This window comes from Tenrec ecaudatus, chromosome 10, assembly GCF_050624435.1.
Source record: "Tenrec ecaudatus isolate mTenEca1 chromosome 10, mTenEca1.hap1, whole genome shotgun sequence".
Lineage (NCBI taxonomy): Eukaryota > Metazoa > Chordata > Mammalia > Afrosoricida > Tenrecidae > Tenrec > Tenrec ecaudatus.
Genome location: NC_134539.1, coordinates 93,523,422 through 93,595,510, shown reverse-complemented (window position 1 = coordinate 93,595,510; position 72,089 = coordinate 93,523,422). Strand labels below are relative to the sequence as shown.

At 42.6% G+C, this 72,089-nt stretch overlaps 1 protein-coding gene across 3 annotated transcripts; it reads right to left on the bottom strand.

Annotated features, from left to right (window-relative positions):
- Positions 1-18,418: 18,418 nt before the first annotated feature.
- Positions 18,419-41,816, bottom strand: GHITM (growth hormone inducible transmembrane protein). 3 transcript variants are annotated; one of them, XM_075560991.1, is made up of 9 exons: positions 41,738-41,816; positions 39,328-39,496; positions 35,184-35,283; positions 31,331-31,442; positions 30,841-30,982; positions 27,599-27,707; positions 20,379-20,567; positions 19,755-19,926; positions 18,419-18,919 (listed from the first exon to the last, which is right to left on the bottom strand). In XM_075560991.1, the coding sequence occupies exons 2-9, from the start codon at positions 39,454-39,456 to the stop codon at positions 18,835-18,837; spliced, it is 1,038 nt and encodes a 345-aa protein (XP_075417106.1). In that variant the 5' UTR covers positions 39,457-39,496; positions 41,738-41,816; the 3' UTR covers positions 18,419-18,834. The 3 variants fall into 3 exon arrangements, with proteins under 3 accessions (XP_075417106.1, XP_075417105.1, XP_075417107.1); XM_075560990.1 differs by having other exon boundaries at positions 41,672-41,799; XM_075560992.1 differs by having other exon boundaries at positions 41,688-41,742.
- Between the last annotated feature and the right edge of the window lie 30,273 nt (positions 41,817-72,089).

Below are 72,089 nucleotides of genomic sequence, written 5' to 3'. Positions count from 1 at the left end.
ACTGACGCTGTCTTGCATTACACCCCCATTGTTCTCCTCCTCAGCTCCTGGGGTGGGCAGGATTCTTTCTACTTCTTGTGTAAGCCCAGAGGCCAGTGGGCCAAGGCCTGCACTTCTGGCCTGAGCACTGGGTCTGGCTAGCTTGCTGGCAGCCATGGTTGTGAATCCAAAGACCACCTGCAGATGACTCACTCTTGCCACTCAACTTGCTCAGTCTGTTCTTGCTCTCTGCCTTCCTTGTACTCCTGGCCCTTTAATGCCTTTACCCCAGTGCAGCTCTGCCTGGTCCTTCACCGTCTCGATTCTTCCTGTGGGATCCTGTTCATCTTTAACCTGACAATGTATCATCTCCTTTAAGAGGCACTTCCTGACATTCTTTTCTTTGACAGAACGTATTAAGTTCCAAAGGATTAATTTATTGTTTCTTTTGGGGGGCCGGATGGTGTGGCGATGGTTTGAGCTCAATTAAGACCTAGATCAGACTTGTTGGCATTTCAATGCAGTCACGGGCATGGCTCACCCATATGGGGCAGGGATGGGTGCTCAGGCTATTCAGGACCAGGAAAACACCTCTAGGTAGGGCGGAGAGGCCCGTGAGTTAGGTAAGTACAGGCTTACTTGTGAGTTCACTATAGAGAAAATGTAAACACAAGTAAGGCCATGCTTACTTCACTTACTGAGAACTCTGTCCAGTCAGGAATTGCAAAATTGAAAAGATGCTTTGGTTCTAGTGGGAGGCACTATGGAGCTGGGCGAGAGATTGAAACCAGCCATGCTTGGAAATCATTTGCCTTTGTTTACCTTGCTTGTGCGCTGCTCCCACGTGGCGGCGTCTGGAGCAGCAGAGCTTGCCTTTCCCATGCTTCACGGGAGGTCTGCTACCTGAGGGAACAAGAGAAGCCGAGCTCCCTGAGCGCTTGGGGATGCGGTGGGGGCAGATCTGTGTGCCATGGCTTGAGTGAGCGTTCGCTCCCAAAGCTACAACATCTTGAACTTGGAGTACACAGTTCATGATACAAGGACACCCGGTCTGCCAGGCTGTTGGTGGCCTGGGAAAGAGTGTTGTGACTTATTTTCAGAATGGCAAATTCAATGTTGGGACCTACCATGCCCCACACACTCTTGTTCCTTTCCCCAGAGACGCAGTTTCTGAAGCGGTCATGCTCTTTGACTTGGCGGTTCTCCCCCTGGCAACCTAGCCCAAGACCATGACCCCTGGCATCAGAAATATGAGTAGATACACACATCTGAATGTGAGTGTGAAATGGTGTCTAAGCATGAATATCCACCACAGCATACCCACCTAATGGCACGTGACACCTACAAATGTTAAAGACTGCCACGGTGGGGACCATTCCAGAAATAGCCCTGAAGAAATTCTTCCATGTGCATTTTCATGAAGGTTCCATTGGGTATTTCTGTTGCTGTCAGCTAGTGTTGTGTCACTCCCAACTCACAGCGTTAGTTGTGTGTTAGTATGGTGTGTTCATTAGTTGGTTTTTCAGAGAGAGAGAGAGATAGAGAGAGAGAGAGAGAAGGAGAAACCTTTCCCTCGAGTCTGGAGATTCTGATGAAACCTGTTGAGCATCCCAGTGATGTGTAAGGTTCCACTGACAAGACTGGTGGTGGCTGTGAATGAGGCCCACCAACTGGGAATTGAACCTGTGTCTCCCACATGGAAGGCAAGACCTCCACCACTGACCCATCACTGTGTCTCTGTGTCACTGACACCCTTCCAATAGGTCCCAAAGGAAAGGTCTGATAAAGTGCATGCTGGAGACTGTGTTTACGAGGACTCCTACTCCCAGTCTTTCATATCCTCCAGGTGGCATCTATTCACTTCAGAAAGGTTAGTAAAACACCTCCTACAATGCCACAGGCTGATTGTTGCTGACATTCTGGTTGCAAATCCTCCTGCAACAACCTCCATCATAAGCATTTAGGGAGCTGAATAGCACAATGATACATTTTCTGAAAGTACAACACGGAACGGTCTCCATTGACATGTAAATGCTCACATGCGGCACTGAAAGGGGATCAACTCAAAGATGAGCGTGACTGTCCTTGAATGATAAAAAATTACAGATGTTTCTGTCCCATTATCTATTGCTACAGGAGCCTTGGGGTGGCACAAATGGTTCCATGCCACACTACAAAGTGCAAGGTTGGTAGTTGAAATCCACCCAAAGGCATTTGCACAAGGCCCGTGGGTCTGCTTTTGGATGACCACAGCCTTGCAAACGTCATGGTGTAGCTCAGCCCTGCACAAGTCAGGTGGCTTGAGTCGAAATGAACTCGGTGGGAATCAACCCCACCAACATGCATGACTCTAGCAAATGACACTTTTTAAAGGTTAAAAATGACCACAACTGCCAAAGATGTACAAGTATGCCGTTTCTGAAGAATTAGGCAAGAATGAAGAACCAAGAGATTCAGCCATCAGAATCAAGACAGGCAAGAGAAGAATGATAACTAATGAGGTATAATACAGGAACGATCTCTGCTTGTCCAGACACACGGAGACATATCCTGACTTATCCAGCACGCCCTCCCTGCCCCCCACCTTCCATCTCAGCTGCCCTGGTGTTGTCTACGCATCAGGTTTTGGAATCTCCAGACTCAGTAACCTCGTTATTAGCATATGTATTCATTCATACATGCAGAATTCCTTTGCTCCAGGTAAGATGGAAGGACCGGAGAGGAGGCTCCACAATGTCTGTTAGCAGGGTCAGGTGCAGCCAACCTAGCTGGGAGGGTGTGTGCTTGCATGCAAGGCACACGCATCGCTTCTCCTTTGTGTGTGTGTGAGTTTCAAGAAGCGGGGGATTGTAAATGGAGACCGTGTTGCCAAGGCCCACCCTCCAACAGTGCTTGATTTCAACTTTCCCAGATACCACCTCCCTGCTCAGGGACCAGCTCCCCCAGGTACAATCCTACCTTCTGTGGGGAAGATGGAGAAACAGAGAAGCAGGATGCAGAGCACCTTGGTGAGGATGTGGAGCCTCATGGTGGGGAGGGTGGCAGCCGGGGAGGAGCTGGACCAAGAAGTTCTTCCCGAGGCCCCCCATGGACCTTTATAGAGGGACAGGGAGAGGTGTTTCCAAGAGGGCAGGGCACCATCAGCCTGGCATTCTAAAGGGTAGAGCTGGCCCCTCCCGGAGGAAGAAACCAGTTTTTCGAGAAGTTCAACACCTTCAGTGACTTGTCACTGGAGCTGTAAATGCAGCCCAGCCCAAAGGAACCCAGCGCTGGTCTTGCAGCAACACGGAACTTCTCCGCCAGGGCAAAGCCCCTTGCCAGGGTTGATGGTTAACTTTTACTGTCAGCAATCATTTCATCAACTGCAAGTCTTCCTGCTCATTCCCTGGAGGCAGTGCAGGAGAAAGGTCATAAAACTCTGCTCAGCCTTGGAGAAGGGCTGTCAGCCAGGGGTAAGATGTTGAAAGGGCAGGCACCAGAACTCGAGGACTTGTCTTGGAGTCCTTTCTTGGCCATTTTTTTTCAGTAGGATGACCTTTAGCTTGGCGTGGGATGACGCAGTCTTTCCCATCTGTGAAATGAACACTCAGTGCTCCGTCTCACACGCCCGGGAAACGTAGCCCTCCGCCACAGGGCAGGCACTCACACTGTTGGGAACCTTGCAGGCTTTTTAAGGTGGTGACGATACAAGGAGCCAGTGCCTGGCAGCGGACATGCACACACCAGGCAAAGGCCTGCCTCCTGGGCCAGGACCCTGGTTGTCAGTGACCGTTTGGAGACATGTCAATGGTAAGGCAGTGCCCTTGAACTTAGATCACAGAAGACGCTGGGCCTGGCCTCAGAGCACTTCTGTTGGTGGAGCCAGCAGGTAGGCAAGGAGCTTCCACCCCGTGCGTTAACGTACTACTTTTTTGCCTGTAGATTAGTGCAAAATGCCCAAGACCATTACTGATGAGTTGTTTCAACCCGTTGTCCAAAGAGAACTGTGCCCCCTGGCGTTTTAGTGACTGCCTTTTTGGAAGAGCTTTCTTCCCAGATGACTAGGGGAGGACTGGAACCTCCAACCTTGGGCTGGTAGCTGAACGAGTAAAGAGCACATTATGAGTTGCTCTACTTCCAGCATGCCAGAGGCAAGTGCCGATGGACCAACTGCTCATTTGGGATTGGAGCTAGGGGCAGTGTTACAGAGGTCAGACTGGCTGGTGCTGGGGGAAGGGTGCACCTATCCTTTAGTCAAGGATGAGGGCTGGCTCCCGACATCCCAGGGGACATTGGGCGATGGACGAGACCCCTGAGGGGGAGGGATCTTGTGGGGTCATCACAATTTATGCCCAGTTTAGCGAGGTCTAGAGCTTGAAACGCCTTGGGCATGCAGAAAGTTCACTGGGCCCTGCCCGCCTTTGCCCACAGTCACATCCAGGTAACCTTAGGTGAGAAGATCCTTGCAGGAGGAAATGATCCCAAAGAGACAGAGCTGGGTCCACAGCGTGAGCCAACACCTAGAGGACCCAAGGATTGGTGGGATATGCAAGTGCACTTTCAACAAGAAGAGAAATATTAAAATAGGTGGAGTTGATTTCCCTGCGATTGAGCAAGAGTGAAGACTGTCTTTGGCTGACGAAGAAAAGTGAATTTTGTGTCGACTGAGGATGATGTATCAACCTCAGGGATTCTCCGTCTGGACAGCAGCCTGGGAGGACAGACAGGGCTACTCCTTGTGGTGCACAGACCCCTGACTGACCCTTGCCTTTGTGATAACCACGTTCCACTCTCCTTGGCCTTAGGAACCAGGTCCTCTTGTCGAAGATGTGAGAAGATGCCAGTATGTGACCTGGCTCTGCAGCTATCCCTTCAGCAGACTTGCCCACGGCACTTCCCAAGCCCTGCTCATTTTCTAGTGGTAGAGAAGCAATTTGTCATCCGGTCAGACAGCTCTGGAGCAAGTCAGGGGCCAGAGTTTACTGGAACACCCAGCCACTGTGCTTTTATACATTTGCACATATGTTAAGACTAATTCACGGCAAGAGATTGGTTGGGAGGGGGGGGTCCTTGGAATTAAGGGTCACATAACATGGGATGTCACTCACTTACCCACCTGAAGTGTGGGCTGGCCAGGCTGTGGCTACCCCATGGGTGTGGTCAAATAGACCTGGGAACGCACCCAGGCCCACTCTGGAGTTGGTGCTGACAGAGGAGATGGAGGGGCACGGCTACTGGGAGGAAGCCGGGGTTAGAATGGCACTTATCCTGGGTTGCCCTTTCTAACAAGCACCCTCTCTTACTTCCATTATGTTTAGGCAAAATTTCCTCAAAGTTCAGGGGCCACTCGGGGTCCACGTTGAGGGCAGTTACCATCCACGTCCATTTACATCGTCAGACACCCTCAAGACTTCAACTGGGAGCCATCCTATAGGAGGGCCTAGAACCAGCTCCACAGGGTTTCCGAGACTCTTCATCTTTGCCTAAGCAGGTGGCCACCCCTTTCTCCCATGAAGCAACTGGGGGTTTGATTTGTTCTCCTTTGGGTTGGCAGCAGAGACCTTACTGTATCCACTCTTCCACTGACACGGCCATTCGGAGTCATAATTGCCTTGATGAGAGTTGGCTTTTCGTTTGCCCCACCCCAATGCCCCCCCCCCACAAGGTTCCTCAATCTTTAGGGATTGAAGTGAATTCGGAGCTGGTGGTAAAGTCTGCTGATGAAGTCAAGGCTGGAAATTTGAGGTCAGTCCCCTCAACCACTCCTGGCCTGTCGGCCCAGCCAGTCCTGCTGCCCTCTTGCCACGTCCTGCTGTAGAGCAAGCAGCTGATGGGCTGGAACAACTGACCCATTGCAAGCAGTCAAGTATTTTAAGCACTGCACTACTCGGGGCTCCTTGTGTTACCACCCGGACCTTTGTTTCCACCTGGGGTGACTCGGGAGTGCTACCACTGAGATTTCTGGGCCGCAGCAGCAGACCTCTGGCTGACACCCGCCTGATAGTTGTTTTAACACCTTGGTGTCCTTTGGGCCAATGATAACCCTTTGTGTGGCAGAGATTGGAGGTTTTTTTCCTTTTGCCAAACCATCATCAGAAATGGAACAGTAAGGAAAAACCTACCTGTCCAAGGGCCGGCGACTCGGCTGAATCTTACAGCTGATCTCGCGTTCTTCAGAGCAGTGCCTGGGCGGTACATATGGTTAACACAGAGGCCTCCTAACTGAAGTTTGAGGCCAAGGTCACCCAGAGGTGCCTCAGCAGAAAGGCTCGATCCACTTCGAAAATCTACCCTCAGAAAGCCTGCAGAGCACAGGAGTCCAAGTCAACTGCTGCGCATCCTTAGCAATGGTGCAGAAAGTAGGCATCTCAGGCTATTCTGCTCCCACTGGTCAATGAAGCCAGGGGCTTTGGCAGTTTCCAAGATCCTTCAGCCTCTCAGTCAGTCAGATACAGACTTAGAATTTCAACTATGCCCCCCCCCCCCAAGGGAGCAGAGCATGGCAGATGCTTTAAAACTTAGAGCAGGAAGGATGGGCTGCCTCCGGACCCTGCGCCTGACACATTCACACATGTTCACAATTCACAGGTTCGCAGTTCTCTGGGAGACTGTGTATAATAGGAAGACTAGATCCAGATGTCAGAATTCCACTTGCTTTGTACACACTTACAGCAGATTAGTGAAGTACTCCATGATCATATGAATCCTTCAGCTAATGAGGAGAAAGCATAAGGTCCACCGCGGCTGGCTCCCCACCCGAGGGGTAATCACAGTTCCCAGGTCTTCACCTGTTTTTTAACATTTCCAAGCTAGCTGTCAACTTCTTCCTCTAAAAAAGGAAGAAACACTCAGGCTCTTTAGAATATTCAAAATCTCATGTGGAGCTGAGAGAGGTGAAAATGAGAAGCATTTTTAACAGGAACACCTGTTAGTTGGGAGCACATGCAGTTTGGTTACAAAAATAATCAAATTCGAGGCTTTGAATCATTTCCAAAGATAAAATGGAAAACTGAGTTTCCTTTCTGAAAGGAAACATCTTCAGGCGCACACCCTCAGTTGACTCTCCAAAGCACACAGGGGAATTTACAAGGAAGACCAACTTTCAGATCACATCTCTCATTTGTACAGCCTGAGTCACATGCCAGCAGCCTCCCCACCCTTTCAGGGAAAAGCACTTTTTCTTTTTCCTCCTGGCCATGCCACACTTTTATGCCTCAAGTATTTTATGGTCTGTGTTGCTGAACAGAAATGACTCTCCCTTCTTTGTTTGCTTGCAGAGCAGTTTATGATGGAAGAAGGGGCCAGGCTCCAGCACTGCACTTTACTCGTCTCATTTCATTCTCCTCTCTTGCTTGCCTCTGGGTTTCTACTGGGAAGGTCAAGGCTGGTAAATTTAAGGTCTGTTCCCTCAACCTCCACTCTCGCTGGCCCATGCTGCTGCCCTCTTGGCTCTCACTGATGCGGTGAATTCTCCCAGTGTTATTCTGGTTTCCATCTTCTCCGGTTTGGCATCAACCTTGCCTCCTTTTGTCAGGCGCTGACAAGTGTGGGCTACTCCAGAGGCCTGCGCCCAGTTGAGATTTTACTGTGACACAAAGGTCCCCAGGGAGAAAAGCTGCACCAACTTTGCTATCATCCTATGAGAGTTGGGATCACTCCATAGCACTGGGTTTGAGTGGGTGATGCATATTCCATGGTGGTGCTGGGCTACTAAGAAGCTCCCTCTCTTGAGTCCCTACTGGGAATAGCCCCTTAGCTTTTGTCTGTTCCCTCGCTGAGGGTTCTTCCCACCATGGTTTCAGCTTGGAGTGGGGGACTCAGGCTCCTCATGTGTAATTTTTCCTCTACCTCTCCTGCACTTATCATCAGCGCCGGCTGTAGCACCATGTGACCTATAGGGAAGGTACCTATAAGCAAGGTAAGCCTTGTTTAGGGAACTGCCAAAACATGGACACCCATTCTCCAAAGCAAAAGCTCATGATGGCCAGCTGGTAGCAGACAAGGGAAAGTGAATGCCCAGGGTAAGGAACTAGCAGGGCACTACATAAAATTGATGCCAGCGCCAGTGTGTGAAAATATTCGGGTTGGAAACAAGGTTTTCACAGAGCAACAGGGTGCCCGTGGGAGCTTGTTTAACCTACGAGGACCCTACCATGTCAGTGCCTTCATTGTCATGATCGCAGCAGGCCTTTTGATAGTCTACCTTTTCTTTCCAATCGACAAGATGCGGTGGAGAGATGTTGAGTCTAACTCTTGCTACATTCACCCAATGTGCAACTGGATCCAATGTGATTACTGGGTAAGGATGGATTATATTACAGCGGTTCTCAAGTTGTATTAATATAGGGGGCTGTGACCCCTTTGGGGATAGCACAATGACAGTTATGAAGTAGCAATGAAAATAATGTCATGGTTGGGTGTCACCACAACATGAGGAACTGTACAAAAGGGTGGCAGCATTAGGAAGGTTGAGAACCACTGCAATAATAGATAACAGGTTTCAGATTCATGCAGAGAGAAGCGTCTAGTATGGGCACACCTGCTAGCTGACCCAGCAACTCTGGCCAGGAGGGCCAGTGTAACACGCTTTGCCAACTCTCTCTCTCTCTGTTTAATGCGCTTTGCCATCTCTCTCTCTCTCTCACACACACACACACACACACACACGCTTTGCCATCTCTCTCTCTCAGTGTAATGCGCTTTGCCATCTCTCTCTCTCTCTCTCACACACACACACACACACACACACACACACACACACACGGTATGCTCTTGTACACTGAGTGGTAGAGTCAATGAGAGGGGGTAAAAGCTAGAGAACTCCAGTAAGTCGACCATGGCAATGAATTCCATCAAGGTGCTCTTGCATCATATGGCACACACGCACACACACACACGCACAGAGAATTGTGGCCTAAATTTTGTAAATGAAAATATTTATAATTTTAAAGTAACTATATGAACTTTAAAATATGGTTGGAATACACATGGAAAAAAATCTAGCACACCTTGAGCACTAACATAAGAAGCAATGAAAAAAAACCACGCCAGAAGTGTTCTTTTGTTGCAGAATATTCTTTTTGCAGGAAATGTGGTACATAGTAAAAGTGTTCGTCTCTTGCATCTATGGAAACTTTTAGTCTAGTCCCTCTGCTTTACTAAAATGGTTATCTGCAACTTGCATGCTCAACTCACGATTACAGTCGCATTTAAGACACACACACACACACACACACACACACGTAGGTGAGTACGTATATATAGTGTATTACTCACATGTCACAGAGGAGAGGACCTGGCGATTACTAGCCTGTAGGGTCCTCACATCCTTAATCTAGCCCTGGCAGACAGGGTTGGGATGGATTCTTTTTGGTCATCTGTCTTGAACCTGCTTGCAAGTTTCACACCAGACTTTCCGGATGAAAGATATTGAAGTTGCTCTTCATTTCCACCCCACACCTTGCACGCCCGGGCACTTACCCTGTGGGTTTGCTGTTGGGGGAGTGCTGCACTCCTGGGTGAACTCGAACCCTGGCATCAGGGTTGTCAGTCTGGCAGAGCGGGGCCCTTCATGTCCCTGGGCCCATTTCCATATCTCCTCACTTAACAGGCTGAGACCAGGAATGCAAAGGTCTCAGAGGGGAGAGGTGTTTTGTTTGTGGGGCTGTTCCAAATTGTTTTAATCGTTTTCACTCTCTCTGCATAAGTGCCTTCCTTTAAACACAACACAAACACTGACCTAGGGATCAGGCAGAAGCAGACCACCAAACATCCATTTTTCCGTTACTCAGAATTCACTGCGAAAACCTGGTCACGACTTCTGGGTGCTATTAGGCAGGCAATCATAGGTGTTTGCTAACAAGCACGTGGGTTGAGGGTGGCATGATGTGGTCGTGTGAACAAAAGAGCAGGCTGTTTCTAGCCTTTCAAGAGCAAACACATTGTCCTCAGGGTCCTGAGGGAAGGAATTTGGAATTATCTGGAAAAGTAGGTCAGGGCTTTTGCCAGGCTGCATACCTGAAGGCTAGGACTGGATTCCCTTCCCACAAGGCCAGGTCTGGCCACTGCTCCTCCTTAACTCCTGGAGCAATTCGTTTGGATTATTCTTTGGTAGCTGCTGGACATTAGGTGTTGCCAAGTGGGTTCCAAATCAGTGACCCTCTGCACAAAAGGAGGGAACGGTGCCTGGCCCCGCACCGTCCTCAAAGTCACTGCGTTTGAGCCCTTTGTTGCAGCTGCGTTGCCAATCTATCTTATGGATGATCTTCAACTTTTTCACTGACTCCACCAAGCTCGAGGTTTGTGGTAATCATTTTATGTCAACTTTAAGATAAGTAACAGTGCAGGGGTGGTATCCCACGGTCAATCAGGTCACACGCCTGATGCTGCCTCCTTGTGGGCTCTGCCTCTCCTCCCTGCGTGTTGACCACCCCGAGGGCTACCGGGGCCTGCCGTGCTTCTATGTGACTGCACCCCGTGTGTGGTCTTCCCGCACTCTGCATCATGCCATGTGGCCGCATGAGTCTGAAGAGGGACGTATGGACTAGCACTGGTCGTATAGACTGAGTTGGACTGGGCTGCTTTCTTGATATATATATTACTTCTTGACATAAAGCTCTTGGTTAAACACGAGTGAGTGTTACTGGATTTGTTCCTCTAGCCAACCCGGCCAAGCTCAAGGTTCTTTGACAGGGACTGGTCTCTCCTGATAACGAGTCCAAAGTACATGAGTGGAAATCACTGGATAACAACTTCTTATCGGGAGTCACTTACCTGAGATTCTATTTCTCACTCGTAGGAAGCCTTATCAATATATTGGTCTTTTAAAAGCACGTCACATCAAAGTTCTGCCTGAAGCACTCCGTGGCACTGTCTGCTCCAGGGGCATCAGGTCCCTGACCCGCTGTAACGGTGTGGGTGGTTCCAGACTGTTCCCAGAAGCACCTGTTATCCTTGTTTTCCGGTGGCTGCTTCCTTCCAGGAGTCCCAAACTGAATGGATCCATGAAATCCCTCACTCACCTTTTCCACAGCCAGATCATCCTAACCTAGGCATAGGCCGCCAATTTCCAATCGAATTCCTGTTTGGGAGTCATTGTTGAATGCTGAAAAGGCAGTTCTTGTAACACACATGAAATAAATAACTAGCTAGGGCCGGCCTGCTTGTACATTCTTTGGCAAGATCCCTTTTGAATCATCAGTTAATTACTACAGCCATTTTTTCCCAAGAAAAGATAATCCTCTTACAAATACCTGTCCCTACAGGAAAATGGACCATTAGGTAATAATGGAAAATCATTAGAAAATACTAGTATTGCCTCAATTTCAACACAGTGATTTTAAGACATCGGATCGATGTTATTACGGAGTCTCAGCGGCTCTGTTAAGCAGCACTGGTGGGGGCAGTGGGGGTTAGGCACTGGGCTGCTGATGAGGTCAGTGACACACACCCATCAGGTGCTCTGAGGGAGAAAGTCTGTTTCCCTAGTAACGATTTGCAGCCTCTGGATCCCTATGAGCAGGTCTACCCTGTCCTATTGGGTTGCTTTGGGCTGGGATTGCCTGAATGGATGTGGATTTTTGATTCATTTAATAATCAGAAAATTCACAAACTGGAATGCACATTCAGCGTCAGATACCAGCAGGAATGAGCCCAAACTCGATAGGGAACATCCTTCCTATAGCCTTGTGAGCTGTGATGACTGCAAAACCGCTCTGGGGCCCAGGTTCAGTGTCCATGTGTGCGCGCCCTCAGAGGGTAGCCGGGGGAATGGCAGCTCGCTGACAACACACTGAAAGGCAGCTATGCAGCTTTGAGAATACCCAATGTGGAGCTTTCAATTTTGAATGCAAAGTTTTAAAATGGTTTCTAAACTTTGAGAAAAAATGTCAAACTGGTCCTGTTAGGAAAAACCAGATCCTGTAGCCCCGAGGATCCAAAGAGGTTGCAAAAGCCTTACCACCCACTACGACTGTTGCAGATGGGGAGAAGGCACTACAGAAAGACTGGTGAGGAATGGCGATGAGCTAGTAGCAAGCAAGCAAGGGTGAGGAAAAACTTGTGTTGGTCCTGTGCTCATGTGAATGGGCAGCAGCCAGGTGAGAGATCACTACTGGGGCCAGAATGCTCCCTTTCCCCTCTCCTCCAGCTGCCTACTTAGTTTAGTGCTTGCTTCTCACATACCTTACTTCTGGGATTCTGAAAGGTGAAGTCTGTGGGTTTTCTTCCTACATGGTTTCATTCCCCTGAAAAATGGCTTCCATTCTCAGTGCTAAATTGTAGGAAGGATTCTATATTTCTGTCTACAGCAAATTTAAATGACTTGTAGCTCTTAGTGAATGGGAGGGTAGAAAGGGAATTTGGGAAAGTGACATAGGATGATTACTATTTACCTTGGTATAGACACATTGCAGACACCCAGACACTGAAATCCATTCCCTACGATGATCACTAATGCTTTCGTAACAGTAACTGACAATTCCTGGTTCCTGTGATTTTTATGCCAGAATTGTAATTTATCAGATCCCAGCCTAATCTGAACAGTGCTTTTGTGATCATATGGGATTTGGGCCCTCTAGCACTTATTACAAATTTTGCACAAACTTCACAGTATAAATGAAGTTCAATACTACCACTTTATGCTTCCCAGCATATGATATTGTGCTAAGAGGACCATTTCTGGCTTCATTTTATGACTAGGTGTAAGAGGGCTTTATGTTAAAGGGCTAGCACATATTATGTAAAAAACTCAAATTTACACATTAGCTACTCAATGCATACCAATGCACACCTACCACACATCAGAAACAACGTCAAGGTAAACATGTCTGTCTGGTCTCCCAGGTTCTAACACCTTCGAGAGAGAACTTTATACAGTTCTGGGGCCCAAGCACACACTCATGAGCAACCAACCATGCTTCAAGGCGATTTCATTTTTTGCCTAATTTCCCACATCCCAGGTCTGCTTTGTGCAGTGCCCTGACCATCCTTTTCTCACTGCCCTGACTCCGCATGTCTACAGTCTTCATACCAGGATGGGCCACTTTTGTCTTTCTTGGATCCTGCTTGCTCAGCTGTGAAGGCGCCCATGTTTCCCGATTGCATGTTCATTAGATACTATTCCTAGCAGTACCAAGTCTTTCCTTTGGGTATAATTATTTTTAACCACCTATCTGTCATTCCTTAACACTTCAGATAGCTTAGCAAATGAATTATTTTTCTTGTTTTGCCTAAAGCATAACAATTAACTGGTCTTCACTTTTTGGTGTGTGAGTGATGAGAAAAACAACACAAAAATAAGGGTATGTTATTAGGAGCCAAGACATGAGTGACTTTTTTTTCTTTCTGGTACTGTTTTGGGACTTTTATAAGAAATCACGTTTATGCCTCATATTGAAGTCATTGTGTTAATAACGCCAGAAAAAACAAAATTGCAGCAATGAACTAAATGGCTACCAAGTGGTCTAAAGCTTGGCAGTTGAAATGTCACCGGTTTGAGGCACCAGCAGCTCCAAAGGGGAAAGATGTGACAGTGCTTCTACAAAGCATGCTTCCTTTGAAATCCGACAGAACACGTCTATTCTGCCCTACAGGGTCACTAAAAGTAGGGCTCAGCTCATTAGCAACAGGTCTGTAATTAATAAGACATCATTTCTAAATATACTCCTGCCTGATACTCATTGTTGACATTATGTTGGCTTGTGTTTTTACCACCCAAACAATAAGATAATAAACTTAGGCTTCCCGGTGCTACAAGACGTGAATGCAACATACTGACATGAAGCAGGGAACCAATAAGAGGGGCCGGCCCCAATCTCAACCACGTGGACAGCCCCCCTCCTGCAGAAGAATTCACTTCAGAGGACAGCACTGAAGCTACAGCTCAGGGAGAGGGACATGTCTCATCACAGCGCACGGGAGCAAATGAAGGGAGAGGAAGAGTGGAACACATCCTGGCCCACCAAGCCCCGACGACAATATTCCCGCTAGGAGCAGCCAAAGCACAGAGCACCATAGGGCTGGCCCCACTACGAGACTTGATGTCCCTGACTCATAGAGCTACGGGGACAACACTGGAACCAGTGCGGGAACAGCGCCTGATCTGACCCCACGGCACAGGTGAAACACTAAGGGCGTGGAACAGAACAGCAAGGGGAACAGAGCAATGAAGTCCCCAGGGAATGCCAAAAATAGACTTTGGTTTGGGGTCAGGGACGTGGCACCTCACCAGACTCGACTGAAAAACACTTCTAAAGGGCAATAAAAAGATCTTGAACTATTTCAGGCGCTGTTTTTGGTTTTTGGTGCATGTGATCTCTGCAGGTCTATCTAGATAAGATAGGTAGGAAAAACAATCTGGAGGAGAAAACAACAGGTCTGACGGTTACAGGGGGACATGGGAGAGGGGGAGGCAGGGGAAAGGAAGTGCGTGTTAGCAACCCCAGGGACAAGGGAACAAAATCATCTAAAATCGATGACAAGGAGGGTGTAGAAGGCCTGGTAGGGCTTGATCAAAGGCAATTAACGGAGAGGAATTATTGAAACCGAATGAAAGCTGAGCATGATAGTAGGACAAGAGAAAAGTAAAAGGAAAGAGAGGAAGGAACTAGAGGCAAAGAGAATTTATAGATGTCTAAAAACAGGCATGTACATATGTAAACATATTTATATATGACGATGGGGAAATAGATCTAGTTATAGGTTTACTATATTTATAGGTTTAGTATTAAGGTAGCATATGGACATTGAGCCTCTACACAAGTACACCCTCAATGTAAGAACACTTTGTTCTTTAATGTGGCATTCCATGATGCCCACCTTCCCTACATGATCGCTTAAAACAAGTGGGTACATAAGCAAATGTGGTGAAGAAAGCTGATGGTGCCTGATTATCGATATAGGGTCTGGGGTCTTAAAGGCTTGAAGATAAATAAGTGGCCATGTAGCTGAGAAGCAACAAAGTCCACATGGAAGAAGCACACCAGTCTGTGTGGTCATGAGGTTTCGATAGGATCAGGTATCAAAGAACAAAAATATCACATCATTGTGAATGAGGGGGAGTGCGGAGTGGAGACCCAAAGTCCATCTGTAGGCAATTGGACATCCCCTCATGGAAGGGTGTTGGGGAGGAGACGAGTCAGTCAGGGTGCAGTATAGCAACGATGGAACGTACAACTTTCTTCTAGCTCTTTAATGCTTTCTCACCCCTACTAACATGATCCCACTTCTACCTTACCAATCTGACTAGACCAGAGGATGTACACTGGTACAGACCAGAGCTGGAAACCCAGGGAATCCAGGATAGATGAACCCCTCAGGACCAATAATGAGAGTAGCAATACCAGGAGGGTAAGGGGAAGGTGGGGGAGAAAGGGAGAACCAATCACAATGATCTACATATAACCTCCTCCCTGGGGGATGGACAACAGAAACGTGGGTGAAGTGAGACATAGGACAGTGTAAGACATGGAAAAATAATAATTTATAAATTATCAAGGGTTCATAAGGGTGGGAGGGGAAAATGAGAAGCTGATACCAAAAGGCTCAAGTAGAAAGAAAATGTTTTGAGAATTATGGCCACAAATGTACAAATGTGCTCGACAGAATGGATGTATGGATTGTGATAAGAGTTGTATAAACCCTCAACAGAATAAATAGGTTTAGGCTTCTATAAATCCATTACAAGCTACCGTATTTCCCCGCAAGTAAGACATCCCCTGAAAATAAGACTTACTTAGTTTTACCTCTCACTGAAATTTAAGGCACCCCCGAAAACAAGACCTCCCCTGAACATAAGGCCTCTTCAATAATAAGGTCCCACGAAGCTACCAGACTATAGTGGGGAGGGGGCGTCACCGCCACACAGCTGGAGCAGACAGGAAGTGAGAGGTCTCTTAATCAGAGAGCCTGTGCAGCAGCCAGGACAAGCTGCCGCCTGCTGTGTACTGTGCCCTGACGGAGTCTGGCTGACTCACAATTAGACAGAGTAGCACGGGGCAGGAGCTGGGCACATTGTGTGGACACACAGGGGTGACTAAGGTGGGGGGGTGTCTGGTGAAGGGGTGGGGGGATGTCTGGTGAAGGTGTCTACTGGCACAGGGGTCAGGGGAGAGGGAATCACTTAAAATGGCACAGGAGGATCAGAAAGGGTTAAAATATGGTAATTCCCCCCTCTGATTCTCCTGTGTCATTTTGATTCCCCCCTCTGATCCTCCTATGTCACTTTAAGTGATCCCTCACCCCCCACCGATACCCCAGTGTCATTTTTTTACCCCCAGACATGAGAACAAAAAGAAAAAGCTACTCCATGGAGTACAAGAAAGGGATCGTGGGAGACTCTTGGGGTCAAAATCTTACTGCTTTCTGCAAAGAGATGATGTTGAGTATCCGATTGGTCCAAAAGTGGCGCGCAGAATATGGTAAGCTCATTGAACAAGTGGACAGGGAAATGCTAAAAAGCGCAAGTGTGGATCGGGTGGGCTACCATTATTTCTCGAGCCGGAAGACCTGCTCTGTGAATGGGCTGTTGACAGGAGAGCAAAGGCTTTGGTGGTAGAGAGGGCTCAGATTCAAGACTTTGCCTGGCACCACAGTTTGACAAAGCCCCAAAGACTTCAAAGCATCACAACACTATCTGGGATCATTTCCTTCAGCGAAGTGAACTGTCTTTAAGAAGATCCACATCTACTACTGTACTGTATACAGGTAATAAATTTTTTTTGTTCAGTAATAAATGTGTACCATATTCTTCTTCATGGAAAAATGAGATATCCCCTGAAAATAAGACCTAGTGCATTTTTGGGAGAAAAAAATTAATATGACACTCTTATTTTCGGGGAAACAGGGTACATAACTCAGAACAAAAGAAACCTCACTGCCATCAAGTTACTTCTGAGTGACCCCATGGGACAGAGCAGAACACCCCGTGGGTTTCTGAGACAAAATCTTCATGGGGTACAAAGTCTCAGCTTCCCCCAAGGAGCGGCTGCTAGTCCGATTGCTGACTGTGCAGGCCAGTGCATAGCCCATTATGCTACCAGCGCTCCCTTTAAAATCCCACGGATACCTTACAGATTCCACTGTAAGCATCACTTCGTATTTGTTCAGACCTCCAACTACATACATGCCTATGGGTCCATTAGGTATTTTTTTTAAAAGGGAAAGCAACTTTTTCCCCTCAATCTCCACTTAATGGTTTTAATGACCCAAACTCAGGTTCTTGCAGCACTGAGCCAGGGATGCACCGAATCCAGCTGCCTCTCCAGCAGCTTGAGCTGCTTCCCCACAAAATTCCACCAGCAGCAATGAGGACGACCGGAAGCTGGCTCCTAAAAGCTTTTAATAGTTGTTCACAAATATCCAAATCCTGTAACATGCTAGAGCCCTCAGGACTGCAGGTGGATGGAGGGGCAAACATTCTGGGAAGTTCCTTCTTAATGTTAACTTAATAGTCATTAAGTATTTCATTATCATGAAAGCTTAGTTGTTAAAGCAAAAGCTATTGAATTATCTCTATTCTAAATTTTCTATTCCCTGGAAGTGGGCTCTTGAATGTGGGAAATGGTCCTCCAACTTAAAAATTGTTTATAGAAAAATAAAATAGTTATTTAGTACCTCATTATATTTTGACAGTATGTTCAGATGGTAGTATTTCTTGATTACTATCACATTTGACAAAACAGCAATCACCTCAAAAGCCATACAGATTTAATTCATTCCTTAAAAACTTCTAAAAATAATTCTGTATCTAAAATATGCATAAGGATCAGAAAGAAGGCAAATAAACACCTAGGTAAGAGAAGTAACATTCTGTTGGGGAAATTCTGCAGTAAAGCCTGCCCCTATCACACTATTATTTCATAAGGACAAAACTAATTTGGTTTTGCTTTTTAGTGCTTAAACTGAGGGCGGGTATAGAAACAATAGACTGAAGACGCCAAGTAGAAGCCAGAGTTTTTTGATAAAGGGATGAAAGTCTGAAGAGATGAGAAAGGGTAAGCACATTTTTGCATTTCAATAAATATGCAAAAAACCTCTTATATTGTTTGCATTCTTCAAAATACAACAAATTTCATGCCTTGAAAAATTTATCTTGAGAATCATTTTAAGGCTATTTTGATACAGAAGATTCAAAAGTAAAAGTCACATATTATATTGGGGCTTCTCCATGTGAGTCATAATCGAGAGCAATGGTTCTCAACCTGGGGGTCGCAACCCCTTGGGGGGGTATCGAACAACCCTTTTACAGGGGTTGTTCAATTCATAACAGTAGCAAAATCACAGTTATGAAGTGGTAACAAAAATATCTTTATGGTTGGGGGTGGGGTCATCACAACATGAGGAACTGTATGTGGTCCAACAGGACCACATCTAGGTTGAAAAGGGAGCACTAGGAAAGAATAAGTCGAGATGGTCACTACTTCCGCTCATTTACCAGATGGATGCACAAATAGCCAGAAGATTTGATTTTTGAGAATGGGTCTAGTGAACCCTTTACTTCTGGTCCCTTTACCAAGCATGTCACTTATGTCACTGCATTAACACAGGCTTGTTAATTTTTACATAATTAAATACATCTGAAATAGATAATATTTAAATTCTCATAATAAAATCTTACTTTTTCATAGTCATTAAAACATTTAACAATTATTCAAGCGTGAGAATTGGAAATGTATATGCATATTTGGAAGATAATTTATTCTCCAGAAGAAAGAAAGCAGGCCTGATACATAACATTACACTGGAACATATTAAATATGTTGCCATGTTCTTATCTTCTAAACTTCAACAAAAGCTGCTTGTACAAGCTAGTTAAGTAGTGTCCCAATTAAACAAGCAAGAGAGCTGATGTACTTTGATACCAGATGGTAAGCCACTTCATTTCTTTCTGTTGCTTCCAGTCGCTAGCATCGTGGCAACTCGCATAAATATATTTAATGTATCCATGTAGATTCCCATCATCCTAGAAAAGAAAATTATGTCTAGTAAACACGATGCAATTCTTATAGCTAATAAAGATGGTAAACTATTTCTTGATCTAGAGGGAGAAAAATATCCTCTTGGATATAGAAAACAAATATTCAAAATAAGATCCTTAATTACCCCAATTCACTGGCAAGCTAATCTATTTACCTGCGAAAGAATCCACACAAGTTTAGTACCTGGCCAAGAAAACTAGGGAACAATGAAATAATCAAAACAGAACTAAAGAAACATCATTACAAAAACTTGTTAGACACAGGTCTGGCAGTTTAAAACATAAAATAAACGGTGGCTTCCAAAAAACAAAACAAAACATAAGAACAACCCACTACAAATCTTTAAGCCTTACAAGCCTTAATAAAACAAACAAATCCTCAAAAAAAGCACATTACATTATAAATTTAATTTTAGATAATTTTAAAAATGTGACAGACACCATGAAACCGAAGGCAAATATTTAAATAAAATAACCTCCTTTGGTAGTCTCCACGAAAGAAAATGCAACAATACTGCATAACACTAGAGTGAGTCAGTCAAAAGTTGAAGAAAATGGAATGGTCATACTCAAGTTGAGCTGAATGAATATATCTTTGAACCACAAGGGCAGTTTGTGGTTAAGTAAGACACTGTGAACTAACTGAATGGGTATTGCATTTTGTATCAATGTAATCATAAATTCTCTGGATAAAGTTTACTAAAGAAGAAGAAGAAACCAAACTTCAATAGGAATAAAACAATTAAATAGTACAAAGTCATTAAAAAAAACGGTCAAATAGCACAATTGCCTTACTTAAAAGAGTAAAGACATTACTTACGCATTGATGGGATCGTATTTTTGAATGCCATACATCGGTGCTATTTCTGCACGCTTGATTACTTTCTGCGTATCATACAGAAGGAACATGCTGAAAAGAACTAACCCACCATACATCGCTACTGAATACAGAGTGGCTCCGGCCACAGTGGTTGGTGGAAGAAACATAGATCCTAAAATAAAATAAAATAATTAAAGGACTCTCCTATAACCAGAGTCATAACTTCCACTATATTTGGTACAAAGTACAAATAAAAACACAGGTAACTGGATATACACACACTATTCATTCTCCAGTGGCCACTGGTTCACATTCCAGGAAAGCTCTCCAACTACCTCTGCCTTTTCACGATTGGAAAAACAATGACCCTGGTTTATCATGCTGTTTAGATTTGCATATGTCAAATAATAAAATCCAGTCACATGGACAGAGGAACTTCCAAAAGTTCATGGAAAAAATAGAATGAAAACATCAGGAACTTTTTTTGCGAAGCTCCTCTGTGATTTAAAAAGAACTTTTTTAAAACTTGAGTTTTAGTAAGTTCTTCTCATGTAGGATGGCTACTCCGGATGACTGTGAGACATCGTCAGCTGAGAACATAAACAGGATCAAAGCAAGACTTACCCAGTGAGGACACAAAGACGAGTCCAAGGCCCACTCCCAGGGGTGCGCCCATGTTCAGAAACTTCTCACTGGGGGCACACATGGCCACCGTGGAGAGGCCGCCAACGATGCCGGCTGTATACCATGCAGCTCTGATGAGAAGAGGCCCCCCTAATATCGCCAGAGGGGCCACCACTGCTCCCATCACACCTACAGAAACGGAGAAGTGGGCGGCGAAGTATTTACTAGTGAACAAATGACAACCAAAGCCAAAATGCTAAGTCAAACAGGCTGGCTATTTTTTGTTAAACAATATGCATAGAATTTTCTTTAATTTAAAAATACAACCATTCCCTCAATTGCACAAACTAACCCTGTTGTTTGTCCACCCTATATTCAGCCACAATTGAAAACGACAAATCCTAATCTCTATTTTCAGTAACTTTGTCATTATAATGTTCATTATTTGGATCTGAGGATATCATTAGTTTAAGACAATACTTACAATACAAGAAAAGGATTAAAAAAAACCCAAACAACTCAAGATCAAACCTATTGTCAAAAAGAAATAGATAAAAGTAGAGTAAGAGTACCACATATACTCATGTATAAGCCTAGTTTTTCAGCACATTTTTAATGCAGCCTTTGTGGTAAAATTAGGTGCCTTGGCTGATATTCGGGTCGGCTTATACTCGTGAATATATGATGTTAATCTTACAAGACAGAAACGTTACAGTTCTACTGTACTGCATATTCACGAAGGCTATAGGTATTAAGCATTTTCATAAAAACTATAGAGAAGGTCTCAAATATTTAATGAGCGGAGGTAAAGGAAACTCCTTAAAGTAAAAACATTTTAGATATGACATTATTTCTTGGTGACTAGATCAAGTTACCATTTCTTAAACATTGAATGTTTTAAGAATCTCTACACCGAAATTTCATTACTAGCGTGACTCTTAAAAGGATAACATTTGTAGATCCAGTAATAAGCCTTAGCACAGCTGTTGATGCTGGATGATTTTCTAATAAAATTTTTGCTCTAGGAAACAAACTGCATAGTCTTTTGTTTTGTATACAATCCTATTGAGATACATATAAAATAAGCTCATAAGTAGATTATCAGAAACCAGTGATGACTTCTGATAAAAAAGTTTAAATATATATGGTAATTGCTACCCAAGAGAGTAATCCAATTACTAAATTAACATCTCAATCGCAATTGCAAGAGTTAAAAGAACAGGTTTGAAGCTGCTATCTTGAAAAAGGGCTGCTTTTTCCAGTAGGGAACCAGCTGAGAGGTCTGAAGGGCCTGCCCAAATCCCAATCCCAATCACGTGGACACTTGCCCCTCCAGTCCCAAAGAATTTAATTGAGAGGAGGGCACTGAAGCTGCAGCTCTGGGAGAGGGACATATCTGATCGGAGCACACGGGTGCAGATGAAGGGGGAAGAGGAGAGAGAGTGGAGCACAGCCTGGCCCAGCAGGCCTTGAGGACGATGTTCCCGCTCAGAACAGCCAATGCACAGAAAGGACCACATGGCCGGCCCCACTATGAGACACGACGTCCCTCACTGACCATTAGCCCTACAGGGGACAACACCAGAGACGACACAGTGTGGGAATTGCGCCCGATCTGATCCCACCACACGGAGGCAAAACACTAAGGGAGTGCAACAGAACAGCAAGAGAAAGGAGCAGCGAGGTCCCCAGGGAATGCTGAAGGTGGACTTTGGGGCCAGGGCATGGTGCCTCAACAGACTGGACTGGAAAACACTCCTAAAGGGCAATAAACAGTTCTTGAACTAACTACAAGCTTTTCTTTTTTGTTGTTGTTGGGTTGTGTTTTTTTGCTTTGTTTTGTCATTGGCTTTTTGTTGTTCTGTTTTCTTTTGTTGCTTGGTTTTGCTCTGTCCCATTTTTGTGCATGTTATTATCTCTGCAGTTTGATCTAAAAAAGATAGGCTGGATGAACAATCTAGAGGAGACAACACAGGGACCGAAAGTTCTGGGGACATGGGGGGGGGGTGGATGAGGGGGGTTAAGGAAGTGGTGTTAACAAACCTAGGGACAAAGGAACAACAAGTGATCCAAATCGGTGGTGAGGAGAGTATAGGAGGCCTGTCAGGGCGTGATCAAGGCTAATGTAACCGAGAGGAATTAGTGAAACCCAAATGAAGGCTGAGCATGATAGTGGGACAAGAGGAAAGTCAAAGGAAATCGAGAGGAGGCAAAGGGCATTTATAGGTCTAAATTAAGGTAGCAGATGGACATTGGGCCTCCACTCAAGTACTCCTTCAATGCAAGAATACTTTATTATTTTAAACTGGCATTCCATGGTGCTCACCTTCCTGACAAGATCACTGAAGACAAAGCAGGCGCATAAGTAAATGTGGTGAAGAAAGCTGATGGTGACCAGCTATCAAAAGATATAGCATCTGGGGTCTTAAAAGACTTTAAGGTAACCACATGGGCATCTAGAGCTCAGAAGCAAGAAAGCCCACATGGAAGAAACACACCAGCCTGTGTGATAACGAGGTGCTGAAGAGACCAGGCATCATCAGAACAAAAAATCATATCATTGTGAATGGGGGGTGGAGTGCGGAGTGGAGACCTAAAGCCCATTTGTAGGCCACTGGACATCCCCTTATGGAAGGGTCGTGGGGAGGAGACAAGCCAGTCAGGGTGCAGTGTATCAACGAGGAGACATGCAACTTTCCTCTAGTTCCTAAATGCTTCTCCCTTCTCCCCCAATCATGATCCCAATTCTACCTTATAAATCTGGCTAGACCAGAGGATATACACTGGTACAGATAGGAACTGGAAACACAGGGAACCCAGGGCGGCTGATACCTTCAGGACCACTGGTGAGAGTGGTGATATCAGGAGTAGAAAGTGGAAACTGATTACAGGGATCTACCTACAACCTCCTCCCTGGGGGACGGACAACAGAAAAGTGGGCAAAGGGAGACGCTGGACAGTGTAAGATATGACAAAAATAATACTTTATAAATTAGCAAGGGTTCATGAAGGAGGGGGAAAGTGAGGAGCTGATACCAGGGGCTTACGTGGAGAGCAAATGTTTTCAGAATGAAGAGGGTAATGAATATACAAATGTGCTTTATACAATTGATATATGTATGATTGTGATAAGAATTGTATGAGCCTCCCATTGAAATGATGAAAAAAACTATAATGCTATATTAAAAAAAAAAGCCTGCTTTTATAATGAGCCACTGGCTGACATCTGAGGCTTGGTACTGAACTATGCCAGAACCAAAAGGAGGGATGAATATTCCTTGTTATTTGTGCTAAACACCAATTTTCTTTCTTAGATTCTCAATTTTTACAGTTGCTAGGTAGAGCAAGCAGTGTGACAAAACAGTCTATAAAAACCTTGGGGGCTGTGTCTCTAAAGAGCCTCCCCGGGCAGGGTCAGCTGTGATCTCCCTGAATGTTTGATGTGCCCTCACAGGAAGAGAAGCATCCTTTTCCTCTGCTGACGCGTTTCATCCTTTCGCTGCGACAAACCTTAGCTGTGAGTACAAGTCTATGCGAGTTCTCTGACTTCTCTTAGCAAATCAATGAATATGTGGGTGGTCTTGGGGATACTCTAAGACATATATACATATCCTAGTTCAGAGAAATTTTCCTAAGCGATCCAAGAAGAAATATTTATTCTAAGTTAAAATCACACAGCTAACAAAAGCTAAACAATGAAAAAAAGGGAAGAATTGATCTATTCAAATTATGGTGCTGGTGAAGAATACGAATATACTTTGAACTGCCAGAAGAAAAAACAAATCAATCTAAAAAACACATAATCAGAGTGCTCCTTAGAAGCTAGGATGCTTACTTTTCAGCTCTCTCACTTGGTGCATGCCAATAGAAAAGCCCAATTGTGGAGACAGAGCAAGATGAATGGAGGCCCCAAGTGAAGGAAGGCTCCCCTTTACTCCCCCTGCATCCAACCCACTAAGCAACAACCACAGGCGCAAACTACAACCACAGTAGCTAGGGTGCTACAGAGTTGGGGGGAGAGGAGGAGTCGGGACGCACAGTCATCACTAACATGAGTGCTTGTTCATCACAGATTTTTAGGACAGGCCATGGCAAATCTTAGGTCCTCAAGTTTACTCTGACCTCATAATGACCCTGTAGGGCAAACCACAACTGCCCTACAAGTTCCGAAGGCTCTAAACCTTTGCAACTTTCTCCTGCTTGGTAGGTTCAAACTGCTAACTTTTCAGTTAGTGGCAAAATACTTTTATACTCAAAAATAGGAAAGAATCAAAAGACATCAGGGCCTAGTTTTTCTAAGGTGTCACAAATTGTCTGTGAAAGCTCACGGGCTATGCAACTGTGTGGGGAGGCACACAGGTGAGTCTGAAGCTCATGGTCCAAGGTCGAAGGGTACTAGTGCTACGAGGAACAGCAAGGGCGATGGGCATGCTCATGCTTTAGACTAATGTCTCCAGACACAGAAGTAAGTGTGTGCACAGCAAAGTCAGCCAGGTAACCCCCTCCTGTGCATGTGCACTGAATTCCAGATAGCAAGCATCCAAAATTCATGAATTAGTACTGGGGTAAAAAAACAAAAACAACAACAAACACACACACACACACACACACACACCCCGGTAAAAAAACAAAAACAACAAAAATACACACACACACACACACACACACACACACACACACACACACCCCACACACACACACCAGCCCACCCACCCGAAACACTAAGGATAAGAGTGCCACCCAGTGGTTCTCAAGTGCACTACCACTGGCCCAAGCCTGATTCTTAGCAAGTGTTTCCATGGGGATGTAATGCAATGAAGGAGCTGGATCAATGGGGTTCTCAGGGCTGTGAGACCTAGCTGAACAGGACCACTGAATCTTTGCCCCATGGCTGGTGGGTAGAGAGCCAGGCACTTGACCACTGCACCAGCAAGACATCTAATCAGAAAAAATTTCCCACAAAAACCAAGACACAATAAAGTAAAATGCAGACATCTAAAAAGCCTAATGATAGTAATGCTAGTAAGACACAAAATCACAACAGATGGATTACTCAAAAGCAAAACATGAAGAAAAGAGAATTTCTTCTACAGAAGCCAGAATAATACAAAAAACAATTGATCATTTTCAGACTAGTAAGTTGTCAACAATGTTTTCAAAAAGTAAAAAGCACAGAAAAGTAGTGCAAATCAAGAAACAAGTGGAGCAACAAAATGAGAGCCTAAACATGGAACAGAAAACACTTAAGCCTAAAACAACAACAAAAAGCAAAATTAAAGAGAACTACCGGACCTGGCGAATAAAACTACTTCATTAGAAAACGCAAGAGACACATTTAACAATGCAGCTGAACACACAAAAGAACTAGAAGATAAAATAACTGAACTCAAATCTCAAGAGAAATGAGAAAAGAACAACGAAAAATGATCTAGTGCAAAAGAAATACGGGATTCAGTTAAACAATCTTAATAGAATTATTGGAATTACAGAACACTATGGAAATAATAAAGGCAGAGATAATTTTCTAAAAGATAATCTGAGAGAATCCCCTAAACTACAAGGAACTACAAGAACCTCATTAGAAAAAGCAATAAAAGATCAATTCTACATTATATCCTAATAAAATTGAAAACTAAAGACAAGAATTCTGAAAGCTGCAAGAAAAAAATAAAGTATTATACATAGCCGTCTTTCCCTTACTAATATACAAGTATACATGCACCTAACAACAATGCACCTGAACACATAAACCTAATCCACTAAAACCAAACTCATTGCCATCGAGTCAACTCTGATGCATAGTCACCCTATAGAACAGGGTAGAAGAACTGTCCCTGTGGCTTTCTGAGACTCTTATAGAAGTTCCTTGGGAACAGCTGGTGTTTTGAATTGCTCATCTCGAGGTAAGCAGCCCAATCCATAGCCCCTACGCCACCAAAGTGGCCATCTACGGTGCAACTACTTACTGGTCTTGCCCATGTGGAGCAAAGCAGAGTAAAGAAAATAAAGATATAAGGAAATAATTAATGTAAGATTAATGGACCATTTTTTGATGAACCAAATAGTAGTCAAAAATTATACTGTGATTGATATTTTAACATACCACTTTCAATTGTACAACATCTGAAACGAAGATTCACTGAGGATATTAAGACTTTAATAACATTTTAAGCCAACTGGACCTAATGAGCATATACAGAACACTCCACCCAGCATCAGAACAACACTTCTTCTGCAGTGACAAATGATTATTTTATAGAATAGAAAACATTCTAGGGCACAAAACCAAGTTTCAATATATTTAAAAAGGTTGAAATCATATAAATCATTTATCCTGACTCTAACAGTACGAAGCTAAAATCCAACAGGAAAAATATAATGAAAACTCAACACATGAAAAACTTCCTACTGATAACACCTTGAGAGAATGTCATTGGGCCGAAGGCACCAGAGCATGCAGAGTCTGAGGGGACACGAAGGTCGTTGGAATAACACTCTGTAGAGTCCACAAAGATGATATTCAACAACACCCTACTTTGCTGAGCAGCAACCGGGGTTAAAAAAAACAAAAAAGCTTTTGCGTGGCCATCAGTGGTGCAAATACTGGTCTTCCCATCTAGAACAACGCGGAGCACAGAAAAACAAACACACAGGAAGCAAATAGTGTGAAAAGGACTAATGGTGCATGTGAAAGCTGGTCTCCTCGTCCCCGAGACCTTCAGAACTTGAAGGCAGCATGGATATATATGTGGACCAAAACACCGTCCTAAAAAGGATCAGGCTTACTGGTTAGACAGTGACTGGTGGAACGGGTATGCCTGTTCAACACCCTTCATGTCTGGAACTGGACAAACCCCTCTGATACATGATCAAAGGTGCAGCATCTACCCAATGATAAAGTTCCTAAGAAAAAACAGAGCTACTGAAACAGGAAACGAGAAAAGAGAATAAGAGGTGTACACTGAGGAGATTGCAATGGATGAGTACGTGAATGAACTGTTGAATTTAAGATTGATGATGCAGGCCAGTTTTTGTTTTATTGTACACAGGGTTGCTATCATTCAGAACTGACGTGATGGCATCTCACAAGTGTAAAAAATTATGTTTTCTAAACAAGAGGTTTAATTAAATGATGATGTGTCACTTGTAATAAGTGTACAGTCACCAAGGAGGGTAATATGCCAGGTTGTATTGAATAATAATTTAAAATGAAAACATACCAGAATGTAGTAACCAGGCCAGATGTTTTGGGCCCGGGCTCTGGTCATAGGATATTGACCGCACCAGCATTCCAGCGCCAATCATGGCTGCAAAGGTGGCACCAATTGTCTGAAAGATACAAAGTAGTATGAAAAAAACTGATCCTTATACAACGGAAAAATAGGAATGGAGAACTTCCAAGTGCAATGTTACTTCTAATAATAACACTAAATTGTTTATCCTTTTGTTCTATTAAAGGCTTTGAGCTTATTCTGAATTTGAAAGTTTGGCTATCAAGAGAGTCCCCCCCCTTCCATTATAAAAATATTTTAGGCAACTTCAAGTAGTTAAAAAAAATTATTGACAAGTAGTTGAGCTTCGACTGACAACATCATCTTTCAAAAATTCGATGCTCACTGGACAGAGGTGTGATGGAACCCCTCTAACAAGAATCCCAGAGTAAACATTCTGCTTTAAGGCATTAAGCCAGGGTCCAATGGTGAAGCACAAAGCTGTCCCCTTCAGTGGCTCCGCAGGAGAAAAGACCTGGCCATCTGCTTTTGTAAAGATCGCTCAGGGCGAAAGTCGCAGGGAAGTTCTACTCTGTACTACACAGTTGCCAACTTGGAATCAATTTGATTTGAGGCTATCATACAGAGTGTTTTAAACACTGTATCTGTTCATTGAAGAAGCTGACAAATGAAGGCTAAGTATCACTTTCAGGATAGTAAACTCAGATTCTTTCCTTCTAGGTATATGGCTGACTCAATCTTTTGCTGCACCTCTCAGCTATTTCCAATGTCAAACAATAAAGATTCCTAATATTCTAATTCCTTAGAAAAAAATTAAGCATTATGAATCTTCAGAGAATCCAAAGTAGATACTGCCACCTTGATGTCTTTAAATAGAAACAGACGTGTTTTCTCTCACTAACTATTAAAAGTTACTGAAAACCCCTTTACACATCTATTGTACAATGCACTGTAACACATTCATTGCAATTGTATTACTCCTTAAGGTCCTTCATGATTTAGTCTACTTTCCATACTGTACATGTCAGCTACACAAATTGGTAAAGCTACAAACATGTCCTAAAATTTCACGCTTCCTTTATCTGTCAACTGCGCCTAAGAATAACTCCTTCTGATTTACTCGTCTCGGAAGCTTCTGGTAGTCACCCTAGTTGCCCAAAGACAGACGCCTCTCTACTAAAAGCATCAGGACAAACGTGTTTGACATTACCTGTGTACATGCCTGCCACATCCAAAAGGCTACATCTTTCGCACTAAAGTACCTGTGTTGGGCTTTCCAAATCATCAAGTGTTTTTAACAGCAGAGGCTGTATGCCAAGAGGGGGTTGAAGTATGGCTGAAGCACATTAACTAAAATTTTTATTTGGGGAGTTAAAATTTTGTGTGCACTTTAATCTTTTATAACATAACCATGCTTATTCCAAAAGCATTATCTTAAATTATTAGCCTTTAAGTCAAACTGGTGTCTCTGGTGAGACTACATCAAGCTTATTCTACAGTTTTCTGACCCTCCAAACTACTGTTGAAACTAAATGCAAAGCAGGATCTTAAGACTATCAATGCGGTGGAATCAGAGAAGGTTTTGTTGCCACAATTAGAAACACATAAATTGCATAAGAACAACGAGTACAAGGAAGAACATATTCTAGAATCAAATGTGGTAATGCATGACTTCTTCATATGATTGGATTATGACGTGTATGAAGTGCTAAAAAACCTAAACTAGCTCATTTGTTAGGTACAGCAGAGCAAAAATGGCATGGATTTGGAAGTTCGATGAATTTGGATAACTTGTGGGGATAACTCAATTGGACATGAGAAAATTTATTATATAATCTCCTTACCTCTCCTTCCTCCACTCGAGTTGTATATGGTTTGCTACAGTTTAGGTTCCCATCATAGCTCGTTTCAGATTTTCCAAAACTATAGTCTGTGTCTCTGCTTCCTGTTTATAGAGCTAACATGAATTACATTTTGGCTGTTCCAATGATCTTCGGTGGCAGCCACTCCCTAAGCACTCTCCTCACCTTGGAAGCCAACCAGCCCCTTAGAACTCCTCACACCCCAGATCTGAGACACAAACAAGTTACTTTTAAAACCAGGCTGTGCTGCTTCCCCCTGCTCTAGCCAAGCTGTTTGGCTAACCGGAGCGGCCCTTGTCTTTTCCTAAAATAAAATGTGCCTGCCTTTGATGACTCTAATGAAATAAATGTCTCCTTCATGCATCTTCCCAATAGTTCCAACTGATAATGTACTTCAAAAAAATCATTTTATTGGGGACTCGTATAGCTCTTATCACAATCCACACATCCATCCATTGTGTCAAGCACATTTGTACATTCGTTATGCTCATCATTCTCAAACATTTGCTTTCTACCCGAGCCCTTGGTATCAGTTCATTTTCCCCTCCCTCCCCGCTCCCCCCTTCCTCATGAACCCTTGATAATTTATAAATTATTATTTTGTCGTATCTTACACTGTCCGACATCTCCCTTGACCCACTTTTCTGTTATCCATCCCCTATGGAGGAAGTTATATGTAGATCCTTGTAATCAGTTCCCCCTTTCTACCCCACCTTCCCTCCACCTTCCTTGTATCGCCACTCTCACCACCGATCCTGAAGGGATCATCTATCCTGGATTCCCTGTGTTTTCAGTTCCTATCTGTACTAGTGTACACCCTCTGGTCTAGCCAGATTTATAAGATAGAATTGGGATCATGATATAGGGGGTGAGGGGGGAGGGAAGCATTTAAGAACTGGAGGAGACTGACTCATTCGTCTCTTCCCCACGACCCTTCTGTAAGGGGTTGTCCAGTTGCCTACAGATGGGCTTTGGGTCCCCAATCTGCACTCCCCCTCATTCACAATGATATGTGTAGAAGGTATTTCTTATCAATCTCCAAGATGCTTTCATTTCTGCCTTGTTTTCAATAAGTTGCTACAAAATAGAGGTTGGTTGTTATCTGCTGTTAGACAGGTAGGAATGTTCCTGTAAATTTAATTTCTAACCCCTTTGCTGCTATTAACATTCCCATTCAACAAATAATGACTTACTGTGAATGTACTTCTGTTGTGCCTAAGCTGCATTAATAACTAATATATTATTCTGACACAAAGCTCAAAATATGAAGATTCCCACCACTCCCCAATTTAACTCCCCTATCCTTCATGTTCTGTTTTATCTTTATAACTTTAGACGGAAAAAGAAAATAAAAACAAGCTGACTTACCACCCAAGACCCTCTCAACATGAAGCTCATGAGAACAGGAGTTCTAGTCACGGCCATGGCTGACAGGGCTGTTAAACCAATACTTCCAGCTAGGTACATATAAGTCGAGTGGATTCTATCTTTCACATACTGAGGCCAAATTCTGTAAGAAGCACAACATGGTTAAGTAACCGGGTGAGCATTTTCTGTGCATCATTTACTAGTTGGCTAAATTTTTAGACAAATCAATCCACGACTCTAAGTCTTATTCATCTTGGAATTATGCACACCTTGGGGTTAGTGTCAAATTGAATGGGATAAAATATACAAGCACCTGTTTCTTAGCTTTGGTAAAATAGATTTTTAATTAAGTTTGAAAAAATACATGTCAGAGAAGGAAAAAAAATCTACATAATTGAGATAAGGTCAAAATTACTCCAAAAGTGGCTAAAGGAATAAAACCCAAAATGGACCCTTTAATGGACAAACTGTTTCGAGGCCATTTACTTACACAGCTTTTTCAATAGCTCCCATCTCATTAGACATCCCTAAGCCATAATAGCACAGCGCTCCAAGACCAACAGCAGCTCCTCCAGCCACAAACCATCTTCCCATCTGATCAACTGCAGAACAGAGGAGGAAAGACAGGGGAAAACTGTATCAAAACACGATTATTATTATTTCCAAACCACTTTATTAGGACGCAATCTAGACATTATACCACTCAATAATTCAATATCAAGCAGTCTTGTACAACAGCCCCCACAATCAATTTCAATCAAACACGTCCTTCCTTCTGTACTCCTCGGTGTTAGCTCCCCATCACTCCCTTACTGCCCCTGCAGTGCCCACTGGGAACCTTTAATGTAGTTATTGTTGCTCTAGAGTCACCCTTCCTGGGTTTCATATACTGAAAAACGTGGAAAACATATCACAGAGAATCAAGGCTAGCCACAGTGACAAAATACAACAGAGATAAATCCCAGTTTAAAGGAAAAAACAAACAAAAATACTAAAAACCAGATCAGCTCAGAGTGTACCAAAAGGGGGAGCAACTACTAAGGTTTTAACCATTCAGATTATAATTGTTCCTACAATACTGTCTGTCTACCAGGTTATTTTCATCTCTCAATTAGGGTCAAAGGGATGTCACTGGAGGCTTTTTCCATGTGTAGATCCTGCAAATGTATTTTGGGCTTCCACTGTCATCCATATTCTGCAAACCAGAATTTCACAATTTAAACCGATACCTTCTTCCTCTCCTTTAGATTTGGACTATATTAATCACAATCCTTGGGCCACACGTTGGTTCACTTCTTCCATGTGGGCTCAGTTGAAATCTCATTTAGATGGCTGCTTATTAAGAAAACAAATCTTATAACTCTCCAGACACTATTCTTTCTGATAGCTAGGAACTCTCCAATTTCTTCACCACACTTTGCTGTAGCACTTCTCTGTGTTTTCTTCATGAGGGCAAGTATCGAGTAGGTTCCATGTCAAAAGAACTAATTGTTCTTAGACTGGAGTTAGGACTAAGTGCAAGTCCCAAATCTTTCCTGTATCTCTGTTTTCTATCTGTCTGTTCTGTTATTTTATGTTAGAGACCTTATATATTATCTCCCTGGAGCATAAGGTATCTCCTGTTTATGATGTCATTGATTTAGCCCATGGTAAAGTATCCACAACACAGCTGAGAAAAGGAGATTAAGCAAGTATAGGCTAACCACAAATCTAAAGGACTGATTATTAAGCCATCTACACTTATGTTAGTATAATAAAATTCTGCACTGTATTTCTTAACAATGGTCATAACTAGTACACATGGGGCTATAGAAACATTCTCAAAAGAAGAAGTAGTACAGATGAAAGGGACAACATTGAAGCAAAAGGAGCAATGATCAGTGGGCACTTGTACCATATGCCCGACTTTACGACTAAGATGTTCGGGGGTGTTGTCATGTTTCTCTAAGAAAGAAGCAAACAGACACATCACACACACGTCACACTGTATCTACAGTGCTGTTAACATAGATGTTCTCCACGGGATCAAGAAAAGGGGAGTGGGAACTGATCTCAATGACTGATGTCTAACAACTGTCCCTGCCCCCTCCAAGGGGGACGAATGACAAAATGTGGGTAAAGGGAGACAGCAGAAGGTCTAAGATATGAAAATAATAAGCTATAATTTATCAAGGGTTCACGATGGAGGGAGGGAAAAGAGGACCTGATACCAAGGGCTCAAGTAGAAAGAAAATGTTTTGAAAAAGGGTTATGGCAACATATGTACAAATATGCATGCCACGATTAATGTATGGAATGTTATAAGAGGTATAAGAGCCCCCAATAAAATGATTTATTAAAAAGGGGAGAGCAAATAAAAATGTCACTAGTGCTTATGCAGTAGACTCAAGGGAGACGGTGTTACTGTTTTAGAGTACGGAGAAGACATGACTAACTTGGTGGAGAGTATTCAGAAAGAGTATTAGTCCATTTAGTCTAAATCTATTCACTAAGAATACCATTATACTATTATATAATTCACATAGAATTTGGTTTTAATTAATTGGAAGGTAATGCCTACAAGGATAGTGATTAGGGTGTTTTAGATTGATTGACATGTTGCAAGGTTAAGAGCAGTGGTGTTATTTGATTGGCTTTGTTTAGGCTGTACCACTTAGTTTCTGAAACTCAAGCTGAAATCCAAATTGTCCTGCAAGCTTACTTCATTAAGGTACTGTCTCCTGAAAGGCCTTCAGGGCTAGCTAGTTAGTAAACTCTTCTTTGGTCATGAATTGTCTTTAAATCAGTGAGTCTGGTGTTTGATTTACGTTCTGTTATTTACCCTTGTTCTGAAACAAGCAATAAACCCAGTCCTAACTTATCAATCTTTTTCGGTTCCAGAGACCAGGTTATTATGTGAAAACTCAACTTATGTGAAAATGGAGGTTCCCCTTTTTATTCTGCCCCCATTTTCAGTCCATTCATTTTTTTTCCTGATTATGTTATTTAGAAAGTTTGATTAAAAAATATTAAGAGCTAGGATTTACTGCTAGGAGTCCTGGTGGCATAGTGGGTCACAGGTTGGGCTGCTAATTGCAAGGTCAGCAGTTTGAACACATCAGCCTCACAGCAGGAGAAAGATAAGGCTACTTTTTTTGTCTTTTGAGGCTGCTTTCTACTCTCTTAGAGTTACCATCTTAGAAATCCAGAGGCAGTTCTATACTTTCCTATGGGGTCGCAAGGAATCGGAATCAAGTTGATTTCAGTGAGTGATGCACTGACCACTGTGTCCTATGGGTCACGTAAGTTGGAATGACTCACTGGCAGATTTACTGATTTGCTGGTCACGGTGTGTCTGAGTACAGTATGTATTATTTCTCTGCAGAGGCTTGGAGAAGACAAAGCTGAATCAAACTGGGCTATGTGACCAGAAGGCCCAAGCTTACCCACTTGACATTCCTGGCTGGGTTAGAGCTTCTCTCATGGAGAGCAGGGTTCTTCTTACTCCTTTTAGTGCCGATCTCAGAGCCTGCTCTCCCCTCTAGGCTTGGTGTGTCACTAAGGCTGGGGATATCCTACAAGGGCACTAGGAGCCTGGCCTCATCAAGGTACAGGTTCCAAACTCAGTTAAGCTAACCTGGATCATCATTAAATTCTCATACAGTCCTTTTCAAATACTATCTCCAATGCCTCTTTCTTCTCCATTCCTACCTCACAATTTTGGGGTGCAGGACCACAAGCTGCATAGAAGCTGGGGACCCAGAGCAGGCACCTGCTGACTGAATGCTGCCTGTGCATGTATCCAGAGGTTATGCCCACGGAGGTGCAACCCAGCTTTCCAAGACTGTCCCAAGATCCACCCCCAATTCCATAGCCATTGTCACTCACCACCCTCATTAAGGTGCAAAACAGGACAATCTTTCTATTATTGCCATAAATGTAAAATGTCAGGTACCAAGAGAGTTGGTAAATGAGGAGGAAGTGTACTTGAATAAAGAGTCGATACAACTTTAGATTATACAACTCTTCCTGATGTGACTAAACTATTGAATTGTGTGTTATGTGGATGAAGTCTAATTAAACCATGGGGGCGGTGTTTCTATACAACTTCAAATGAACGTGCTCATATGATAATGGTGAAAATAAGATTTTCAGTGAAGAATAGTGACTGGGAGCAACTGAGCCCTGTCCTCAGAACTAATGTTTCAGGAGTCATTAGGTCCTTACGAGCCTAAGAAATATGGCCTTTCTTCCCACACTTGTTTATTCGATTTTCCCATAAAGGTTTTGGAGCCACCTCACAGATACAAGTTTGTAGGTATTTTTGAAGGCTATTCATGGTTCTCTAAAAGACTGTCACTTACTTTTAAAATTTTTTTCCATGGATGGTTCCAATGCCGCCTCTTTGAGTTCTTGGCCAGTTTTTCCACGCCGAATTCCAATTCTTGACTTGGTGGCATATTCCTGATATATGTACAAAGATACATATCATCCATGTCAAAAAACCATGTTAAGAATAAAATGAAACTGTGAATTTCTTTACACTAGAAAACTATGAATCACTAATTCATTTTATGCTTCTTTGTTCCTTAAGTTTTAGAATATTTTATAACCTACTGGTTTTACTTATAACTCTAGATTACACCAATCAAATACCAAGATAAAACACCATCAATATTTAAAATATGTATTCAATAAATATTAATATTAGCTAGATTTTGTCATGTAGGAAATTGGCTTGAAAAAGGCATTATTCCTTTAATACTAAACCAAGGGGAGTGAAGATGACATTTATTTTATATTTCTCAATACATGTGATTTAAGAGAAAAAAAGGATGTTTCTTTCTACATTTGGTATTTTGGTACATTCTCCTTATTTACCAACATTTCAAAATGTACATTTTTTATCAATTGACTGTTGAAGGTACTGTGAAAGAGGGTTGTCCTATAACCTGGGAGATTTTATTTTAGCATCTTTTAATCAAGATCTGAAATAATTTTAATTAACATTAAAAAAAAACTATTGGCCAACTAGTATCTCTGGATTCTTAATTTTAACTAACAGTAGTTCTCCAGACATCTTTACTACAACATGTAAGTAGTCATCAATTCTTCACTAAGTTTTCTACATTCTTGAATGGGAAATTTCAAGAGGTATGAAGGTTATAAGGGTTATTTTTCTTTTATAAAAAATTAAGTACAATATGGATCATACCGAGACAGAGGACAAAACTGGGGAGACACAGCAGATCAGCAATAGGAGCAGCGCAAAGCCACAAAGACCCTGAAGAGTCCCAAAATAGACTTCAGGCTAGGGAGGGCAGCTCCTAGAATTCCCCCAGGACCAGTGGGGAGATGGTCATAAAGGTCAGAAGACAGACCTGGAATTATGTATGTATGTGTGTGTATTCAATCTTTTCTTTTCTTTTTGTTTGGTCTCTGTTAATGCTGGGTTACCTACTTATATAAGATAGGCATGGGAAGCAAGCTTGAAGAGAAAGCAATGGGATTGATGGTCTTGGAGGGTCTAGGGGAGGAGGTGGGGGAAGGGAGCAGTGAGCAAACAATGACAAACAGGGGAACAACTAAGGAATTAAAATCAACAACAAGGGCAGAGAGCTCCTGGGGGTATTGGAGCAATAACAATCTAGCTGAGAGGAATTACTATGAGGCGGAAAGTAGGGTGAGTGTGATGGTGGGGCAGGAGGAAGGTAAAGGGAAACAGAGGAACGATCTAGGGAGCAAAGCTATGGACAGAGGTATAAGCATGGGTGTGCACATATGGAAATACATTAGTTCATAAAAATAGAGGTATTGGCCTATGTACATATATTTATATGGCAAGACACTGAGGTAATGGACACACTTTGGGCCTCTACTCATGCCCTCCTTCAATGCAAGAACACTTTGTTTCAACAACCTGGCATTCTGTGATGCTCACCCTCCTGGCACAATTGCTGAAGACAAAATGGGTGGAAAAGCAAATGTGAAGAAAGCAGATGGTGGTTGGCTATTAAAAGATATAGCCTCTGGGGTCTTAAAGGCTTGAAGTTAAACAAGTGGCCATCTAGCAGAGAAGCAACAATCTCACATTGAAGAAGCACACCAGCCTGTGCAATCATGAGGTGTAGCCAGGACCAAGACCCTAAACAAACAACAAACAAACAAACACATTGTTGAGAAAGAGGGGAGTCAGGACAGAGACACAAATCCCATCTTTTGACAATGGGACATCCCCTCACAGAGGGTCACAGGAAAGGGATGAGTCAATCAGGGTGCAGTAAAGCACTGATGAAACAATATTCCTCTGGTTTCTTGAGGCTTCCTCATCCCCCACTGTCATGACCCCAGTATTGCCTTTCACTTCGGGCTAGACCAGAGCATGTGCCTAGGTCCATCTAAGAGATTAGAGCCCACAACACCCGGAATCCAGGAATTGATTTTGACACATAACCACACCCCCATCTAGGGGGATGAACAATAGAAACCATGGGGGAAGGGAGACAGTGGTTGAAGTAAGATATGAAAACAATAATTTATAATTTATCAGGGGTGAGGAGGGTAGGGGTGGGGAGGGAGGGAAAAACGAGAAGTTGATGCCAAGGGCTCAACAGAAAGTAAATGTCTAGAAAATAATAATGGAAACATATGTACAAGTATGCTTGACACAATTGATGTATGGATTGTTATAGAGCTTTAAGAACCCCCAATAGATCAGGTATAAGGCATCATCAGAACAAAAAAATCTTACCATAGTGAATGGGGGGGGGGGAGTGCGGAGTGGAGACCCAAAGCCCATTTGTAGGCCACTGGAGATCTCCTTGCAGAAGGGTCTCAGGGAGGAGACGAGCCAGTCAGGATGTGATGTAACAACGATGAAAACTACAACTTTCCTCTAGTTCTGAAATGCTTCCTCACCCCAACACACACTATCGTGATCCGAATTCTACCTTGCAAGTCTGGCTAGGCCAGAGTATGTACACTGGTACAGATAGGAACTCGAAACACAGGGAATCCAGGGTGGATGATCCCTTCAGGACCAGTGGTGTGAGTGGCAATACTGGGAGCATAGATGGTGGGGGGGTTGGGAAAGGGGGAACCGATTACAAGGATCTATATGTGACCTCCTACCCGGGGGACGGACAACAGAAAAGTGAGTGAAGGGAGACGTCGGACGGGGCAAGATATGACAAAATAATAATTTATAAATTATCAAGGGTTCTTGGGGGAGAGGGAAGGGAGGGGAAAAATGAGGATCTGATGCCAGGGTCTTAAGTGGAGAGCAAATGTTTTGAGAATGATGAGGGAAATGAATGCATAAAGTGCTTTACACAATTGATGTATATATGATTGTGATAAGAGTTGTATGAGCCCCTAATAAAATGATTAAAACAAAAGAAACCCCCAATAAAATGATCTTAAAAAAAAAGAGTAAGCCCAAATGTACCAGTGTTGGGCTTCGAGTTCATCATGCCCAAGTTTATTCTAACACAGCATGCTTAAACAAGTTTCCCAGTGACAGTTTTGGCCTCAGCAACTCTTTGGCTAGATAGGTGCCAAAAGCACTGTACGTAGATCATGCAACTCAAAGAGCTAATCTTTCCATTAGTTTTTTATGCAAAATGAAGCCAATGAAAGAACACTTTATAGAATGTATAATTTGGGAAGAAGTACTGGCAACATGCTGCAAACAACAAATTCCAATTAAAAACAGTGGTTTCGGAGTGGGTTGCTGGGCCAGTTAAATTCAAGACAGAGAGGTCAGTTCAGAAAGTTATGGCAACTGTTTTTAAGATTCCGAAGGGCTAATCTTGGTAAGTTTTCTCAAGGAACATAGGACTATGGTGCTTGTTTGAAGACAATGGAAAACTGCATTGGTGAGAAAAGGCTGGGAAAGTGACGGGAGGAAGTAACGCATGTGCTCCTTCTCTGAGAGTAGCAATGCCTGTTCTCCACTGGTTTCACTGGGAAAGCATATCTTATTTGCCCTATCGCCCCGATCTGCCCCATCAGACTTCTGTCCCCAAACCTGAAAGAATACTTCAGAAACAGGATTCAGGTCCCTCAAGGATGCTAGGTTGCCAGTTGGATGTGGTATAAACGGAAGAGTGCAGAATTCTTCAGGGAAAAGGTAGAGATGGAAACATACCTTTTGAACACCACAGCCCTCCAAAAACCAAACCCCACTCACTGCTGTCCATCCGATGCCCACTCATAGCAACCCCCAAATGGACAATATGTTGATAAACACAAACTTTAACCGAGGTTTCTATAATTTAGAAGCTATATATTTTTTACCTACCCATATTTATAATAATATTTGTAATAAGGATAGACAAGCATTATTTCAAATCAACAGGGAGAAAGAGCTGTTTTGGGCTATTATCAAAACTAATTGTTTCAATAAATCACTAAAAGCGTAAGACTAAGCTTCAAACTCAGCCCACAAAATTGTCCCTAGGAACACAAAGCGAGTGATAGGGAATATAAAAAACAAAGCATCTTTACCCTTCTAGGTGTTAAAAGCCACTGATTCTTTGTGATGGAATTCTTCAGAAGAGGGGAGCCATTGGTGAATGCTGGCTGGAAAATCCTGGCGGGGAGGCTCCGGAGGCACACAAACCTTGCAGCCAGCATGGTGGTACCCCAGGTTTGCCAGGCAGATCTGAAATCCTAGCTAAAACAGACAAAACAAAAAAACATTGAGGAGGACCCAGAGATGACACCACATAGGACCCATCATCTCTAGTAGAAAAGACAGAATGACTTTAAACAAATTCTCACTGATGAACCTTCTGCTTCTCTGTAATTCAAGAAACCCACTTTTGGGATGAAGCCACAAAATAACACTTGAATTCCCATTAATCAATTTATGATGCATGACTGCGTAAGTCACATGTCTAATAGCACGAGTGCTAATATCTTAACATGATTGTACGGTCTGACACATTCTGTTTTAAGAGTTATCCGAGGAGTCAATGGGAAGCTGTAAAGGAAGTATCTGCCTATCTTTCAAGCAAATGAAAAATGTCATTCATCTAGTAAGAAAAAGAATGTTTGGAAACTGATTATGGTAGCAATTGTACAATACTGCTTTACCTGATTGAACTATGGAATATGTCTTAACTCCCAATTAACAAACAATAAACTTAAGAGAGAAAAATAGTCATTCAATGAAGAGGTCAATAATTACTTCAAATTCATAATGCTTCAAAATCACTAAAAAGAGTAAATTTCAGTAAAACATTCCAAATATCACTTCCCTTCAAGATGAAATATAAAAACTAATCGAGGTAAATTAACGTGTGAGTTGCCAAGTCAATTCCCACTCACAGTGACACTATAGGACAAAGAACTGCCCCACAGTTGTTCCGAGGTTGTAATCTCAGAAAACAGAACTCTTTATCTTCCGTCGTGACTGGTGGGTTAAAAAAGCTGGCCTTTCGGTTTAACCATTGAGCAACCATGGCTTTGCATATGCCTTTCTATGGTAACATAAAACACATTTAATCTTTCAAAATAAGCTCCACTACCAGGTTCCGTTCAAGCGAGGCTTTTTCAGTAGAGCTCCGCCAAAGAAAAACTGTTACAAAGTGGATTCTCTTTGCATGAAGGCACAGATGGCAGGTCCTCCAGGAGCGGATAAACACCTTCCTGTAATGCTAGGGTGATTAAGTAAGCTAGTGGGGGTGAGGGGTGGGGAGAACAGAGGAATGTGGGCTGTAGGCCCATCGTGGCCGGCCATCAATTTGTGTGAACCATAGCCAAATGATGCTCATTGTCTCCACGTGCTCAGCTAGGTCAACTGGCCAGGAACAGTACTGGGGTTGGTCTTGACCCTTGAACTACTTGCTTTGCAAATACTTGGGGTGCCTCTTTAAAACGCATTTTCCTGAGTCCTGATGGTAAGGAGCCCAGGAAGATTAACTAAAGACCTAGCGGTGTCGTTGGCGATCCGCTGGGTCTGCATATCAAAACCACCAGCAGGTGCGGGACGACGATTGGGCTTTCTACCCTGTAAACAGTTACAGTCTGAGAACACACAGGTGGTCGCTCTGAGTCAGCAATGACTCGATGGGAGGGGGGGTTAGGTGGGGGGAACCCTAAAGGCCAAGAACCTTTGCTTAAAAATAACAGTGTCCAGGGTGTCCTTCCAGCGCTGCCACTAGACCTATGAAGGATGCGCATGACTGGGCACTTGTCCTTTGGGAAAACACCGTGCCCTTCGGGCACTTTCACTTCATGTCTACACCGTGGCTCCGTTGGCCCTCCGTCACTGACCCAGGCGGAGCCCCCACGCAAGACTCGGATTCAGCCACAGGGCAGAACAGGGGGCAGGTTCGGGTCCAGCCGCAGGCAGGCTGGCAGTGGCCTTTTGCGGGAGCTGGACCTGTCGGGCGTCCCAGGTGTCTCCACCACACACAGGAAGCATCACTGAGCCCCGTCCGGGCCCCGAGCACTGATCAACACGAGGCTGGGGGCCTCCGGCCACAGCCCACCCAGCCCGAACGAAGCCCGCAGCGAGCCTAGCTTCTCCTCCACTCGGCCCCACGACAAACCCTCGGGTGGCCCCGCCGTCTCTCCCAGCGGTGTGGCAGGGCGGCCTGGCCGGCGGGAAGACGCCGCACCTCGCTGCCCCGGGAACTACGGCCGTCGAGGACAGCCACTGCCCAGCTCCGCGGTCACCGCTCTCCGCCGGGTCACCCTTCGGACCGCGTCCCGAGACGCGCCGGCAGCAGTGACGCAGCCGGCTTGCCTGCCTGCCTGCCCCGCCTCGCCCAGCGGCTCCACGGGGCCCGCCATTAGGAGTACGGGGGAACCCTGGGTCTCCGTAGGCCGAGGGGAGCCGTACCTCAGGCCCCAGTCACCTTTACCGCGCGCTTCCCTTTCGAGACCGGCGAAACGCGAAAGTGCCCACCTCTCCGTCCCTTCGCGCGCCCCTTATTGCCCCGCAGCGCGCATGCGCAGTTTCCCCGGCTCGTTCTGTGACGCATTTCCGGGGGCGGAGCCAGAAAATGTGCACCGCCAATCGCAAGGGAGCTTCTGACAGGTGACTGGGCTTCGGACGGGCTCCCGGGCTGGCGGGGTGGGGCTAGTGGCGGATTACCGTAGGTTGCGTCACAATCCGTGTGCATTTTCGATATGGGCAGGGAGCTACTTCTGACATCTTTACTCTGGGCAGTCGCACCCGCCTCAGCTTTAGCCCGCCCAAACCGCTTCACTCGCCTCCGCCAAAAGTTTACTTAGAAAATGGAAACGACGGGAGTGTTAACGGTTTAGTTTTTTCCCGTTACCAAGTTATTTTCTGCTTTTCCCTCTGTTTCAGACTTTGATCGCTTGGGTCTCAAGCCATAGTTAAAAACAGTGAAGGGGGGAGTGAGCGGGGAAGGAGGGGAAAAAATGAGGAGCTGACGCCGAGGGGGGGCGGGGCTTAAGTGGAGAGCAAATGTTTTGAGACTGATGAGGGCAGGGAATGTACGGATGGATGTGCTGTACACGGTTGATGCATGTATGGATTGTGATAAGAGTTGTATGAGCCCCTAATAAAATGATTTAAAAAACTGACATCTAGAAAAGACACACAAGGATGGAGAGCAAGCTGGAGGATTTTTAGACTTTTCCGTAATTTCAAGACACAGTTGGCTCTCAGAGACTCAGGTAGTCAAGGAGACGCACTGCTAAAACTCACTGCCATGAAGTCGATGCTGACTTAACGCGACTCCTGTGAGTTTCTGAGCCTGGAATTGTTGGCAGGGAGTAGAAAGCCCAGTCTTTTCACCCGCGGAGCTCCTGTTGGTTTCCAACTGCCTACCATGCGGCACGAAGACTAGGAAGTCAAATATTGCATTGAGGAATTTATTAAAGACTAGACCCGCAGGAGAAACCCACAGGGGTGGTGCCATAGGCAACAGTCTCTGAGCTTACAAAGGACGCAGTTTTGTAGCTGTTATTAGTCAACAGTAGTTATGTGTTTCTTTGGACAAGATTTTTGGTTTGGATAGTTTGTGTAAGTCATGGTTTTTATGGGGCCCCCCTTTACAGTGGGTGGGTACACTGCAGCATAAAAGAGACACTGGGCATCTCCCTGGTGCGTCATCTTCCTCCTCACTGGAACTTGGCTGGGATTGGATGTCTAGAGAGCTGTTGGCACCCTGCCAGTTTTCCACCGCCCTTGGATCCACTTGACTCAAAACACCCACTGGCCTGTGATCTTCCTGCATCCCACTTCACCTTTCTACATCAGTGATTTAATTTCTGTGTATTCCTTCTGGAGAAGGGCTCCGGCTAGCATTGGACCCATAAACTTAAGTTACCTTCTTGTTTGAGGTTGCGCTTCCTTAAGCATATATGCTGGTTTTGTTTTTCTAGACAACCCAGCCTAAAGCAACAAACAGGTCAAAATTCAAGATCTGAAATGCTCAGGATACAGTTCTTCTGGTTAAGGATGCCTCTTCTCAGCCATGGAGCCCCTTGGGCTCTACCTTGCTCAGACAATTCTTTAGCAATGCTGATAAATACCCCAAGGGCATGCTACTCTGCCATAAGTGTCTACCCAAAGGTGTTCAGTTCTATCTCTGAGTCAGTAATCTAATCTAGTTCTCCCAATTAAGTGGCTGGAGCTCTAACCCTCCCCTACCCCGCCCTAACTACAAGCAAACCTACTCAAAGGCCCTCCGTTGTACTGATTCCATGGGTTGGGAAGCCCATTAACTGTTTTGCTCTCCTGGCTTTGCTACTGCTACTGCTACCACCGCTACCACCACCATTGTTACAACCAACACTTTTCTAAAACTCCTATCATTGCTGTCTCCTGGGTTGAGGAGGTTCAGAACAAGGATGCAGAGGATTTAGTTCACTCCTGGCTTTTCAGTGAGATACCCTGTCCTGCTTCTGAGATGACTCTTTAGATGTAGCTGGGTGGAAAATTGAACCCCTCTTCATTAGAGCCTCCCACACCTTATTTGTGTGGTTCCCCTAGTCCTTTGGTGGGAGTTATAAAGACTATGGATAGAAGAGCCATAGCAAGTAATTCACTGCATGTGCATGTAGATCTTAACAGACATAAAGGATTGCATTTTATTTGGGTAATAAAACAATTTGGAATTCTCATAGAGCAAAATGGCCTAGACCGGTTGAGATTAAAATTAAAGTGCTTTTATTGATGGGCAAGGTGATTGCAAATTTGGAATCTCTGTATCTAAAAAATTTGAGCTATGTGATTCAAGGAGGACACGATTCAAAATTAACATAAGAAAATACAAGACAATAAGTAAAAATTTAGTCATTGGTTGACATAAAGATAATAGATACAAAATTGATTGATGGTACATCTGATTGGTAGGAGATTATGTTTCTTTTAAAATTATGTAATAGTTGTTAAATAGAATATATCTTGTTTCAAAACAGTCATAACCTATGTTTGAAGATATGTGTAAATCTAAAGTTTATTTTGAATATCTGTTCTGAGGATGACTTTGAACTTAACTTTCCTGAGAAATATGCAAACACTCATGTCAGCAAAAATTACATTATTTAGGTTCACTCTTTATCTCAGGCAGTGATATTCATTTTTTCTAGAGTTTCTGTTGCCCACAAAGATAAGAGAGTCACCACACAGTACTCAAATGTACCAAAATACTTTTAATTCCCAACTGATATGCTTCAAGAATACTATTAATTTTTTTCCTTCATAAAGGAAAGCAACATAAGATTTCATAATCCCCTTCCCTAAACAGAAACAAAACAAAAACACCAAACCTATTTCCTTGAAGTTGATTCTAACTTTGGTGACCCCCCCACATATTAGAGAGTAGAATTGAATTCTGTAGGAGTCTTTTGCGTGTAATCTTTACAGATATTGATTGCTAGGCTTCCCTCCCATATAGTGCTACTTTGGTTGAGAGGTTTGTTTCAAACCTTTAGATTAGGGTGTGGGATGTGGTTAGGGGTCACTGAGGTGCTGCCTACTCAGAGCAGTGTTACGGGAAACAATCATTCTCTTTGAGTCCAATGCTGCAGCCACTGTGCCAATCAGTCTCATTGAGACTCTTCCTCTTTTTTGTATCCTCAGAAGTAAAATGCTTTCAAGCAGGGTAGCAATGTAGTCATATTTTGGGGGTGGAGGATATCTTCTTGTATTAGTGTGAGGGTAGAGAGAGGTTCTTCTGATTATATAACTTCCAGCAGGTTCATTCCTGTTGGACTCTCTGCCGAGAATTAGCATTTCTACCCAGATAGACTGAATCAGAATCTATATTTCAACAATATCACCAGGTAATTCTTATGTGTCCATAAGGCAGGGATTTCAGAAAACCTTTGGTGGCTTCCTTCTTTCATCTCCATTCCTGAGTTCACTTTAGAACTGTCCCTTTGAGGGCCACAGCATCTCAAAGCTGTCTCCTCTGAATGGCAAGAATTTGTCCCACTCAAGGGACCACAGGACCCATAGCGCACACTCATCAACCTCTAAGAAAAAAATTGAATTCAGCTAGGCCGTCCAGTGGGGCTGTGAGATACAGAAAGGTTTTCCCCAGGTTGTTCCCCAAATATATGCCAAACCTAAGATGCTGCTTTTAAATGACTGTGTACTTTGGGGTCAACATCAGCTGCTTAGAAGTTATCTCCCTGGGCACATTCAGCCATCTAGAGCAATCAGACCCTATAATCTGTACCACTCTTAGGGCCCACTCCCTTCTGATAAGGGTAGTAGATTGTCTCCCTGAAGGAGAGCCCAGAAACAAGGTCATGTCAACTCAAGGAAGACCAAGCTTAGGCTGCAATCTTGAATCTAGGGTCTTCTCATCTTGTCACATGTGTACCCTGAGTGCCGCTCCTTCTGATTGCGTGTATATCCCTAGCTTGTCCCCCTCCGATTGATGTATGCCGATTGTATAACCCCTTTCCATAGGATGTACTCGGGGGCTTGCATGTCCCCCAAATTGTACATATGCCATGTTTGGAAATAAGCTTCCTCCTCCTCCTGTCTGTGGCTGCTGAGATCATGGCCGTCCGAGAGGTGAGCATGCTACCATAAAATGTGTGTGACTTCTTTATTTTACTTCCTCTCTTATTTCTTCCATCTTATATGATTTTCCTATGCTCTTTATATATTATAATTGTACAATTGCACCTATGGACTCCATGATTGTCAGAGGTTGGCTTACTCTCACATGGGGCATTGGTTAGCTGGTTCACAGAGGGGTTATGAGAAGCTAGGGGAAGGCAGTGGGGTAAGAAACGGAGGGTGGGGATATATAAGAATAATATAGGGATCATTTTAACATGCGGATGATGACTTAGCATATCTGGGGTAGTAATGCATAGCTGGAGCGGAAATGCAAATTCTCAACAGGAAATTATTGCAATTTTTCAAGCAAATGATGGTAAAGACTGGAATTAAGATATTGGGGGGGGATAGAGAGAAGATTTAAGACAAAGATATATCACTTAGGTGGAATTTTTAGAATTGAATGACTGATTGAATGAATTGATAGGGATGAAGGAGGTACCCAGTATAATCCCAACAAAATTGAGTGGGTAATTACACCATCAATCTAGAGATAGACTATGACAAGAAATACACATGTGACAGGATTAAATAAATAAAACTCATTGTAAAATGGTAAATTGTAGGTTCTCTGCTTCTGAGGTTTTAAAACGGGTCAGATAGTGGAAAAACACATGTATCATGAATCCTAATGCTTTATATACATCATGATTTTTATTATAGGCTGTGGACTATTTCCTTATCCTCCACCTGCTGGCCAAGCCTGGAGTGCTATGCTATTCACTCAGAACTTACTGCCATCCAGTCTATTCTGACTGATAGCAGCTCTGAGACAGGGTAGAATTACCTCTGGTGGTTTCGGAGAAGGTGACTCTGGTGGTTATATAATCTGTTATCAACTTCAGAGGATTAAGAATGACGTGGTGGAGTTTAGCCTGTGGATCAGGTTGCAGCTTGATGACCTCATTTGGAAGTGCTAAGGAGACAAATAGCTTGCTGGAGGCAAGACACAGGCTGATACCCTGGGAAACAATGCAGCTGACAAGACAGGTGGAGCTATGCAAGTGCCCTGACCTGGAGGACCACGTGGAGACCCCCGCCAGCGCTGAGATGCTTACAATGCCACTGGATCCACCATACTTCCCACCCACTGGCCTATCATCTTCCTGCATTTGGCGTCATTGCATTTGTTTTCTGAGTCTGCATATAGATTGGTATCAGACATATGGGCTAATATTGGACTTATGGACTTGATCTGGACGGGGCTGGGTTGTTTTCTTAATGCGCAATTCCTTTTTATATAAAGCTCTTTCTTATACACATATGAGTGTCTATGATTTGTTTCTCTAATCTACCCAGACTAACACAGTAACTTTACAGAATTAGAAAGCCTTGCGTTTTTCCTATGGAGCAGCTGATGGGTTTGAACTGCTGACCTCTATATCTATATATACTAAAACTAATAAGTACTTATCTCTGAGCCCTAAAATTGGTTGTTGGAGGGAGTGAAACCCCCTACCTCACCCCCCTTTTTAATGTAGAAGCTACAGATACACATAGCTATAATTGGCGTAATTCTTGGTGTTATGCAATTAGCTTACATTTTGTGGTCTGGTGTTATAATGTCTTATAAATCCAAGAAGCCTTGCTTGTGCTGTGGGCTTGGGCACTGAGCTGCTAAACATAAGGTCAACAATTCAAAGCTACTAACCACTCTGTGGGCAAGATGAGGCTGTCTGCTTCCATGATGCTTACAATATTGATGAGTTAGAATTAACTCCATGGCAGTGAGTTAGTTGGGTTATAAATACTCATTTTTATAATGTTAGTAAGGCAGGATTAGAGGCAGCTTCATTGCTGAGGAGGATGAAATATTTAGGATTAGGTTTTATCTGGGAGGAATCTCCTTTGAGCTATAAAAGGGATTAAACAAGTGAGCAGAGATCAATAGCAACAAGAAAGAAGAGTTGGGACTGGAGCTTGTCCTTTGAACCCAAGTTTCCTGTGCTTTGAAGCTTCTAAACAGAGACTTACTTCTGCTTATTTGACAATCAGTAATGAACATGATAAATTGTATACTACAGATGAGTTTATAAGCACAAGTAAGTTTATGCTTACTTCGTTTATTGGGTAATCTACCCCTTTCCAAGGAGTAATAATTGTAATAAAGTCGAGATAATTGTAATATAGTTGAGAGTCATGTAGATAGTAGAGTTCAGGTGCCCCTCTCATCAATAGTTCTCAGAAAAGAAGGCATGGGCTGAGCCAGCACCTAAGGTCCCTTCTATATTACGAAAAATAGGTCTGGTGGCCTAGTGGGTTGAGCATTGGGCTGCTAACTGAAAGGTTGTCAGTTTGATCCCCCTTGTCATTCTGAGGGAGAAAGATGAGACTGTCTACATTTGTAAAGATTTACAATCTCAGAAAAAAACATGGAGGTAGTTCTGCTTTGTGCTTTAGGGCCAGTATGAGCTAGATGGAAATGGCTATATTAAGTAATTATCTTCTATTTGATTATGATAAATATAAACATGCTGAACCTGAAATAAAAAAAGAAATGTGGGAGATTCATGATAGCTGTGTTCAAGTGTTTCAAGAAGATAGAAGTTGTTGCATAATGCTGCAAGTTATAGACTCTCTAGAGGAAATAAATATGGAGAGAAACACTGGCTTAATGCAAGAAAGAACTTTTAATACTCAGAATACTCTGAAATCCTAATCATTTATGACTGAAGTATTTAGACGCTGTTGGTACAACAATTTTCTTGAGACTTTGTAGCAAACACTTAAAAAAAAGATGGAAAGATTTAACACTAAATGACTTGTAAGATCAACTTCAAATTTGAAGCATCCTATTGAGAGCAACCACCACTCGTCTGTTGGTCAATTTATGGTGCTTTGTGTGTTGCTGTGATGTTGGAAACTATTTCACTGGGATTTCAAATACCAGCAGGGTCACTCAAAGTGGACAACTTTCAGAAGCGTTTCCAGATTAAGAACAGACTAAGAAGAAGGAATAGGCTGTCCATTGCTGAGGTTTAGGCACTGAAAACCTCACGGACAGCAGCAAAACACTGTCAGATATTGGAAACCTAATGGATGGAAGCATACCCTTGTCAGAGATACTGCCAGAAGATAAGCCCCTCAGGTTGGAAGGCACGCGAAATATGACTGAAGAAGAGCTGCCTTCTTAAAGTAGCATTGACCATAATGATGTGAATGTGGTCAAGCCTTGGGGATTTTCACTTACTGGTGGGCATGATTCATAATGAGAAGAAACCACTGCAAACCCTAATTGGAACTTGGAATATATGAATTACAAGCCTAGGAAAATTGAAAGTTGTCAACAATGAAATAGAAAGCATAATGATCAATACTGTAGGCATCAGTGAGCTGAAGTTGATTAGCATTGGCTATTTTAAATCAGAAAATCCTATGGTTTATTATGCTGGGAATTAGAGATTCAAGAGGAATGGTGCAGCATTTCTCATCAAAAATGGCATTCAAGATCTAACTTGAAATACAATGCTGTATGTGCCCACAACAAGGAAATCCAGTCAACACAACTATTATTCAGATTTATACACCAACCACTAAAGTTAGTTATGCAAATTTGAAGAATTCTACCAATGTCTTCAGATTGAAATTGATCAAACACACAATCAAGATGCATTGGCAATTGTTTGTGATTGGGATGCAACATTTGGAAACAGAGGAAAGAAAAGTAGTGGGAAATAATGGTCTTGATGAAATACACAAAGCTGGAGTTCACATGATAGAATTTTGCAAGATCAACTTTTTTGTAGCAAACATCTTTGTTCAACAATACAAATGGCGGCCATACACATGGACTTCTCCAGAAGGAATACACAGAAATTAAATCAAATTTATTACATCTGTGGGAAGAGATGATGGAAAAACTCGGTATCAACAGCTAAAACAAGGCCAGTGGCTGACTGTTGAACAGACCATGAATTGCTCATATGTAAGTTAAGGTTGCAGTTTAAGAAAATTATAGCAAGTTCACAAGAGCCAAAATACAACCTTGAGTCAATCCCACCTGAATTTCTAAAATATCTCAAGATAATTGAACACTGATGAGTTGTGGAATTACATCAAGAATACCTCACATAAAGAAAACAAAAAAGACAAGAAAGAGGATATCAATGTGGATGTCAGAAGAGACACTTAAAATTGCTCTTAAATATAGAGTAGGAAAGACAAATGAAATGATGACATCAAAGGGCTGAACAGAAAATTTAAAGGGTAGTTTAAGAAGATAGTAAAATATTATAATGAAATGTGTAAAGATCTAGAGCTTAACCCCCCAAAGGAGGACATTTCTCTGCATATTCTAAACTGAAAGAACTCAAGAAAAAAATTAAACCTTAAATTATAATATTGAAAGATTTTTCCAGACAAAATATTGAATATAGCATGGAGGATCAGAAGAAGATAGAAAAATACACAGAATCACTGTACCAAAAAGAATGAGTTAACATTTAACCATTTCAAGAACAAGAACCAATGGTACTGAAGGAAGAAGTTCAAGCTGCACTGAAAGTATTAGCCAAAATTAAGGCTCCAGGAATTTGTGGAATACCAATGGTAATATTTCAACAAGCTGATGAAGCACTGGAAGCACTGACTGATGTATGTCAGGAAATTTGGAGACAACTTCATGGTCAATTGATTGGAAGAGATCCATATTTGTCCCTATTCCAAAGAAAGTGACCCACCAGAATCCTCAAATTATAGAACAGTGTCATTGATAGCACATCCAAGTAAAATTTTGCTGAAGATCATCCAACATTGATTGAAACAGCGCATTGGCCGGAAGCTTCCGAGGTTCAGGCCAGACTCAGAAGAGGATGTGGAACAAGGGATATCATTGTTGAAGCCAAACGGATCTTGGCTGAAAGCAGAGAATACCAGAAAGATGTTTACTTGTGTTTTACTGATTACACTGTTCCAAAACATGTTGGTGCCCGTAAATGTAAGACTTGTTTCTGGGCCTATTTGACCTGCTGATTAAAAAAATGGCATCCCTCTCCCCCGCCCCCCATTAGCTCTAGCTTTTCAGATACAAAATAGATGCCATATACTACTCTTCACTGTACTCACTCATTAAAAATCAGGATATTTTAATTTAGTGTTAGCTAATCCAAAATAAAGGAAGTATATGCTGATTTATTTAAAGTACTTTGTCTTGTATTAAATATTAAGGTCAAGTTATCCATCACATGGTGTTCTTTGATCCAAAGATAAATTTGAACAGTGAAAATTACATGAACATTGAAATTTCTCCAAGTCTCTCTTCACTTTTATTAGGAACTGAATCGTAGACAGTTCTAATTTGTTATGTTAAAAGGGGCCAGAAATAAGAGTTACCGTACAATAAATAAGGAGCCATGCCGGCATAATGCTTCATGTGTTTGACCGCTAACCACAAAGTCAGTTATTACAGCTTATTAGCTGCTCTTCAAGAGAAAGATGCGACTTTCTGTCCCCATAAAGATTGACAGCCTCAGAAACCCACCGGAGAAGTTCCACTCTGTCCTTTGGTTGGTATGGGTCATAATGGACTGACGAGTGAGTCTGGTGCAGTAAATAGAGATTCAAATGTTCTGAATCCCAAAATGTGTCTGCCAGCGTTCAGACTTCTTTACTTCCTTCAAAATGTTTCTTCCAGTCTTGTTAAAAGGTGACACAACTTCTCCAACTGTGCACAGAAACTCTTAAATTTTTCTTATAAAGAAACTTGGAATCAACTTTACCTCTGAAACATTTAACATGAATTATCCATCGACTCTGATATATCAAAATGTATTCTGAAATTTTTACTGCATAATTTGAAGAATAAAAATTTAGATCTTCATAATCTAAATTGCCCTCACACTTACCAAAAATGTACCTTTTCAAACTTCCACTCTTCTCAAGCCATGTTCTGGCTTTGCAGTATCCAACTTGTAGTCTCTGTATATATTGTATAGTTTCCCATACCAATAGTTATCTGATCAATCCCAATTCATAGTGACCTATAGAACATACAGGAACTGACCTTTGGGCCTCGAAACCATTATATCTTTTGGAGGCAGTTTATTGTGCCAACCTGGCCGATATATACATGTGGGATTAATAGAAGGGCGGAGGGATTAATGGCTCAGTGAGCCTCACCTTTTGAGTTCTTGGGTTTCTTGCTTTGTGATGGTTGAACCAAGGTGCAGCTGCCTTAGCAGTTCCCTGCTTGAGCTTGCAAGGCTGACTTCCTGGGAGACATCCCCAAGGACAAGCCACATGGACCTACCCTGATGCAGCCCTGGGTGCTGGAGCAGCTGTGTGGAGACCTTTCCCTCCCCACTTCCCCCTCCCTCATGAATCCTTGATAATTTATAAATTGTTATTTTGTCATATCTTGCTCTGTCCCACGTCTCCCTTCACCCACTTTTCGGTTGTCTGTCTGTCCCCCAGGGAGGAGGTCACATGAAGATCCTTGAAATCGAATCCCCCTTTCCAACCCACCCTCCATCTATGCTCCCAGTATCACCACTCACACCACTGGTCCTGAGGCGATAATCCTCCCTGGATTCCCTTTGTTTCCAGTTACCATCTGTACCAGTGTACATCCTCTGGTCTAGCCAGACTTGCAAGGTAGGATTTGGATCATGACAGTGGGGGTAGGGTGGAAGCAATAAGGAACTAGAGGAAAGTTGCATTTTTCATCATTGCTACATCGTACCCTGACTGGCTTGTCTCCTCCCCAAGACCCTTGTGTAAGGGGATGTCCAGTGGCCTACAAATGGGTTTTAGGTCTCCACTCCTCACTCTCCCCCTCATTCACTGTGGTACGATTTTTTGTTCTTTGATGCCTGATACCTGATCCCTTCGATACCTCATGATCGCACAGACTGGTGTGCTTCTTCCACGTGGGCTTTGTTGCTTCTGAGCTAGATGGCCGCTTGTTTACCTTCAAGTCTTTAAGACCCCAGATGCTATATCTTTTGATAGCCGGGTACCATCAGTTTTCTTGACCACATTTGGTTGTTCACCCTCTTTGTCTTCAGCGGTTGTGTCTGGAAGGTGAGCATCATAGAATGCCAATTTAATAGAAGAAAGTATTCTTTCATTGAGGGAGTACTTGAGTGGAGGCCCAATGTCCTTCTGCTACCTTCATACTAAACCTATAAATATATGCACATAGATCATTTTCCCCATCCTCATGTACAAATATATTTGCATATGTACATGTCTTTATCTAGACCTCTATAAATGCCCTTTGTCTCCCAGATCTTTCTCTATTCCTTTGACTTCCCTCCTGTCCCACTATCATGCTCAGTCCCAACCAAGATTTCAGTAATTCCTCTTGGTTACATGCCCAACCAGGCCTCCCACACCCTCCTCACCACCGATTTGGATCACTTGTTGTTCCCTTGTCCCTGGGTTTATTAACACCACTACCTTTCCCCCCACCTCTCCCTCTCCCATTTCCCCGCGGAACTTTTGGTTCCATTGTTTTCTTCTCCAATTATTCATCCAGCCTATCTTATTTAGACAGATCTGTGGAGATAATAACATGCCACAAAAACAAGACAGAGCACAACCAAGCAACAATATGCAACAAAACAATGACAACAAAACAAAACAAAACACAAGAAAGAAAAGCTTGTAGTTAGTTCAAGGATTGTTTATTGGTCTTTAGGAGTGTTTTCCAGTCCAGTCTGTTGGGGCACCACACCCTAGCCCCAAAGTCCACCTTCAGGATTCCCTGGTACCTTGCCGCTCCATTCCCTTGCTGTTCTGTTGCACCCCCTTAATGTTTTCCTTGGTGTGGCGGGATCTGATCAGGTGCAATTCCCACACTGTGTCTCTGGTGTTTTCTCCTATAGGGATATGGGTCAGTGAGGGGCGTCATGTCTCATAGTGGGGCTGGCCATGTGGTCCTGTCGACTGGCTGCTCTAAATGGGAACATCGTCCTCACGGCCTGGTGGGCCATGATGTGCTCCACTCTCTCCTCTTCCCCCTTCATCTGCTCCCGGCACACTTAATCTTTATATAAAACTCTTTCTTATACATGCATTTCTGTGGATTTGTTTCTCTGAAGTACCCAGACTAATATACTTTGGTACCTTGGGAGTGGTGTACTGGAGAAACAAATTATAAGATGGAGAGTAGATGTTTGGTTGACCTCTCCCTTATGGTAGTTTTTCTTTGTCTAGCCAGAGGTCAGATAAAGCCACACTTTACTTGTTTTTTTTTTTCTGGGGAAAATATGGGAAGTAGGAAAATAGAAAGTTTGTAAGCCCACTTGCTTTCAGCCAGTAAAAATTGATCTTTAGATGGGTTTGCACCATGCCTGCAAAGAAAGCTTTGAAAATATATGCCCCACCCTGTGCTTTGGAGTACTCAGGAACCAGTAGTCTTTGTCAGAAGCTGGAAAAAATCTGGAACCATGAAGACAACTCCTCTCTGGGACTGAATGTTAAAGGGAGACTGTGAGCAGACTGAAATGCTTGCTAGGTGACTACCTGGATTGACTTGTTGAGTGGAAGTGGGAGAAATGCATCAATAAAGAGACAGATTGAGTTTGGCCACTGACACCTGTGAACTTGGTTTATAGGTGGAAAAAAAAACAGAAGACAAGAGTGGGTTGACTGGTCTAAAGTTCATGACCTAGCACGAGGGGGCTTGGCTTGTTGAGTATTGGTGAGAGCCCATGGTCTAAAGGCAAGTTGACCAATGGATACCCTGTGGAGGCTGAGTGAGGCAGCCCACATTGAGTTGACCAGAACCAGACCAGATGGAGATTTTTGAGCCTGTGAATTGGTCCATATTGTTACTGACTTTATGGGTGGCCTGTCTGGATTTGACTTTGCTTATGAATGCAGACTTCACAAGGTTCAACTGGAATGAAGACTCTTCCTGTTGAAAAATATGATTGTCTTCTCAGAGAATTAGGTTGATGTAAGTGGGCAGTATATAAATTGGATACTCAAAATTTGGGGGATAAAGGCATGAAATGGTTGGCGTACAAACTTTCATAGTTGGGGGAACATAGGATTATAGGATGTAGGTGTAGGTGTTAATTGCAATCGTGAAGTTATAAAGAATTGTGTACAGATGCCAAGTTGGCAAGGGGTGGATTGAGGTAGTTTACTGTGCCAACCTGGCTGATAAACACATGTGGGATTAATAGAAGAGTGGCGGGCTAAGTGGCTCAGTGAGCCTCGCCTTTTGAGGTCTTGGGTCTCTTGCTTTGTTATGGTCGCACCAGGGTGCAGCTGCCTTAGCAGCTTCCCTGGGAGTCTTTGAAAGCCAAATTCTCTTAAAAATATTTCTTACCTTTTTTGTTTTACCCTGTGATTTGGGGGTCTGAATTTTTCTCATAGTTAAAAATAGGATGATCAATTAGTATAACTTAATACCTTAAAGACAGCTAGTTGGGCCACTGACAAGAAGAGACCCATTCCAAAGAAAGGAGACCAAACAGAATGTTTAAACTATAGAACAGTATCACTAATGTCACATACAAGTTAAATTTTGCTGAAGATTATCCCACAATGGTTGCATCAACAGGGAGCTGTCAGAGGTGTGGGCCAGATTCAGAAGACATGGAACAATGGAGATCATTGCTAATATCAGAGGGTTCTTGGCTAAAAGCCAATATTACCAGAAAGATGTTTACTTGTGTTTTATTGACTATGCCAAGGAGTTCAACAGTGTGGATCATAGAAAATTATGAATAACTTTGTGAAGAATGGGGATTCCAGAACACTTCATGGTACTCATGCAGAACTTTCAAATGGATCAAAAGACAGTTGTGCTAATAGAACGAGTGATTACTGCATGGTTTAAAATCAAGAAAGGTGTGTGGCAGGGTTGTATCCTCTCACTATACTTATTCAATCTGTATCCGCAGCAAATCATCAGAGAAGCTGGCTTTGATGAAGAAGAATGTGACATCAGGATTGGAGGACAGTTTATTAACAACTTTTGATATGCAGATGACACAACCTTGCTTGCTGAAAGTGAGGAGAACTTGACATACTTGCTGATGAAAATTATTAAGTGCAGCCCTTAGTATGGATTACCACCCAATGTAAAGAAAACTAAGTTCCTCACAAATAGACCAACAGGTATCTTTATGATAAATGGAGAGAAGGTTAAAATTGTCAAGGATTTTGTCTTGCTTGGATTCACAATTAATGGTCATGGAAGCTACAGTCAAGAGATCAAAAGATGAATTGTATTAGGCATATCTGCTGCACAAGACCTCTTTAGAGTATTAAAAAGCCAGAATGTTACTTTGAGGACTTTGATGTGTGCTATAGTTTATTGTGTCAGCCTGGTCGATAAACACAAGTAGGATTAACTGAAGGGCAGAGGGATAAATGACTCGGTGAACCTCACCTTGGTTGTTCTGTGCCTCAGTTTAAAGGGGTACACTACCTGAGAGATGCCTAGCCTCTGGACTGTGTCGCTGTAAGTTGAGGTCCCTTTAAGCCCACACGATTGGAATGTTCATCTCTGGAGCTGGGGACTGACAGTTGATGAGAGTTGGGAGCCTACCTTGCTGTTTGCTGCCTGGGTATATATAGCCCAGCTCTCTCTACAGAAGGGGACTGGCAACTGGCAGCTCTCAAAACTTGAAGGACTGCTAGTGTCTCACTGCTTTATAATTTAACTGTTAATTTCTTGTATTATCTATCTGTATATTATTTAACGGTTTATTTCTTGAATTATATATCTATCTTTATAAATATATTTATATATAATTACTAGCAATCTGGTTTGTCTCTCTAGAGAACCCTATCCAATACAACGTGCCTGACCAAAATCCTGGCATTTTCCATGGCCTCATATGCATGTGAAAGTTGGACATGGTATAAGAAAGACCAAAGAAGAATCCCTGTGTTAGAATTGTGGTGCTGGTGCAGAATATTGAAAATACCACGGAGCTAAAAAGACAAACCTATCTGTCTTGGAAGAAGTATCGCCAGTGTGCTCTTTAGAGTCACGGTTGGCAAGACTCTGTCTTACATAATTGAACATATTGCAAGGAGAGACCAGTCCCTGGAGAAGGATATCATTCTTGATAAAGTAGAGGGCCAGTGCAAAGAGGAAGGCCTTCACTGAAATGCTTTGAAATCGTGGCTGCAACAATGGGCTCTGACATGGGAACAATTGTGAGGATGGTGCAGAATTAGATTGTTTTGGTCTATTGTGTACAGAGTCACTGTGGATCAGAATCAACTTGATGGAACTTAACAACAACAACTATAGCTAGCTGAAAATCAAGTGGAGCACTTTATCTAGGAAACTAGAGGTGATGTGGTCTATTCAATACAATTTTCTGAATCAGTGCTCCAAATAACCCAAGAACATGCCTAAAAACCAAGATACCAAGAAATAAAAATTTGTTTTTGTTGGACCGTGCTATGCAACGGAATTTGACCATGTGGATAAAAACAAACTTTGGACAGCCTTATGAAGAATGGGGATTCCAGAACACTCCAACGTGGTCATGTGGAACTTGTACATGGATCAAAGGTAGTCGTGTGAACAGAACAAGGGAATATTGCATTGTTTAAAATCAGGAGAGGCTTGCATCAGGGTTTGTCATCACACATATTTAATCTTCATGCAGAGAAAGTAATCCGACAAGCTGGATTATATGAAGAAGAATGTGACATCAGGATTGGAGGGAGACATATAACCAACAAGTGACTTGCGAACGAGACAGCCTCGCTTGCTGAAAGTGAGGAGGCCTTGAAGCACTTGCTGATTAAGATGGATTGCAGCCTTCAGTATGGATTATAACTTAACATAAAGAAAACAAAAGTTCTCACAACTAGAGTAGTAAACAGAGAAAAGATAGAAGTTGTCAAAGATTTATCTCATAATTATTGCTCATGTAAGCAGTAGTCATGAGATCCAATGACAAATTGCATTGGGTAAACCTGCATTCTAAAGATATGCTTTACACAATTGATGTATGTATGGATTGTGATAAGAGTAGTATGAGTCCCTAATAAAATGTTTTTAAAAAATTATCAAAGACTCATGAGGGAGGGGGGAGTGGGGAGCGAGGGAAAAAAAAGAGGACCTGATGCAAAGGGCTTAAGTGGAGAGCAAATGCTTTGAAAATGATGAGGGCAATGAATGTACAGATGTGCTATACACAATTGATGTATGTATGGATTGTGTTAAGAGTTATATGAACCCCTAATAAAATGTTTAAAAAGAAGAAAAAAGAAACAGTTAATTAAATAATATATATAAAAAAGATCTCTTAAAAGTGTTGAATACCAAGGCTGTTGCTTTGAAGACTAAAGCACTCCTGACCCAAGCTGTAGTATAGCAATTGACTCATATGCATGTGAAAGTTGATCAGTGAATAAGGAAGATTAAAGAAGTATTGATGTATTTGAATTAATGTGCTGGCAAAGAATATTGAAAGTATCATGGACTTTCAAAAGAACAAAGAAATCTGTCTTAGAAGAAGCATGGCTACAATGCTCCAGCAAGGATGGAGAGTTCATCTCACTTACTTTGGACATGTTATCGGAAGATGCCAGTCTCCTGAGAAAGAAATCATACTTGGTAAATTCGAGGGGCTGTGAAAAAGAGGAAAACCTTCAAGAAGATGGATTGACACAGTGGCTGTAACAATGGGCAAAAACATAAGAACAAATGTGAGGATGGTGCTAGACTGGGAGGTGTTTTGTTCTGTTGTACATGGGATTGATATCAGTTGGAACTGACTTCACAGCACCTAACAACTACTGAGATTAAGATAAAATCAGACAAACTAAATTGAAATCCTGGTTCTTCCACTAGTATATCTGATAGTGTCTGACAAGGCACATGTAGCTTCTACAATGGAGATAATAGAGAGACTTTACTAAAGATGCCGGACAAGTTAAGTTCATCAAAAAGAATGATGAAATGAATGGAATAAGTCCACAACAGCCTGTCTCTCAGAGCTAAAAACCCAGGGCAGAGTACAAAAACTAGCTATTTAAGGAATTTTAAAAGTCCTTCCCCCTAGTTAACAGAGAGCTACTCATCCACTCTGTGACAGGATAACAACTAGACACGGAACTGTGTCATGGTTCTTTCCCTCCGCCCACTCTCCTTCCTTCCTTCCTTCCTTTCCTCCTTTCTTTCTTTCCTTCTTTATCTATTTAAGACAGGCAGGACAAACAAACCCAAGGATGGACCGATGGCTCCAGGGTATGTGTGTGGAGGTGGGGAGTGGTGAGTTAACAAGGACAGGGACCGAGGAATAGTAAGGGTACTAAAGCAAATGGTAAGGAGTGTGCAGTGTTACTGGTCCTGTTTGATCAATTGAAACATATCCGAGAGAAACTGCGAAGATGGGAATGATGGGTAATCATGATGGTTGGGCAGGAGGGCAAAAAAAGGGTAAGGTAAAAGAAAGTAAAAATTATATATACAGGGATAAAAATAGGTATGTATATATGTAAATGTATAAATGTAGGTATATTTGTCCAAGTATCTTTCTCTATATCTGTAAATACAATGAGGAAGTAGATGGACTTTGGGCCTGTACTCAAATCTTACCTCAATACAAGAATGGCTTGTTCTAATAATTTGGCAGTGTAAGATACTCACCTTCCCTATATGATCGCTGAAGACAAAATGGGCACATAAGCAAATATGGTGAAGAAAGCTAATAGTGCCAGACTATTAAAAGATACAACATCTAGATTCATGTGTGTGTGTGTGTGTATAAGAATGAGCTTTATATACAAGAGCTATTGAATATTGAGAATATAGAGAAAACATCCCAGCTCAGTGTAGATCAAGTCCATAAGTCTGATATTAGCTCATATGTCCGATATGAATCTATACAGTCCTCTTCAGACTCATGAAACACATGCAGTGATGTAGAAAGCAGGAAGGTCACAGGCCAGTGGGTGGGGAGTCTTGTGGTCCAGTGGCGTTGTAAGCATCTCAGCGCTGGCAGGGGTTTCCACTTGGTTCCTCCAGCTCCCAGGGTTCTGACTGCATCAAGGTAGCTTCATGTGGCTTCTCATTAGAAATCTTGTAGGTAATGAGCAGAGAGAGAGAGAGAGACAGAGTGTCTCCCACCCCCAAGGAGGAAATACCAGAGTTCCCAGAATCCTCAAGAGAAGGTATGCCCACACAGAGGCCTCATTGGCTATATCTTGATTGACAGGCCAGATTCCACCCCTTCACTTGTAATCCTCTCAAATTGACAACAGATTATATAGCTAACACAAGGGTGGAGGCAAGTTTTTTCTCAGCCTCATAGTAATCAACTTTTGTCTCTTGATCATGATTCTTCTACTGTCTTGTAAAGTTAGAGGAGGTCAGAGGCTGCCCCTACACCAGGCAGTGTCAAAAGTTCAATAAAGTCACCAACAAGCATATTATTCTCCAACCTCACTGAAACCAGAATGATTTTAGGGCTTTGGATTTTTTTTTTTTTAGGGCTTGGGATTTTTAAGAGAATGCTGCCCCTTTTCTGATTACAAAAGTGTTACATTTTCTTTTTTTAAAAAAATCGTTTTATTAGGGGCTTATACAACTGTTATCATAACCCATACATACATCAATTGTGTAAAGCACATTTGTACATTCATTGCCCTCATCATTCTCAAAACATTTGCTCCCTACCTAAGCCCCTGGCATCAGCTCCTCATTTTTCCCCCTCCCTCCCCGCTACACCCTCCCTCCTGAACCCTTGATAATTTATAAATTATTATTTTGTCATATCTTGCCCTGTCTGACGTCTCCCTTCGCCCACTCTTCTGTTGTCTGTCCCCCAGGGAGGAAGTTACATGTAGATCCTTGTAATCATTTCCCCCTTTCCAGCCCACCCTCCCTCCACCCTCCCAGTATCGCCACTCATCTCTGCAGGTCTGTCTAAATAAGATAGGTTGGATGAACAATCTGGAGGAGAAAATAACAGGACCTACAGTTCCGGGGGGACATGGAAGAGGGCAAGGTGGGAGGGAAAGTAGTGGTATTAACAAACCCAGGGACAAGGGAAAAACACGTGATACAAATTGGTGGTGAGGTGTATGTAGGAGACCTGGTAGGGCGTGATAGAGGGTACTGTAACAAAGAGGAATTACTGAAACCAAAATGAAGACTGAGCATGATAGTAGGACAAGAGGAAAGCCAAAGGAAATAGAGGAAAGAGTTAGGAGGCAAAGGGCATTTATAGAGGTCTAAACAAAGGCATATACATATGCAAATATATATATATGAGGATGGGGAAATAGATCTATGTGCATATATCTATAGGTTTAGTATGAAGGTAGCAGAAGGACATTGGGCCTCCACTCAAGTACTCCCTCAATGAAAGAATACTTTCTTCTATTAAATTGGCATTCTATGATGCTCACCTTCCAGACACAACCACTGAAGACAAAGAGGGTGAACAAGCTAATGTGGTGAAGAAAGCTGATGGCTCCAGGCTATCAAAAGATATAGCATCTGGGGTCTTAAAGGCTTGAAGGTAAACAAGCGGCCATCTATCTCAGAAGCAACAAAGCCCACGTGGAAGATGCACACCAGCCTGTGTGATCATGAGGTGCTAAAGGGATCAGGTATCAAGCATCAAAGAACAAAAAATCATATCATTGTGTGCTCACCTCCATGATATGATCGCTGAAGACAAATGGGTGCATAAGCAAATGTGGTAAAGAAAGCTGATGGTGCCAGTCTATCAAAAGATATAGTGTCTGGGGTCTTAATGGCTTGAAGGTAAACAAGCTGTCATCTAGCTCTGAAGCAACAAAGCCTACAAGGTAGAAGCACACCAGCCTGTGCGATCATGAGGTGTCGAAGGGATCAGGTATCAGGCATCCTCAGAACAAAAAATCATATCATAGTGAATGAGCAGGGGAGTGCGGAGTGGAGACCCAAAGCCCATTTCTAGGCCACTGGACATCCCCTTACAGAAGGCTCACGGGGAGGAGATGAGCCAGTCAGGGTGCAGTATAGCAACGATGAAACATACAACTTTCCTCTGGTTCCTAAATGCTTCCTCCTCCCTCACTATGATGATCCCATTTGTATCTTATAAATCTGGCTAGACCAGAGGATGTACACTGGTATAGATAGGAACTGGAAACACTGGGAATCCAGGGAGAATGGTCCCTTCAGGACCAGTGGCGTGAGTGGCATCTAGGGTCTTAAAGGTTTGAAGTTAAATAAGTGGCCATGTAGAAGGTATGCAACAAAGCCCACATGGAAGATGCACACTAGCCTGTGTGATCATGAGGTGTTGATGGGAATAGGTATCAGAAGTTAAAAAAGAACAAAAACAGAAAAACAACAAAACAAACAAGCAATCAAACAGAAGTAAAGGAGCATGAGCAGAGTGGGGGATCAAGACCTCCCTGGAAGATCATTGTTCAGTCCCTCACAGAGGAGCTGCATGGAAGGGCTGATGATCCCATATGGCACAGCAATGATGAAACACAACTATCCTCTAGCTCTTTCATATTTCCTCCTCTCACTATGATGGTTCTTATCTTACCTCATTAACTTAGTTAGTTAGACTTGAGTATGCTCATGTGCATAACTAAGATCATTTGATGCATGAAAGCCAAGATAGATAAAGACAGATAGTCCTTCAGAAATAGTAACAGGAGTAATTAATCCCTGAAAGTATGTGTTGAGGGAAGGTGGGGATGGTGGGGCAGAGGGTGGGGAGGGCAGCTGATAGCAATGATGACTGTATAATCCCACTCAAGGGGAACAAGTAACAGAATTGTAGGTGAATGGATACATTGAACAGTATAAGACTAGGATAATAATCATTTATAACATATATAACAATAAGGGCTTCTGGGGGTGAGGCAGGGGATAAAGGGGAGCTGATATCAAGGAGTCCAAGAAGAATGAAAATGTTTTGAAACAAATGGTGATAGCAATTGTATAATCATGCACGAGCCAATTGAATCACAAATTGTTAAAACTGTAAGTACTCCCAATAAAATTTAAAAAAAATACAAGTGAGAAAAAACCTTTTTAACCTTGGTAAGCAGACTAAGGAGAAAAGAAATAAAATATGAATAAAAAGTATAAAAGGGATCCTGGGCCTCCCGCACCCTGCTTCTCCATTTTTCTACTTCTTTGCTCTTCCAGCTTTGACTTTAGGGCAGAATCCCAGACATGTAAGCATGCAAAGAGAAATCCCCTCTTTGTAGTCAGAGATCTAAGAAAAGCGACCCAGTGAGCTAGAAAAAATAGGCTGAATCCTTGATTTCTCCTTTTCTTTCTTGTTTTATCTGTCAGTCCTATTCTAAAGAGAGCCCAGCCTGCAAAGTTGTGTAGCCATGACAATGGATGTAGAGACATGAGCATCTTTGAAAGAGAGGTTGTCTAAGTCTGGGTTTTCTAGAGAAGCAAAGCCAGGGAAGTAGGCAGATAGGTAGATAGATAGATAGATAGATAGATAGATAGATAGATAGATAGATAGATAGATAGATAGATACTGACAACAAAACTCACTGCCATTGAATTGATTCTTACTCATAGCACCACAATAAGACAATGTAAATGCCAATGTAGATTTCTGAGACTGTAAACCTTTATAGGAGTAGAAAGCCTCATATCTCTTATGTGGAACAGCTGGGAGTTTTAAACTGCTGACCTGTGGTTCGCAACCCAGTGTGTACCCTACTATATCATCAGGTTTGATAGAAGATAGGTAGATAGATAGATAGATAGATAGATAGATAGATAGATAGATAGATAGATAGATAGAAAATAGGTAGAAGGATGACATTATGGGTTCTATGAATCTGTTGTGGCACATAGTGCCCCCACGCACAACAGAACTACATACTGAACTGCCCTGTGCCATCCTCATGATTGTCCTATGCTTTTGCCCATTGTTGTAGTCATGTGTCTGCCCATTTTGTTGAGGACCGCCCTCATTTTCATTGCCCCTCTACTTTACCAATCATGATGTGCTTCTCCAAGAACTGGTCTTTCCTGATAATATGTCCAAAGCACTCGAGACAGAGTCCCACCAACCTTGCCCCTAAGGAGCTTTCTGACCATCCTTCTTACAAGACAGATTTGTTTTTCCTTTTGTCAATTCATGGTATTTTCAATATTCCTTGACAGCACTAAAATTGATGAACATCGATTCTCCTTTGGTCTTCTTTATTCAATGTCCAACTTTCGCATGTATATGATACCATTGAAAATACCATGACATGGGGTCAGGTGTACCTTAGTCCTCAAAGTAACATTTTTATTTTTCAAGTGGCTCAGTCAACTTGACACACACACTGGAATTGCAGCTTCATTTGACATCGCCACATGATTCATCATGATGATGCTACATGAATGATAATTAAGATTTATTGTGCAAGATTTAGCAGGATTTTACACCAATCCTCTGAAATCAATGTAAATGTGCCAAAAGAACAAGCAAAATGGTCTTTGAAGCAGTATAGTCAAAATGCTCTTTAAAGGTAAGGACAGTGAGGCCTGATTTCATGTAGTTTGGACATGCTGTCAAGAGAGACCAGACCCTGGAGAAGGATGTGATACTTGGTAAAGTAGAGGAGCAGCCCCCAAAGAGCAAGGCCTTTGACAAAATGGATGGACACAGTGGCTGTAGCCATGGACCCAGACGTAAGAACAATTGTGAGGATGGTGCAGGTCTGGGCAGTATTTCATTCTGCTGTACATTGGGTCCCATGAGTCAGAACGAATTTGATGGCACTGAACAACAACAACATGAAAGAAATTACAATCCCTGCATCCTTTACACCTTTGGTGATAGTATTAATATTTGCATTTCTTTTACAGCACTGGGTTTCCTATCTTGGCAGGGAGCATTCTAAAGATTTTTGCATGGCCTTTCCTTCTGTAATAGACCTCTACCCCATGTATCAAAAGTATTATGTCACATAGCAATCTATTTCTACATTGTATTATGGAACTTCAGAAATAATGGCAGAATGTATCTGTAGGCTTATTATGTTCACAGTGAGATAGACTCAAGTTAGGATTCCACATATTATTTGACCCTTCTGAGCTCTGACACATAATAGTGGATCACATACTAGTGGATGTATTTGGGTTTCCAATGATTAGTAACACTTTGGAGGAAAAATCTCTGAGGAAGGTTTGGAAGAACAACCATAGTCCATCCTTATGGATCTCTTTAGATCCTTCTTTCGAAGGATAGTTTCCATCTCAGTCAAAATTTCTCATTCTGTTTACTGGTTTTGGTCTGGAAACTGGGTAAGTAGCCATGGATTCCCATGATGGCAATTTGAGTATGGTGTCTGCCCATCAAATCAAGATATTTTCTGCTTATATATTATCAAGTAATGCCTCATTAGGGTACTCAACTCTTTCATTCACAATCACAGAGAGATCCAATTAGTCACATTTGCCCATGGGGCTAAATATCTTGATTACTACTCTGTCCTTGGAGACTATTATGTTAATTACTGCAATTTTTTATTTAATAGTTAAATATCACTTCTACTGCACTGGGATCTCATTATGTCCGCTGAAATCTGGGACCCCAATTTGATGACACAGAATCTCCCAACTGTCCTATCTTGTCTATAGAGAGTCACCATAGAAGTATTCAGGGATGTTGGTTACACCCTTTCAAACATGCTGCTCCTATTACTTCCTCAGAGAGCTCAGTTGAGCATTCTTCGTCCTCCTAAGGTACGCCCCCTCCCTTAGGTGGAGGGAGTTATGGTTAAAAAATTGCTAAAATGTTTGCACATAATGTCCCTCTGAGCGTTACAGAATCCTTTAAGACAGTGATTCTCAAAGTGTGGTATCAATATCTGTATCACAATCCATGAGCTTTAAAAAAATACAAATTGAGGGCCTACTTCAACCTGCTGGAGTATAATCTCGAGGGATAGAACCAAGAGAACTGTTTTAGTGAAAGTTCTAGGTGACTTTGATGTGTGTTAAAATTTAAGCATCACTATTCTATAACATGCCAGAGGAAATTTGGCATCTCAGACTCAGAGGCTTATCTTTTGAGTCCAAACTTCAAATAACCACCTTGGAAATTACTGAAGGCATTCCTACATACTCACATTAACCACCCATTCAAACCCCAGATCTCAGGGGAGTGCATCCATAGTGATGAATTTTACCTAATCACATCATATGTATTATGTTCTTAGATATAACACCCTTCTGATCTTGTTGAAACAATTAGTGAGATCCTACAACTCTTTTGGAATAAAATCTTTTTCATCCAGAAGCAAGCTCTGTACTTGATCATCTGGACTATGATGAGATGTAATTTTTGTTGTTGTTACAGTGTTGTGCCAATGAGGGGTGGCTGGTGTGATGAAATTCAGTGTCCCTTTTTGAGACAATTGCTTTAGATAAAGTCATTTAATGTCTTTTTTGTATATTTGTCTTATTTTTGTTTATTGGTTTAATGGAGAAAAGGCTAATTTAAAAAAAAATTAAAAGATGGATACGGGTTTGTGTGTGTCTATTATTTCCTCCTAAAATGATTAAGAGGCAAAAGAGGAGGGTGGGGACAAGAAAAAAGGGGCGGGGAATGAAGACTTTGGCGGGGTACAGGACACTAATCCATCATTGGAAGGGTACTGTTTATGTCTCCACAGGACAGGGAGAGAGAGCCCAGACCTCAAGCTGGTGCACCAAGCCTGGGGACAACATACTCTCATGAAGCAGTGAACTAACTGAGAGGTCTTCAGGACCAGCCCTTATCCAAGCTATGTTGATCCCCATCCCTAGAGTAATGCACTATAGAGGACAGCACTGAAGATACAGCACAGGGAGAATGGCAGGTCTGGCCAGACCACACTGGAGCAAAGTAAGAGAGAGAGAGAGTGGACAGCATCCTGGTCCACCAAGTTTTGAGGACGACATTCTTGCTCAGAGCAGCCAATACACAGAGAGGACCCTAGAGTCGGCCACAATATGAGACATTATGTCCCCTTACTAACCAACAGCGCTATGGGGGGCAGTGTGGGAATTGTTCCCAGGATGACCCCTCCATAACAAGGCGTAACGCAAAGGGAGAGCAACATTGAAGCAAGGGGAGCAAAGCAACAAAGGCCCCGAGGAATTCTGAAAATAGTCTTCAGACAGGGGGCGGGGGAGGGTGGTCAGGGCTTGACACTGCATCAGACCCGATCAGAAAACATTCACAAGGGTCAGCAGATAGATCTGGAACTATTCATAGGCTACTTTTTGTCTCATTTTGTTTTTATTTTTTTCATGCCTATCTATATAAGATAGGCAGGATAAACAATCTCCAGGACAAAACAATGGAACTGATGGTTCTGGGGGAAGAGGGGAGAGAAGGAGAATGGGGGAGGCAACAAACCCAGGGACAAGGGAACAACAAGAGATATAAAATCAATGGCGAGGAGGGCATACAATGTCTGGTGGGGCTCTATCAATTGCAATGTAGCTGAGAGGAAGTACAGAGAGCCGAATGAAGGTCAATCATGATAGTCGGATAGGAGGAAAGTAAAAGGAAATAGAGGCAAGAACTAGGGGCAAAAGACATTTATAGAGGGATAAATATAGGCATATGTAAATATTATTAATATGTAATGATTGGGATATGGGTATATGTATATACCTTCTCAAGTCTTCCCTCAACACAAGAACATCTGTTCTAATAACCTGGCATTCTGTGATGCTCACTTTCCTGACATGATTGCTGAAGACAAAATGAGTTCATAGGCTAATGTGGTGAAGAAAGCTGATGGTGCCCAGCTTTACAAGATAAAGCATCTGGAGTCTTAAAGGCTTGAAGGTAAACAAGTGGCCATCTTTCAGGGAAACAACAAAACCCACATGGAAGAAGCACACCAATCTGTGTGATCGTGAGGTGTTGATAGGATCAGGTATCAGGCATCAAAGACTCCAAACAAACAACCATTTCAATGCGAACAGGGGAGTCAGAATGGAAAACCAAAACTCTTCTGTAGACAGTTGGCCATCCCCTCACAGAAGGGTCCCAAGCAAGGGACGAGCCAGCCACTGTGCAGGATCGCACATCTATTACTTGAGTTAGGGTTCCAAAGTGTAGGACACCATTTATGCCTGTTCTCTTCTCTGTGTCACTCTCTAAAACAATGAGAAAAAAAATCAGGTGACCTCAATATCTGCAACTAGCTCTGTTGCCTTGACAACTAAGTATCACATGTTTGCCTTAGCAACGAAGGGCCAAAGCTCCCAACTCCTTTCACTGGTCCCGCATTCTTTGCCACTAGAGCAACCGTGTGAGTGATTGCGATGCCACAGCACTTTCGGAAAAGGTTATTTGGGCTGTCATTAAAAATGGGAGTAATTTCAGAATCTTTTTTGGATAATCTGTCTCCTGAGGCCACTCCTAGTATCACTTCTTACATCAGCATACTGTAGGAAACAGATGGCACATTAAAAAGAGACAATTGATGTGCTGGGATAACAGAAAAAGCAGGTGTAATAAAGCACACTGAAAATAGCAGCAACAGGAAGCTGTGAACCCTGTAGATTTGAAGGGGCAAGGCAAGGGTTACAAAGGCTATGGTTCCAAGGCACAGTCACAAAAGAGGAGCTGTGACTTTCTTTCAATCATGACGTTTCAAGGAGATCCAAGTCACCCACTGTGGTACTTAGGTAATTTCATGTCAACTTGAAGTGTAGGGGTGGAGACTGGCCTGTCAATCAGGTCATAGCCTGATGGTACCTCCTTTCTATGTGACATCCTTAAAAGGAGGATCCTGGGAACCTCTCTCCCTGTCTCTGCTTCACTTTCCTGCTGTCAAGTCACCCAGAGAGACACCGCCATTGGATCCACACAACTCTGCACCCACTAGCCCGTGAGCTCCCTGCATTCTGCATCATTGTATGTTGCTGTGTGTGTCTGAAGATGGACTTATGGACTAGTATCGGACTTATGGACTTGTTCTGGACTGGGCTGGGATGCTTTCTTGTTATATAATGACCGTGTAATACCAAGCTCTTCCTTACATATATATGAGTGTCAGTGGATTTGTTCCTCTAGTCAACCTGGTCTAACACACCCACCCTCTGAGTCACGTGTGCGCTTCTCATTGGCTGAATCTAACTCTACAGCAAGAAAGCAAAGGAGCTGGAGAATTCAGTCCATAGAGGCTGGCCTTCCAGGGCACAGAGCAAGATATAGAAGTGTGGAGAGTGTGCTGCACTTTCCTCAACTCATGAAAATACACGTCTCCTGGGGTTTCTGTGCACAAAGTTTATGAGCATAGTAGATGCACAATCATTAAGAATTACTAGGTTTAAAAAAAAATTCAACACTCATACGTGAGTTTGTTGTACCGTGGTGGTTTGTGTTGCTATGAAGGTGGAATCCATGCCACTGTATTTCAAATACCCAAATGGAGGACATGTTTCAGTGGCACTTCCAAAGTAAGACAAATTAGGAGGAGAGGTCTGGTCATCTACTTCCAAAAAGCAACCAATGAAAATTTTATGGATCACAATGATCTACTTTAGTGCTGGAAGATGAGTACCTTAGGTTGGAAAGCAAACCAAACACATGATAGAAGCAACAATGGACTTGGCCATATCAGTGTTTATGGAAATGAGTCATGATCAGACAATGTCTCTTTATGATGTACATGGGGTTACCATCTGTTGGGACCAACTTGATGGTAATGAACAGCAACATTAGTATTTTACAACAGTTTTATCGGCACATAATTTGCATATCATATAATTGAATAGTTCAATTGTTGAAACATATCAAGGGGAATTGTACAATCACCATTACATCTATCTTAGATCATTCCCTGCCCCCATCATTGAACTGCCTTGAAAATGAGTTGTGCAATCACGATCAGTTCTAGTGCTCCCTCCCCCTCCCACCTTCATTATTTGCTCCCGGAATTTCCTCTCCCTCCCAATTGCCCACCCCTCACCTTTGCATTCCCTATAACACTTTGCATCAGTTATTACCATTATACACCCACTTGTGTATTAGGAGTAAAAGGTGAGAGTATCTTTTTGTGATAGTAATTACCATTATGTATGATGTTTTGAGCTAATTTAAAGCTTTTTCTTGTGGCAAACCAAACACTAGTAGGGCTTGATCACACACACACACACACACACACACACACACACACACACATATACACACACACAGTGGTTTAAGATAACCTTTTACCTTCCATTTGAATGTTTATTACTTGCTTTTGCTAATATTTCCTTCCCAACCCACTTCACTATGTACTTTAGATTAGTGTCTCATTTTAACAGTGTAATATCTTCCTCACTGGTTTATAACAGATGGTTCCCAACTATTAGGCTATAAATATAGTTTTTTCCCCTGACTGAATTACTTTGTATCAGTCCCGGATAAAGTTTACCTGCCACATTTCAAAATGTTTTTGTCAAATAGCAGAACCAGCTCTATTTTCATTTTTATTCTGTGTATTTTAAATCTTGCTTTGCTTGTCTTTTTAGGACATAAATTCGTATGAGTAAAAAGGCACTCATTTTATATCATTTTATATGTCAGCTTCAAGCATAAAACACGCTGATAGTTTAGGAAAGAGGTAATGAAAATCCTTTCAAGTAACAAAAATTCAAATTCTAGCACTTCTTTATATTCATTAAAATAATAGGGGTGCTTGTAATAAAGTTGTGTATCTGGCCAGTTCAATACTGGACCACATGACCAGAAATCCGAAAGTGGGTAAAGGTCCAGCAGTAACACTACGGTTCTCAGCCATAGCCAACGTCTCTAACCCCTCCTCTGCTTCTGCCAAGCTTCATGTGACACCACGTGCCTCCTCAAGTCTCACAGAGCACCCTCAACCTCTTCACAGTCGGGTGTCCCAGTCAATGGGTGTGTGTGTGTTTGTGTATGTGAGTGTGGGTTCCTTTTAGACATACTAATCTATTTCTGTGCCAAAAAGGTTATTAACGCGGGATTCCTTTGTTAATTTTCTCACTGACTTTCTCCATCTTTCTCCACCTTCTCTTGTGGCCGCAGGTCTGTCCCTCTTTCTCTTCCTCTTTCCACCTCTCCCCTTTCTTCCTGTCAGCTAGTCTGTCTGTACTCTCTCTTCCAATCGCCCCTCACCCTGCCTCCTTTATTTTCATTCCAATCTAAACACCCGGGCAGGGGCAGGTCTTTAATCAGACCTGTTCATTGAAACCCACGCTCTGGTTCCGCTTCCCTTTATTTCCGTTCTAACAGTGGGGGCATGTCGAAATCTTTAAAACATGACAATGATGAAATAGTTCATAAGTACAAATTGTACTGCTTTAGGAATAATACAGAAATTAGGCCAAGATAATAGTTTAGTAATCTACCACCACTGCCAGTTGCCATTAAATAAATTGTTTTTTATATTACATAACTTTAATTACTTTGTTGTTGGGAATATAAACAGCAAACCATACACCAAATTCAACAGTTTCTACATATACCATTTAGCCACATCGACAACTTTCTCTGCGTTTGATAAAGAATGATGTTAAAATCATCATTGGAATTGTGTTGATCTATATCTTGCTTTGGTTATTGTGAGAGGGGCTTTAAATAGTTCGTGAAAAAATGGAATGGAAAAGTAATGGAATTTTTCCACAAACTTCTTGAAGCCCCCTCATATTGACTTCTAAATAAGAGTAAGTCTTCCAATCCAGGATCATGGAACATCTTTCCATTCTTACAAGTTCTCTTTAGTCTCTTTCAGCAGTGTTTTATAGTTTTCATTGTATAAGTTCCTGAGATGTTAATTTCTCTTTGTTTTCTTACATGTTACTATAAATGGACTTAATTCCTTGATTTCCGTGTCAGGTTTCTCAGTGTTAATATATAAAATCCCAACTGATTTGTATTAGCTGACTTTATTTCCTGAAACTTTGCTAAACACATCTCTTAGCTCTAGTTGCTTGAGGGTAAGTAAAAAGGTATTGCTACAAAGCTTTAGATGTCTTTATTAAACAAAAATCCACTGGCAGTTTAATCATATGTTGTTTTATTTCCACATATATGTGTTTCTTAGACTTTTTTCTCTTATTGATTTCTAGCTTATTCCACCTGGTCAGAGGGAAATACTTTGTATGATGTCAAGCCTTTAAAGTTTATTATGACTTGTTTTGTGACCTAATTGATGGTCTATCAAGGAAACTAATGCTTGTGCACTTGAGTAAAATATATATTGTACTGTGGATGAGTGGTATATTCTCTATATGTCTGCAAGTCTACTTGGTTTATTGTATCATACTGAT

Bases quoted from the DNA above. Each gene is read 5' to 3' on its own strand.
- GHITM (XM_075560991.1), bottom strand. From the start codon at position 39,456: ATGCTGGCTGCAAGGTTTGTGTGCCTCCGGAGCCTCCCCGCCAGGATT. The intron at 30,983-31,330 runs GTAAGTAAATGG...TGCTTCTTACAG, and splicing joins GGAGCTATTGAAAAAGCTGT to AATTTGGCCTCAGTATGTGA. The intron at 19,927-20,378 runs GTAAGTCTTGCT...ATTTTATTTTAG, and splicing joins CGTCTTTGTGTCCTCACTGG to GATCTATGTTTCTTCCACCA.